This window comes from Epinephelus fuscoguttatus, linkage group LG7 (assembly GCF_011397635.1).
Source record: "Epinephelus fuscoguttatus linkage group LG7, E.fuscoguttatus.final_Chr_v1".
Classification (NCBI taxonomy): domain Eukaryota; kingdom Metazoa; phylum Chordata; class Actinopteri; order Perciformes; family Serranidae; genus Epinephelus; species Epinephelus fuscoguttatus.
This window is the reverse complement of record NC_064758.1, coordinates 7,969,803-8,030,750: the sequence shown is the minus strand read 5'-3', so window position 1 is coordinate 8,030,750 and position 60,948 is coordinate 7,969,803. Positions and strand designations below refer to the sequence as shown.

Here is a 60,948-nt window from a genome sequence, read left to right as displayed (position 1 = left end):
ACATAACATACCTTCTGCTGTCAGAGAGTAGGTGAGATAATAACACACTGTTAAAATCCCCAAATGCGAGCCAGTAGGAACAGGAGGCCAAAAAACTGGGGAAACCATCTCATGGCGCACACATACACACACTCGTAGATGGTGAACTTAAGTTGGAACAGCAGGCAGGAACAGTTGTTGCGCACTGTGGCAGTATCAAATCTCATACAAATAAGAAGTCATCTGTCTCAAGTCAAAGTCATATCTCAAGTCATGAATACCAAGTCAAAGTCATGTCGAGTCTTTCATCAGTGTTGGTCATGCAATTCTCAAGTCATGTGACTCGAGCCCCCCCCCCCACCTCCGGCATATGGTGTTATTATCTGGCAAAAACACTCGGAATAACTACTACTGTGGGAGAAAGAGACATATCTCCAGTAATATCCGGCTTGTTTTAGACCTTATTGATTATGCATTCCTGTGCCCTGACGACAGTCTCATCCCCTTCCTGGACTTCTATAAAGCATCAAACAGCGTAGAACATTACTTTATATTTCAAACAATTGAACAGTTTGGATTTGGCGATTCTTTTGTAGAGCTGTCAGAACTATGTATTCCAAAGGCAACCGCTCCATCAGAATTAAGAGTGGGACTTCCTCGAGATTTGAATTACAGCGGGCATCTGGAAGGGCTGTCCTGCATCTCCCTACTTATTCATCCTGTGCACACTATTACTTTCCACTCATATAAAAAACAGTCCATTAGAGGGTATCTTCAACGCAGATAGAGAAATCATAATTAGCCAGTTGGCTGATGATACCATGCTATTTTTAAAAAATGCTACCCAAGTTCCCATTGCTATCCAAATGACAGATCTATTTTCTGCAGCTTCTGGACTTTGCTTAAACCTGAAGAAATGTGAGCTATCTCCTCTTAAAGACTGCGACACTACTCACATTTACAACATACCCATCAAAGCCAAGCCACATATCTCGGGATTACCATTATGAAGAATCAGATAGATAGATGTTCTGAAAACTAATCTGATTATTGATAAGAGGAGGAAAAACTTAATCAATGGCTTCAGATCTCGGAAAGGACGAATACTATTAACTAAGGCAGAGGGACTGTCTGGCCTTACCTATGCAGCTTTCCCCCGTCTGTCGACAAGCAGCTCTGATAAATTATTATTCAACTTTATTTAGAAGAACAAGACACACTATGTAAAAAAGAAAAAAGTCTTTGATTATGAACACTTATGATTCTGGTGGTCTAAATTTTCTTGATTTCACTATTCTTAATAATACATTTTAAGTCAATTGGTTAAAACAATTTCTAAATAGTCCCACATCCACTTGGAACTTCATACCTAAATTCATTTCATCTACCATTGGAGGTCTTGAATACATACATAGAGAAACTCCCCCTAATCCTGTCTAATTTTCATAAGCAAATGCTTTTGGCATGGTCATTGATTTATAAACATAACTTCTCCCCACATAAATGCAATCAGCACATCTGATAAAAATACATCCCTATACTTTCAATCATGGTTTAATAACATAATTTTAGTAATCCAGCTACTAAGTGATGATTAGCTGAGTTCCTCCAAACATTTGGTGTCCCTGTTACCCCAAAAGAGTTTGCCATTGTAATGGATGCTATTCCCTCTGGTATCCTAACTCTGCTAAGAGGGGCTGACAAGCTGGTCTGTTCACCATCTCTGGACCCCACATTAACTTCAGTGGGTCACAAATGCTTCTCTGTCACACCCAAAAACAATAATTATAATATCAGATCATAATTTCAGATGGACATCATCACTTGCCCCTCTGCTGTTCAATACTGGACTGGTCTTGTTGGTGACCTGAACTGGACAAGTGTGTGGAACCTCCCATACAGATACCTCCTCACAAACAATGTGAGGGAGGTGTCTTATAAATTAATTCATAGATACTACCCTGCCAAACATTTTGTGTTAAAATTTAAGAAAGATATTTGTGTGGACTGCTCATTGTGTGAGTCTGAACCTGAAACAATGTTGCAATTGTTTTGGCATTCCTCCTTTACTGCCACCTTCTGGACAGAAATACCCCAGTACATCATGGCCAAGATTGACTCTGATGTTTTTTTCTGTGCTAGAAGGATGTACTGTTCGGTCTCCACAACTACCAAAGCAAAAAACAGAAAGAACTGTATATAATAAATGTGTTGATCATCTTAGGGAAATATCATATTCATGAGGCCAAATTTACTCGTTCAAAACCTTCATTCATAGCTTTCGAAAAGGAGACTGAACAACACATCCAAAGCATATCTGACTCCAAAAAAAAAGGAAAGCTGCAAAAAACTTTTTATTTGTTCTCATCATTTGATATCTGTATTTGAACTGTTGTTATCTTCAATAAAGATAAAAAAATAATAATAATAATAAAAAAAAGACTACTGTGAGAGACACACAGGGTGTGGCTTTCTCTCACTCGCTTTCACAGGAAAGCGAAACTAACGGTTCAATATAACACCAAGTCATCAGGCTGGCAGAGCAAAGCCAAAAAAGTGAACCATGGCGTCTGCTTCCTACTCTGAAGATCTGACTTGTCCTATTTGTCTGACTATCTTCACTGATCCAGTGACTCTTCTGTGCGGACACTCTTTCTGCAGAGGATGTATTACAGATGCTCTGTGGTCACAGGAACTGTGTCCACAGTGTCGGACAGCTGTTCCAACAGAAATAAAATTTCTTCTAACCAGCCATATTTTGAAAAGCCTTGCTGAAAAGGCAAAAGAAGCAGAGAAGATAAAGACAGAGCCTGCGAAGGAGAAAGCAGAGGTATGTTAATGGTATTTATAAGGCAATGCAGTCGGTGTTTATGTGGCCAGTTAAGCGATGCAGATTTGGAAATTTTCGGGACTTTGCGCACATCATGTATATCCTGAATAGCACACACTTTGTAGCGCCATGTAGCCTAATGTGTCAGGCTTTAGTCTCATAGGCTACATGACATGATGCTGTCTGCCTGCGGTCAAATTTTACAATAAACTGTAAGCAGTGCAGCGTCAGACTCACAGTATCAGCTGTCTGACGTGCGTCATTATTTGTGGACAGTTATTGATATGACTTATGTCCTCTCACACAAAGAGGTTAAAAAGTGCACCACCCACCGTACTATGTAGAAATAAGCCTATTTAGTTGCGTAACTAATTCAGCATTTCAGGCCCTATAGGCTATGGGGTGCCATTTGTAAAGTGGCTCACGCTGAAAATAACATCAACATTTTGCCACATTTAGCTTCAAACAGTGTTTAAAAAAGTATTGTGAATTTTTTTAAACCTTTTTCACCTTCTACCACATTTACAGCAATATTTGTTAACTTAGAAATATATTAAATAGTTAAATCTAAATATTAAATGTGGCGCCTAAATGTTAAATGTTAAATCTAAACATCTAAGCTTAAACATTTCAAATTCACATTTCAAAAAAAAATAAACAACTTTTCCTCAAATAACTTAATTTTCGTTTTTCATTTCTCAAATTGATAATACTTTTACCTTTCTTGAATTAAAAAGCAATACGTTTTAAATTAAATAAAACAATTCAAGTTAACTACTTTATATTTGGCTTTATTTCCTAATAAACAACGGTTTTACTTTAAGCAGTATTTTCAATGTTCCAATAATTTGAAATACTATACACGGTATTAAACAATAAATTAAATTTACAACTAATTAAATAGGCTATTAAATACAAGTTTGCGCTGTCACACAATCGATAATTGAACAACCAGAGTAAATTACTCAAAGTGAATTAATGTGCGCAAGCTCCGTTAACATCTTATTTGATTAATGAAACACAGTGTCTGCTTTTACAATTCAACAATTTAACAACAATTATACAACAGTTAGTTCCGGCCCTGCAATCTGATTGGTCGAGAGACAGTAAAACCGTGACCGTATTGGAGTACAACATCACGATTATTTCACTGTGTATGTATCACTCCGCCTCACAGCTGATTGCAATCAACAATCAAATCAAAACTGACGGTTAGTGTCAGTTGGGTCAGCAGTTGCGTTGCAGGCTAATTAATTCATCCACTGTCAAACAGCCAAAAATATGGATTTATTTCCTAAAATAAGTTTTGAATTGAACTATGAATGGTCATGAGAGGAAGATGAGGGAGAGGAGAAGCTGAATCCATCTGAGCACACATCCAGGTTTGTCAGTGTTTCATCAGCGGAGCTCAATGACTTGTAGAAAAAGCAACATACTGTCAGATCAGAAGGCAGAGTCAGCTGTGCCTGTGAAGCGACAGTCCACCATGCAGTCACCACAGACTTATTTCACTGGCTGCACAATTAATGGAAATGTGCAGTTAAATGTGTATAAAGAGTAAGTGCCTGGCGCACCATGTCTACGTTACATAGCAACGATAACAGTGGAGTTGGAAGACAAATAAAATGCTTAAATTATCTATTTTGTCCTCATTTTTCAACATTTCTTAATCAGCCTTGCTTATTTACCTGTTGAACTGTGGTATCGTCACGGCTGTGATTAGGTTCGTTCGAGATGAACCAGGCATGCGCAGATTCGATCACCGGTGATCGGCGCACAATGCATGTCGGTTAGTTTTGTGTCCGACTTCATCCCGACTTGCTCTGACGTATTACAAAAGTGGACGGCGTTAAAGCCACGAGAGCGAGGCGGCCGCAGTTTTTAGAGCCACGCGGTGCGGTTGCTCTCCACCGACTGCACCGCCTGGCTCTCACCTGATCTAACAGCTGATTGGTTCAGATGTCGACTCAACAAGATGACGTTTTAGATAAACTACTCATTTTTGTTGTATTTTAGAGATTAAGATTGTATTTGTCTGACTTGAGGGTTTATTCTGTCAACAGAAAACATGTTGTGTGACTGATGGTGAGAACAAACTGATATATGGGTCTGATCACTTTTTTAATGAATTGACATCATTCCAGACAGGATGTAAGTGTGTCTGTGACTTCCTGTCCGACTTCACCGCAGCTCGCCTGCGGCCTCGTGTCTATGACCGGATCACAGCTGTGACGATATCACAGTACAACATCACTCCCTCTCGTGTGATATGGCTTAATCAACACATAAAGCCGTTGCGCAACACACGTTACCAAACAAATTTGATGCGGCACATGCTGGCACATAAAGCACAGGTATGGACGCACCGTCAAACTAAACATGGGATAGATACTCTCGAATTAAATGCAAGATTTTTTTTTTTTAAACAACTTTCCAGAGGGATCTGAGTTTGGAGTTTTACTTAGACTAAAATAAAAGTGTCCCAACAGCTCTGGTGGAGGTCATGTATGTAACATGATAATATTTAATTATGTTACTGCTGTTGTGCCATGTATGTAAATGTGCAGACACTTGTTGCTCTGTCAGGGCTGCACATAAGTATTAAACTCAGGGGAAAGAGTTGTCTTTATCTGTAACCTGTTTCATTACAGCCAGCATCACTGTATTATTTCAGCCTACATTCTTTTTATGCCTTGGCACACCAGCTGTGGCTGGAGGCATTTTGTTTTTGGGTTGTCCATCCCATTCTCATAAACACTATCTTAAGAAGGCATTAAGGGAATATCTTCAAATTTGGCACAAACGTCTACTGGGACCCAACGACAAACTGATTCAATTTTGGCAGTCAAAGGTCACTGTAGACTTGACATCCCTCTCATTCTCATGAAGGCAATGTCTCTGGAACACCTTGTGGGAATTTCCTCAAATTTGGCATAAACATCCATTTGGACTTAATAATGAACTGATGACACTGTGACCTCACAAAACATGTTTTTGGCCCAAACTCAAGAATTCATTTGCTAATTGTAACACAATTTCACAGAAATTTCTAACAGAATAGAATGATAGTGACAATGTTTTATATCCAAAAGGTCGAAGGTTAACTTCACTGTGATGTAATAAGGTTCTGCATAAACACTTTACTGGCCATTATTCAACGCCATTACTCAGGAACAAAGGGAGACATTTGGTCAGATACTGAATTGGTGACACTAATCTACCCATTTTTGTAACTGTGCTGATTGTATAGATCTTCTGTGCTGCCACGTTGCAGATGTGTGTGAAGCCTTGATGTTTTAGAATATGTAGCTTCTTTGCAGCAACATCCATATTTGAAGCACTGTCACAGCCTAAACAGTGATCCAGTTGGAACTTTTCTGGTTCACAGAGGCATACATGCTTTTTTAATACATATATGTTTTGTTTTTTTACAGGCAGCTGAGTTGTGCCCTGAGCATGAAGAAAAGCTGAAACTCTTTTGTGTCACAGATCAGCAGTTGGCTTGTATCATATGCCGAGATGGGGAGAGACATGAAGGACACAAGCTTAAACCAATCAAAGAAGCAGCTGCATCTGTGAGACAGGAGCTGGAGAAGGGGATGGAGAACCTTTGTGGTGATATCCTAGCTATAGAGAGCTTAGCCAACACACAGAGGCAAGAAATAAGAAAAACCAAAGCAAAGTCTGAGCAGCTGATGACCCAAATCCACAGACAGTTTGAGGAGATGCACCAGTTTCTGAAAGAGAGAAGATGAGATAAAGAATGAGCTGAAACTCAAAGAGCAAGATGATGTTGAGAAAATGAGCAAGAGCTTGAAGGTTATAGAAACAGCATTGTCTGAGCGCAGAGAGCTGGAGGCAAAGGTAACATCAGTTGTGAAAACTGAGGACTCAGAGAGGCTGTTAAAGAGATGGACTGAAGGGAACAGCAGGGTGACTGCTGAAGATTTAATCAAACCCAAAGCAAATGATCTCCAAGTGGTGGATAGCTCTCTCTCTCTGGGGCCTTATGAAAGCCACCTGCAGTTCTTTATGTGGAAGGAGATGCTTCAGGTGATTGAGCCCCGAGCAGAGCTGCTCTCACTCAAAAGCAACAGTGCAGATATAGCTGTGTCTGAAGATGGGCGGAGTTTGTTTAGTACACCCAAAAGCAACCAAGCTCCATCATGTTCCTCCTCTGGTTTTCGCACAAGATCACGGCCAGCCAGGGCCTCTGGTTTTGGCTCCTCAGGATTTGCTGAGCAATATGAGGACTTACCTTTTATGTCTGCCTTATTCACAAACCATGCATTTAGTGTCAATAAGTTCACTTCAGGGCAGCATTATTGGGAAGTAGAAGTTGGACACAGGGACTATTGGGAACTGGGGGTAAAAGATAATTTCCTGAAATATGATGGGCAACAATATTCCATCTGTAGTCCAAATAAAACCACCGAGCTAGGATTTAGAGACAGACGACGAAAGATTGGGGTTTACCTAAACTGTGCATTGGAAAAGCTCTCCTTCTATGATGCAGACAACATGAAGCACATTCACACTGTGAGCACAAGCCTCATGTCCACGCCACTGTCAGCGTATTTTCACATTGAAGTCACATCACCTGATCTTAACCCTCTGACGGTGTGCTGGTACTGAAGTCAAGATCATAGCAGTATGAAGTCAGTATCATAACAAGTACTAGTTGTAAGTGTTTTCAGCTTTTTCAAGAGCAGAAAATATCCAATAATTAGGAGGCTTCCAAGTTCCATATCGAATATATATAAAAACTTCTAACTGTGATCTTTTGCAGTGTATCAAATATTCTTATAGGTCTGTCTTCCTATCATTTCTATCATTGCAATGTAGGCTACATTATAGCCAGAATAAACGTTGGCATTGTACATTTTTGTAAGCCATGGATATGTAACCATTTTACTATATGTAGTGGATATATTGAAACTTCACGCCTTAAGCTTTTTTTTAACATTGCTGTGGTTAATGTGTGGTTATATTTAGGCACAAAAAAACACTTAATTATTTGGAAAAGATCGGGTTTTGCTGTCACAGTCAAACCTGGAAAAACCACCAGTCTTTCTAAAATCAACCAGTTTTGGTGACACAATTGCCACTTAAAAATGCTACAAATGTGCTGGTACTGAAGTCAAGATCAGTATCGTTTCAAGTACCAGCTGGGTTTTTTTTTTCAGCTTTGTCAGACACAGAAAATATACAAACATTAGGAATTTTCCAAGTTTCACATACAAGGAGATAAACAGAATGAATACATGAGCAAAATCTTCTAATTACATTATTTTTCTATTATATAATTTTATACGTCTGTGTGTGTGTATCATTTCTAGTATTGCTGATGTAGGCCACATTCTAGCCAAAACAAATGGCATTGGCATTTGAGTTTGTTTATTTAGGCTACAAATACAGCCAAAATAAATGTTGGCATTGTACATATCTGTAAGCCACATGCACATGATGTACATATACATATATATGTATATATATGATGTACATATACAGTATATATATATATATATATATATATGTATATATATATATATATATATATATATATATATATATATACATATATATATAGTTGCTCAAGTCTGTCCTAACTAGTCTTATGACATATAATCATTCTTATGCTTATAATCAAGTATAATTACAAACAGCTATGGTCACAGTTATATGATTCTCACAGCTAATAAAATATTTCAGAAAATATGTAACACTGCACTCAGTTACTCATGATAATTTAAATCTCACGCAGTTTTTATAAACGTTACAAAAAGTTATGTTATGTCACTTATGCACCTTCTAACCTCTTCAAAACATACAAATTATAAATCATGACATTTACTCATTATGTAGTGGTGAATCAGTAAAGGCCCAACTAAGGGTGAGAGTGGATCCACTCAGGGAGGGACGCAGGATGTATGGGTCAAAACAGGAAATCATTTCCACCAAACAGTGGGAGAGGCCAGTGCTTGGTCAGAAATTGAAAAACAGGAAACTCGGTGCTTTTCTAAGGGTGGATCACTCCTCACTCAAAGGAGGGAGCCAGGCAAATTACTGCCGAAGTTACCAAGCTCTGTCCTAGACTGTAACGACGTCTGTTAAAGCATGTGACATGTATAGCAGCAAGCTAGCTAGAATTAGTAGCTGCTGATGATAAGTGTTGTGCATCTGTATGTGTATGTGACCTGACCATGGCGATGTGGCACACACACATCTGGCTGTCTCATGGGCAAGCAAGGGATATGGCTTAAAAAGACCAACTAACAAAGTTAACTTCCAGGGACAGCACAGTTTGAGCAGCTTTTGAGGGGGGGATAACAACATGTCAGCTGGGTCATGGGTCAAGTAAAACCTTGTCTTTGTCTCTTTAGTTGCTTTCCAGGACAACTCGGTTTACTTGTAACAGTCATTTGTGGCAAATAAACGTGCATGAGGTGAACAATATCTCTGTCAGAGTTGTCTTTGTGTCCTTCTTTCGCAGTGGCCTACTGAGTTCATTTCAGTTCCATAAGTTAGAAAGACTAAAGGTTAGAGCCTAATTTGAAGGAAAACCACCACAATAAATACTTGTTTCAACAATGCCATGGTTAACGTGTGGCTATTTTTAGGCACAAAAACCATTTGGTTATGGTTAGGCAAAGATCATGTTCTGAAATAAAATACCCACTTTCAGTTGACCAAGAAATGTTTTTCTCACTAAAAAACAACACCAGCTGGAAATGTCACCAATGCTTTGCTGAAAAACAGCCAGTTTTTGTTGCACAGTCAGTGCTAGAATGCCACTGACGTCTTGCTAAGAAAACAGCCGGTTTTGGTTGCACAATCAGCGCTGGCATACCGCCAATGTCTTGCTGAAAAACAACTGGTTTTGGTGGCATATTTGCTACTGGAAATGCATCTGATGTCTTGCCAAAAAACACCCGGTACTGGTGGCACAATCAAGGTTAGAAATGCAGCAGTTGTCTCACTAAAAAACAATCAGTTAAGTTCCACTGATTGTCACACACCTGAGTGTGTGAAATTTGTTCTCCGCATTTGACCCATCCCCTGAGGGAGCGGTGAGCAGCAGCAGTGCCGCGCTCAGGAATCATGTGGTGATCTAACCCCCCAATTCCAACCCCTGATGCTGAGTGCCAAGCAGGGAGGAAATGGGTCCCATTTTTATAGTCTTTGTTATGACCCGGCCGGGGATCGAACCTACGACCTCCCAGTCTCAGGGCAGACACTCTACCACTAGGCCACTGAGCTTTGGTGAGTTTTGGTGGTACGATCTGGGATAAAAATGTTGCTAATGTCTTTTCAGGAAACAACCAGTTATGGTGGCACAATTGCCACTGGAAATGCTGTGTACATCATCATAAAACACCAGGTTTTTGTGGCACAATAATGACTGTAAAGGCAGAGAGTGTCGCTGGAAATAATTAGAATTTTGTTTTCTAAATTTGAATGGTGTGTTTTGTATTTGCAATCCTTGAATGTTGTGACTGCATTATTTGTGATTCCTTATGTTTTAATGTACTAAAGTAGCTGGACATGTGTCTGCCATCTGTGTGAGATATTCCACGCCTCTCTGTCACCACTGGAGGGTGGTGTTAGCATGTGTCACCAGACCTCAGCTGTGTGAGACTGGGGAAATGCAGTCGATCTCTGGCTCGATTTAATCAACTTTAAGTGAATAAAAACATCTATCTATCTATCTATCTATCTATCTATCTATCTATCTATCTATCTATTGTGACATCTTCATTTGAATATTCTCTTGTTTATGCTGTTTCGCTGAGACTCGTGAATCATGACCAAACATGGAGAGGCAGGGTTTAGTTTTTATGCACCACATATCTAGAATAAACTCCTCAAAAACTGTAAGTCTGCACCAACTATCACTTATTTTAAATCAAGGTTGAGGTCTTATCTGTTTGCTGCTGCCTTTTTAAAAATCAAATATTTATTCATTTCTTGCACTGCACTGTAATTTTTATTATTCAAACACTTTTATTGATTTTAATTGCAATGCAACTTCATTAAACTCCATTTTAGATATTCTTTTCTATCTTTGCACCTCTATTCTGTACTTTTGCTTTTTCTAATTGTGATTTGTTTAAAATTGTAAATCATTTAGTAATTAGTTTTACCTTTTATATATTTTTTTCTCTTTATTCTTTTATTATAAATCTATATGCTTCATTATGTTTTATATTTTATTGCTCTGTACAGCACTGTGAATTGCCCTGGAGTATGAAATGTGCTATACAAGTCAAGCTGTCTTGCCTTGCCAAAGAGCAGGACTGATGGTAGAGGTGATGTATCCCGCTGTAAGTAAGGGCTAGGGAGAGGACCTGGGCCTGGTACAGTTCACCAGTCAGCAGCCAGGGGGCAGCAGGTCACAGTGTCTGCTAACCCACAGCCAGAATGGAATCAGAGAGGTCAGTCAACTCTGTGCACCTGCTGAGCCACTAACTCACAGTGCAAAACGTCCACACACAGTGGAGGAACTTATAGCAAAAACATCAATTATTCGCTGGCTCCATCGTTTTTTCCCTTGTCTAACACTTATGTAACATTTTGGGTTTGGGACTGCTGGTCTTTACTGCTCTTTTTTTTAAACAAACAAACAAACAAACAAACAAACAAACAAACAAAAAAGAAAAGCCATGAGATTATTTATTTCATAAATGTTAACTCATATCAATGAATAAAGCAACACTTTAAAACACATCACATATATATTTTGTACTGTATTCATCATCATGACTCAAAATATCCTTAATTTGTTTGGCTCCTCAACAAAAACCAAAACAGAGCCTCTGCTTTCAGCTCCACAGAATTCTGCCAAACCACAGGCTTTGGTTTTGGCTCCTCAGGATTTTGCCAAACCACACCTTCTGGTTTCGGCTTCTCAGGATTCAGCCAAACCAAAGGCTTTGGTTTAGGCTCCTCAGCAGGATTTGGCCAAACCACACCCTCTGGTCAAGGCTCCTCAGGGTTGCTCCTCAGCATTTGGCCAAGTCAAAGCCTCTGGTTTTGGCCTGTCAATATGCCAAACCCAATCATCTGGTTTTTGCTCCTCAGCAGTTGGCCAAATCCAAGGCTCTGGGGTTGACTCCTCAAAATTTAGCCAAACCCCAGGCTTTGGTTCCAGCTCCATAAAAGAGCCTCTGGTTTCAGCTTCTCAGGATTTGGCCAAACCAGAGCTTCTGGTCTCAGCTTTATGGGATTCAGCCAAAACAGAGCCTTTGGTCTTGGCTCCTCAGGATTTTGCCAAACAAGAGCCTCTGGTTTCGACTCCTAAGGATTCCACCAAACCACAGGCCCTGGTTTCAGCTCAGTGGGATTTAGCCACACACATTCGGCCAAACCAGACCTTCTGGTTTTGGATCCTCATGATTCAGACAAACCAGAGCTTCTGGTTTTGTCTCATCAGGATTCTGCCAAACAAGAGCCTCCAGTTTCGACTCCTCAGGATTCCACCAAACCACAGGCCCTGGTTTCAGCTCATTGGGATTCAGCCACACCACAGACTAGTTCTGACTGGTCGGGATTCGGCCGAACCAGAGCTTCTGGTTTTGTCTCATCAAGATTCGGCTAAACCAGATCCTCTGGTTTTGGCACCTCAGGATTCAGCAAACCAGAGCCTTCAGTTTCAGCTCCTCAGGATTCCACCAAACCTGAGCCTTTGTGGCACATCTTTCAATCTTTGGGCTTCAAGTCAAAAGGATAAAGGTGAGTTGCAAGTCTTTTCTTATTTTGTTAAGGCAAGTCAAAATTGATCAAATTTGTGACTTGAGTCCAGATTCCCCATGCACACATTGCCAGTTCTTAACTATTGACACTGTTCTGAGTCAGGCTTGGATATAGCTCCTTTTCCACAGAGATCAGACTACAGTGTGCTTTGTAGTTTCTTCTTTATGCTGACTTTACATTTTTATACAGAACCAGACAACAGTGGTATAATGCTGCCCCAGTGTGTGATTTTAGACAGCATGCTGGCATCACAGAGGCAAAAGAGGCCTGATGGGTGTGACATGTAAAACAATAGCATCGGCCTCCCGTGTGACATATAACTTATGCAAAGGCCACGCTTTCTAAACAATAAAAATGGCATAACATGGCAATAACAATCATTTACCATCCCTGTTAAATGCCGGCTGATCCTACATTCTGCTTGGAGGGTAAATAGCTCCTGGACTTCACTGTCTCCTCAATCTGAAGACATTTTAGGGCCCCTGTTTTTCTTCTTTGAGTTAGCTGCTATCTGCTGCTACCTGCTTTTTAAATCCTCTGCAGTGATTCGCACACATAACACAGTTTCAAAATGTCAAACCATCCCGCCAATGGTCCTGTCCTCCTGGCTGTCCCTTTTACACTGACCTTGATTTGGTGCTATTACTACCTTTGCTGCGAGCTTAAAGATGAGACAACTCTGTTCCTTTATTCTGCGATTGTATTTGGCTTAATAAACATACAAACAAATACCAAACAAGATTAATGACATTTGATATAAATTTAATTCAAGACTTCAAATTTTGTACAGCACTGCATTGTTTGTTTGAGTGAGGGTATGCCAGAGTAGACTGTACCCATCCTCAAATGACATGAAACAAACATTGTTTTCCATCATGTTTTTAATTCTTTGAGATTTGACTGGTGCTTTATGAATTCGCCTATGTTGGTTTGTTGCATCCATGCAATTTAGTGACACCTATTTGGTGTATTAGCTCCACCCACTTTTCCATCTCAATTCCTATACTGACAGTGGATGTGAAGGTGTATTTATTCACATTTTCTTTTGCAGGTTTTCTGATAATTCAGTTAAAATTTACACAAAATTTGGATGGAAAATTGATGAATGACTTTAACAATATTGCCCCCTGTCTATCTCTTGTCCTGACTTCCTCTATGGTTCCTCATCACTTTGTATCTGTAAGGTATCCTCTCTCTTCCTGTTTAAGGATGTCATCTACCTTTTGTCCTAAACTTCATCATAGCAGGGTGAATAAAATGTTGCTCTGGCTGGTCAGGATGCAAGATCCAGGGTGGCCCTGTGCTGTATGCTCACAGCTTACGGACAGCCACATCCTTCTCTAACCTGTGTGCAAATCCTCCATGAGGGAACAAACTCCAGACTTTGCATTGGAGTGCTAAGAGCAGGACTGATGGACCACAGAGGTGATGTATCCTGCTGTAGGCAGAGACTGGGGAAAGGACCTGGGCCTGGTGCGGTTCACCAGTGAGCAGCAGGTGACATTGTCTGCTTAACCCTCAGCCAGAACAGAATCAGAGAAGTCAGTCAACTCTGTTGAGCCGCACACAGTGCAAACACATTCATGAAACATCAGTTTTTTGCTGCCTCCATTCTCTCTCAAGTGTGGAAATGCAGGGTTAGTCACCACACTGCCGACATTTTACTCCGTCCATCACTGCATGCTGTTTGATTACGTGATCAAAACACGCCGCTATTATTCAGCCTTGCTTTTCACTTATTCCACCGAATACCGAATGTGTGTTTTTTTGCAATATTCAGCCGAATATATTTGGTTACCGAATATTCGGTGCATCCCTATTTATCTCTTTTAACTTAAGCTTATATTGGAGTTATGCTATGTAGCATGTGAAATAGAGTATGGTGAATGTGCTAAGAAAGGTAGTATTGGCACGGTCTCTACCTGTAGCTCGCATGTACAGAGCCTGGGTTTGTTGAAGGTGGCAGTGCTGTTTGGGCTGAGAAAGCCATGCGTAAGTCAGTTGTGTTAGGAAAGGTAGAATCAGCACGGTCTCTACTTGGAGCTTGCATGTACGGAGCCTGGGTTTGGTTGAAGGTGGCAGTGCTGTTTGGGTTGAGAAAGCCATGCGTAAGTAAGGTAAAAGAGGTTATTGGGTTGGTGTGGGGAGCAGTGCGACCTGGCATTAGGGGAGTGTCTCTGGGACGCCAGAGATCACTGTCTAGCCTCCTGGGGTGTCGTGGGACCAACTAGACGAAACACTGGTGAAAGGAGGTTCCCACCCGATGACCCCAAAGACATGTTTATTATCACTGCTTACTGGTCTGTATAGTTAAGCCTTGCCATAATAGCTTATCATAGGGCTTAGGAGGTTATTCACTGTGCTGATCCTTTTTCTAGAGCACAAACTTCTTCTGTTTATTTGAATGAATTATTTCAACTGTAATAACTATGTTACAAAATGTTGTTTTTAGGATGTACACATTTTGAACATCATAGGTAAAGGCTAAAGAGAAAAACAATCAATATGGGCCTCAGTGGAAAAGTAAATTCACAAGCTAGCAAAGCTAACTAGTTAAGCTAGGTAGTTAGCTTGGAACATGTAGCAGCGGCAAAGCTGAGTGTGGGCAGACATTGTAAAATTATGAAGGAATGTTTGAACCCCACTGGACGACACTGCCACAGGCATCAAAATCCTGTCGTGAACTGATCTCTTGTGGTTGCAAAAGTGGTTGCAGAAAGCTCTGCAGGTGCAAGACAGCTGCTCTTCGGTGCACAGGCCTCTGCTTCTGTGAAGGAGAATGTAAGAGCTGACCATATATCTCATAACTCAAAGTACAAGGTAGGTGTTCTATTTATTTTGTACATTCACTTTACTGAAAATAATGAGTTTAACAATATCATCTGGCAAGATGATAAGATGATTAAAATATTTTCATTTTTTTGCTTTTTCAGGAGCAACAAAGGAAGCCAAGCCAAAGAGGAGGCTGTAAACTGTGAATGAGAAACTAATAAAATGTTTTAAAAAGCACATGTTCTGTTCTATTAGATTTTAATAAAGCTTTTTCCACTTTAATGTGCCTCTAAATTATATTTGTGGCACTAAAAACATGAAACAGCAGCTATAGACAAAGCATTCCATGCCAGTACCCACTGGCAGCCATTTTTGAAAATGGCTGCCACAGTCCTCAGAATTAAAATTTGCAGTGCCCCAATATCCAGATTCATTCAACATATATTCAGCAATGAGTGTACCAAATTTGGTGCTTTCATCACAAAATGATAGTTTAGCTATGCCGCCCCACTATTGGAACTTCATACCCAAATTCCTTTCATCTACCATTGGGGGTCTTGAATACATACATAGAGAAACTCCCCCTAATCCTGTCTAATTTTCAATAGCAAATGCTTTTGTCATGGTCATTAAATTATAAACATAACTTTTCCCCACATAAATGCAATCAGCACATCAGATAAAAATAAATCCTTATTCTTTCAATCATGGTTTATTCATTCATTCATTCATTCATTCATCTTCTAACCGCTTCATCCTCTTGAGGGTCGCGGGGGGGCTGGAGCCTATCCCAGCTGACATCAGGCGAGAGGCAGGGTACACCCTGGACAGGTCGCCAGACTATCACAGGGCTGACACATAGAGACAGACAACCATTCACGCTCACATTCACACATTCATGTAATTTCGAGTTATCAATTAACCTAGTCCCCAATCTGCGTGTCTTTGGACTGTGGGAGGAAGCCGGAGTGCCCGGAGAGAACCCACGCTGACACGGGGAGAACATGCAAACTCCGCACGGAAGGGCTCCCACGCCCGGGATCGAACCGGCAACCCTCTTGCTGTGAGGCGAGAGTGCTAACCACCACACCACCGTGCCACCCCAATCATGGTTTAATAACAACATAATTTTAGTAATCCAGCTATTCAGTGGTGATGGAAATTTGCTAAATTATTCTGAGTTCCTCCAAACATGTGGTGTCCCTGTTACCCCAAAAGAGTTTGCCATTGTAATGGATGCTATTCCCTCTGGTATCCTAACTCTGCTAAGAGGGGCTGACAAGCTGGTCTGTTCACCACCTCTGGACCCCACATTAACTTCAGTGGGTCACAAATGCTTCTCTGTCACACCCAAAAACAATAATTATAATATCAGATCATAATTTCAGATGGACATCATCACTTGCCCCTCTGCTGTTCAATACTGGACTGGTCTTGTTGGTGACCTGAACTGGACAAGTGTGTGGAACCTCCCATACAGATACCTCCTCACAAACAATGTGAGGAAGGTGTCTTATAAATTAATTCATAGATACTACCCTGCCAAACATTTTGTGTTAAAATTTAAGAAAGATATTTGTGTGGACTGCTCATTGTGTGAGTCTGAACCTGAAACAATGTTGCAATTGTTTTGGCATTCCTCCTTTACTGCCACCTTCTGGACAGAAATACCCCAGTACATCATGGCCAAGATTGACTCTGATGTTTTTTTCTGTGCTAGAAGGATGTACTGTTCGGTCTCCACAACTACCAAAGCAAAAAACAGAAAGAACTGTATATAATAAATGTGTTGATTATCTTAGGGAAATATCATATTCATGAGGCCAAATTTACTCGTTCAAAACCTTCATTCATAGCTTTCGAAAACAACTGAACAACACATCCAAAGCATATCTGACTCCAAAAAAACAAAGAAAGCTGCAAAAAAACTTTTTATTTCTTCTCATCATTTGATATCTGTATTTGAAATGTTGAAAAAAAAGACTACTACTGTGAGAGACACACAGGGTGTGGCTTTCTCCCAAGAGAGTCTGGCTGCAGACCTCCAGTGTGGGGTCGCTTCCGGTGCAGCCTCCAGTCTCAGGCCGGCTCCAGTCTCAGGCCGGGAAGTGCATGCAAGAAACTTCAAAATAAAATTGTTTAGACACAATAAACTTAAAAATAAAATCATGTAGACACTTCCGGTGGAAGCGCTATTGTCGCGCTTTTGTCGCTGATTTATATTTTATTAATCAACATTGTAACGTTAAAAACATTAATTTCTTAAATATGGCATACATGTTGATCTTGCCAAGTCTGTCTACGTAGCATGTAACATCGGTAAGCCTATCTATATCAGTGTAGCAACATATCGATTCAATACGTATGCCATCAACATTACTGCATTAACATTAATTCTGTCAATAGGGCATAAACTCTGTCCATGTAGCTTAGTGACGTCAGTTCATAGAAAAACATTAAACTTGTTGACTGGACAGTCAGAGCATAAAGCCTCTCTTCCTGTCTTTATCAAAAAACACACTTTTCATACATAATTGACCTTTGAAGAGTGTAACAATAGTTTAGTACGAACATCTGAATTTAATATGGAAAACGTATTTCATGACACAAGAAGCCTATGCATCTGCTTGTACTGTAAACCTGAAGATCTTTTGAAGAGATGAGGCTATATATTTTAACTATGCAAGCAATCTCAGCAGACATGTGGAGGGCAGGAGTAGTTACTTAAAACCATATCAACATATAAACATAATTAGTCTCTGCTCTTTATATTTTATATATAATATTTATCGTGTTAAATACATTATTTTATTGTGTGCTATTTCTGTATATGGTTCCACCTAACTCTTATACATAATACACCTGAAGGTCTTTAGAAGACATATAGGCCAATCAAATTTTTTACTATGCTTAAATATATAACAATGTCAGCATACGTGAAGGGCAAGACTAGTTAAAACTATTTATTATCTTAAAATGCATTAACTTACCTGTTTTCTTCATGGTATAATAATCAACGTAAATTATTTGGTGTTTGATTAAAAAACCACACATAAAATGACAAAATGATCAAACAATCAGTTGCCCTTTATTTAGCACAGCAACAACAGTAGTGCCCTACAAGGCCATCAATCATCAATTTGACATCAGAAAGTATGTCAAGTAGCCTTGTTTATCACTCATCTCCTCTCAAAATGTCCATGTCTTCAATTTTGGAGAACAGAAATTTGAACGGCTCCAAGATGCCTTCCCTTTCCTGGTCATCCATGTCCGCACTTTCCTAATCAAACCCAAAGTCTGGCATAATGCTGTGCAGCCTCTGCCAGTTTCTCCTCTCCCATCTGGACTGCATCGGGCAACTCCACCTTGCCTGAAAACAAATGCTGGTTTGTTTCCACCCATTCTGCTGGGTCCGTGTACTTTGCGGCCATTTGTTATTTGTTTTGAAGTAGGTAAACAAAAAATGGGAAACGAGTCGTCTCCCATTTCTCGTTTGGAAATTGGAAATCGAAAAACGAAAAAGAAGTCTTTATCTGATTTTCTATTATGCGTTTATTAACCACAAGTTGGGAAATAAAATACGACTGTAATTCTTTTAATCAAACTTGCTTTGCCTTAACCCGGAAACCATTCTTATTCTTATTCTTCTCCTTATTCTGTTTTCAATGGCAGACTAGACTACGGGGCATTGCTGCCCCCTGTTGATATTACTGGTTTGCCACACTTGTGCTGTGCCCAGTTACAGCAGCCTACAAGCATGCTGTGTCAACAAATCAGCTCAGACACTGTTAGAAATGTAGTATCTTTCACTAAGAAGGAGTTGTAAGATCGAGCTGACCCACTCTTAACAGTAGGACCGCCAGGATTACAGCGCCCCTCCAAGCACCGCAACGGTCTGCCAGACCGTCATATGTAACTTCATTGTCTGCCCGTGTGCTCAGAACCACACAAAAAAATGCATTTTTGAGTAATTTCTGAGAAGTTATTATAAAATAAAAAAATATTACAGACTATAGAATAGGACTGATGTCTCCAACGTCTCATGTCAATTAATTAACACTATTTGTCAGCTTTTTATAATGCCCTTTTTTCTTTGCTGCTGCACTGTGTCTCCAGTTGAAAGTGGTGATTTGGTAAATACATTCTACAATAATAAAATTAGATTAACTTTTGGTCTATAATATTGTTGCCTATATTACGCATTTTAATAAAAAAAACAAAAAAAAAAACGTAAGAATAAAAGAAATAAAGACCGAAATAATTGGAGGAAACTTTCTTTTATTGATACTGAAAAATGAAACATTGTGGTAATAGTATTCTCAAAGGAAAAGCACACCCAACTTGGGTTATTCCTGTGTTCCCAGAGTCCAAGTTTCTCTAGCCTGAACGCTCCCCCAGGCTGTGTTTTCACTTAATACAACATGTGCCATTGTAGAAACTTAACAAAAAGCCCCTCTGTCCCTCTGTGCATTCCAGTGGGGGGTACTTCTAAACTAACCTACAGTACCCATTTCACACACCCAAAAATCTGACCTCAGTGATGTCATCCATCCTCCGCTTCTTCAGTTTGAAGACTGGTGACACCTCATCTCGCAGGATGGCCTTTGAAGTGTCTGTCCAGTGGGCAAACATTTTGCCATGGCTCAAATAAAAAGAGTTAAAGAAAAAAATAAACATCTTATAGGTATAACAGAGATAAAGTGTTAACATTTCCAAGTCAATTAAATGTCGACATTTTTGTGCTCTCACCTTCCAAGGTCAAAGTTCTCCATTAGCATAACACACCACCATTTTGCAAAGCTGGCATGTCCACCTGAAGAAGGAAAAAAATAATTACCACTGTACATGTATGTCAGATTAAATGTTATTAAGGGATTTTGAGTTTAATTTGAATGAGCGGGTCAACTTACAACAGTGAAATCATAAGGGGCATCCAGTACGGTGTAAAGGGCATACAATGAATAAAACATTAATAATTTTATGTTAATATCTTGTAAGCACACAGAATTTAATAAGACCAGTAATGTCTCCTACCATCAACATGAAGATGCCACAGTCATTTCCGTACAGCTGACTTGGAAACCCCTAGGATGTAAGAAAAAGATCAGTTGATGGATGATTTTACAGTACTGTTAAATATAAATTACAAATAGTGTATACCATTACCTCTATTTCCAAACCAGTGGTCTCCTTCCACTGTCCAGGACTTGTTGACTGGGAAAGGTTTCTAAAATTGAAAAGAAAGCTGCATTAAGAATTAACTATGTGGCTATTAAAATGATAAGGTTGTCTTTCACGCACAACACACATCATGCAAGCAATTCTGTAAGGAACAAACCTTTCCATGCGGTCACACACACATATACACACACACACACACACACACACACAGACACACAGACACACAGACACACACACACACACACACACACACACACACACACACACTCAGCAGGTTTTTATGGTGCCAGTTTATGAACTCTATTTTTAATGTTACGTTATGCTGTTAAACTGTATAATTCTAAAACATTTTTGGTACTTGATGCACAAAACTGCAGTTATATTCAGGTTGCACCGTAAAAAGGCTACTGCACAGATCAGAACGTGATCCGGTGAAAAAACAACGTAAGACTGGGCAATATGTTGATATTGTGATAAGAGATTAGAAATTGTCTCGGATTTTGGATATCGTAATCATGGGATTTGGTTTTGCCATATCGCTCAGCCCTACAACAAAGCTTTTCAGAATGGTATAGGAACATGAACACCAGTTAGAACCAAAATGTAAGTGTTCGTTAGTGGCAGCAATTCTCTCATTTCCTGATCATCAAATCCAAATTGTACATGTGCACATTTGGAATCCAGAAAGAATATCTCTCTCTGTGTTGGCTTCAAAACCTATAATTGCAGTTAATGACATTTCACCTCAACATTGTGTGAGAGGTTAATACAACACAACACAACACAACACAACAAAACACTACAATAAAGTATATACCCATTTTAAGAACCGTTGATAGTTTAGAAATGTGCCTCATGGAATTAAAAAAGCAATGAGGACCAAAATTAATTAAGGCAGCTGTGTCTCAGGAGGTATGGTGGCTGTTGGGGAACCGGAAAATTCAATCCCAAACTCATCCTGGCTTCATGTCGAAGTGTTCTTGAGCAAGACACTGAACTCCTAACTGTTCCTGATGAGGCAGGATCTTGCATGGTTGCCTCCACCATAGAAGTTTGAGTACGTGGGTGAGTTGTAAGTTATAAAGACTGAAGACCATTTATGTCACAGGTAACATCAGTACTTACAGACAACAGGAAATGTCCAGGTTTCCACACAGGGATAACAATAGCATCTCTCATGTAAACATCTCTCTAATAAAAAAGAAACATTTAAAAAATACAAAAAATATAATCTAAAATATAATCTAAATTGAATCCAGTAGGTATACTTACAGGTAAACTTGAGAATGGGTTGCATGCAGTTGGGTGTCGCCATGCTGGAAGAACATACAAATCAGCCACAGAAATGCACTTCCCCTGCGGAATATATTGCAAATGTAAACCTAGGCACCTAAACAGTATGTAAAAGAGATAAAAGCATATTTTGAAATCAAACTTCATACCTTTGATTGAGCAATTCGTTCGATAAGCTCAAAGCATGTGTTTCCTACCTGCAAAAAAGAAAAAAGTTTCACTTGGCAGCCTTAAAGGGACAGTTAGACATTTTGGCAAATTCGCCTATTGCCGTAATCCCTACAGTCATATGGGTAGGTACATTACCTTTAATTATCAGTGCCTGTTATTCTGAGATTGGTGGGGTCAGAGCTGAGGCAGAGCTGCCTGCTGCTCAGCGCATAAAATGGAGGTGAACGGTACAGGTCCCTCTCTCCCTCAAAACTAATCAAATACACCATCAAATGACTCCAAAACACTCTAGTGGACAACTTGTAGCTAACACATTCACCACACTATGAAATAATAATGTAATATTACGAGACAGAGTTGTTTTGAAGCCAAATGCACAGCCGGAACTGTATGACACAATGAGACAGAAAGAGAGACAGAGAGACAGAGAGAGATGCAGGACAGACGGTAATGACAGTAGCTTACAACAACATTAATGATGTGATGAAGTAATGATATAATAATATTATAAATATAATTCTGGTTATTATGGTACAATATGTTGAAAGTAAATATTAATATCTGATAGTATATGTATGTGACGATAATCATATGTGTATAATAACAGTAGAAGTATGACTAATGATAACAGCAGCAGCAGGAGGCATCTGGCAGAACCACGGCAGCAGCACAACCACACACATCACACTATCCAGGCACTATCCAAGTTAACCTGCGAGACAGTGGAGCACAAAGGCTCCAGAGAAGAAGCTAAGTTAGTGACATGCAGTACGGCCGAGTTAGCAAGATGTAGTAACAGGACACGAGAGAGAGAGAGAGAGAGAGAGCGCCCGGTGTATTATAGGAGGTCCCCCGGCAGACTAGGCCTAAGTCAGCCTAACTAGGGGCTGGTACAAGGCAAGCCTGAGCCAGCCCTAACTATAAACTTTATCAAAGAGGAAAGTCTTAAAGGAATACTCAGACGATTTGGGAGTTATGCCCTTTCTCTATCATTTTCATATTGAGATAACATGATCGATATCTTTCTTGTGTCTGTACGTCCAGTGCCTGGGTCTCAGTGGTTAGCATTGCACTTATAGGGGGTCAGTACCCTACATAGTAAAAGTGAACAAATAAACTTTAAAGAAACCCTGAAGCTGGCATTTCTGCATGTGCATTTAAAATAAACATGTTTAAACATTAATTCAAAAAACGAGAATCCTTTTTAATCGTTTTAGAAGAAGTTTGATAAATGAAACTATAGTGTGTTTACGTCCTGTGCGGAAGGATACACCGATGAGCAACAGCTGCAGCTGGCTCTGGGACAAGTACGCTAGGTTACTAAAACCAAACAAAGAGACAACATGGACGATCATAAAGCGATATTACTCACTCGACTGAAAGCTGTCCATCAGCTCCTGCAGGCCTGGGGCGTTTTTTCCAGTTTACCTTAGGAACATGAAAAAATGTTTCAGTCACACCAGGATTAGTGATTGCTGCAAAGTTTTCACTCCTTGTGATGCACTCTCTGCGGCGGTTTTACTCCTGATGATATATCTCTAGCGTCCCCAACGATGGTAGCACCGAATCCCATTCTGTGCAGCAAAATGATTCCACCTCCGTAGGCATAGGTTGGCAAGCCCCGCAGCTACACCACCAATCCTCCCCTGACGTCCGTCCCCCCTCAGCCCCTTGCTGTTCCACTGCCTGGGAAGATTCAGCCTCTCTTCTCGTCCGCTCAGCATCCAACACCTGGAGTTCCTCATCTGTATACTCCGGCTCAAACAGGTATGGCTCTGCAGCTACTATAGTCCGGAGAGATATTGCTAGGCTAAATAAACAACTGAGTTTTGTTTACAGGCTACGTCTGTGCCTGTGCCTGCTCACCAGTGTATCCCTCCGTGGATCACAGTGCAGGACGTACTGACCCCCTAGAAGCGCCATGCTTACCGCTGAGACCCAACCACTGGACGTACAGACATAAAAAAAGATATCGATCATGTTGTCTCAATATGAAAATGATAGAGAAAGTGCATAACTCTCAAATCGTCAGAGTATTCTTTTAAGTCTAGTCTTAAATGTGGAGACGGTGTCTGCCTCCCGGACCGCAACAGGAAGATGATTCCACAGGAGAGGAGCCTGATAGCTGAAATTCCACTGTTTAATGATTAATCAATTTATGATTGAAGATGTCTGTGTGTTTTGTGCCAGGGTGCAGTCACAAGCGAGCGAAGCTATGACGTCACATATGCGACACCCTCCTGTGTAGTTTTTCTAATTACATTTTTTTCAAAAGCTTAGATCTCAACAGTTTTACCACAAAGTATGACTTTCTTGACCTTAAAATTTATGTTTTAAATTCATTAACAACATATTTAGATTTCATGTCACAACTCAAATGGGAACAAAAGATAATATTGCTCTCCCCATTCACTGCCATTCATATTTTTTCCGATCTAAGGTCCCATGAGCTCTACCGGAAGGGGCGTGACTTCGGCACTCTATAAGGGTGGGGAAGTTTGGGGAACTCCAGCCCAGGCTGCTAAAGCCTGATAACACCAGTATGAATCACACCCAAGGTGGCTCGAAAAGATTACACAGTTAAGATGTGACACAACGAAAAGTACACAGCTAAGACGTGACTCAGCAAAAATTACACGGTTAAGATATGACTCAGCAGAATGAGAGAACCCTGCCATCAGTGGGCTCAAGTAGGAAGGGCTAAAAGAAAAAGGTGGAGAATCACCAGAGTCTTCACCAGCACAAAAGGGAGACCGCAGAGAGTGAAACTTCAGTCTTGTTCTGGACAACCTGATCTCACAGAAATACGTGAAATGAACATGACCTCTTAACACCGCATTCCGTGGTGGCAGCACGTAATGGTTTGAAATTACGTGCCAGTACCACGGAAACAATGTCAATGTAAAGTCAATCAGGATCCTTTTTCGTGGTGTCCACACAGATTCCCTGATTCAATAACGTCCTATAAACACACAAAAACATGGAAGTGTTCTTGATATTAAAATGGCAAATATATTCCTCTGTCATAATTTCGCACCAATAATAATAATGATAATAATAACATGATAGTTCGGCTGTACTATATTCATTTTTGATTTGATATAGGGCTATTCAAATATTCAGTCCCAAAAATGCCATTTCGACAGTACTAGCTAAATTATCTGAAATTAACCATCATCCTTACTTTTTCTTAACATATTTCATCTAGATGCAGTGTCATTACTAGTTCAGCTTTACTAGACATTTGATATATTCAGTAGATGTATCTTTTTACGACTCTATTTTACACCAAGCTGCAAAAAACCTACCGTCCCATTTTTAGAGTACTATCTAAAATATCTGAAATTAGCCAACATCCTTGCTTTTTTCTTAATGTAGTTCATCTAGATGCAGTGTCATTACCGGTTCAGCTTTACTAGATATTAGATATATTCAGTAGATGTATCTTTTTATGACCTTATTTTACAACTCTATTTTACAAGCCGCAAACAAACCTACTGTCCTAAAAACCCTGTTTCTAGCGTGTTAGCTAAAATATCAAAAATTAGCCCACATCTGTACTTTCCCTTAACATGGTTCATCTAGGTGCAGTGTAATAACTAGTTCGGCTTTACTAGATATCAGATATATTCAGTAGATATCTTTTTACAACCCTATTTAGAACCCTACTTTGCAAATCAGAAGAACTACAACTATGTTGCTGATATGTATCAAACTGCATGGCGCAGTCCCAGGGAATTGTAGTTTTTAAAAAATTTAAGTGTTTTTCATAGATTTGGAAGTTGTAAATACTGAATTGAGAGTATACTGTGGACTTTAGGGGATGGTAAACACACTTGTGTAATCAGATTTTAAATATCTAATTTCTAAATGGGTGAAAATTAATTTTATCCATATTTTATCCATATCTGACAGCACCCTCAGTTGTTGACTACACTCACATGATAGCTGAGGTCAAGAGCTCTCTATAACAGTTGGTCCCATGTCCGTACCCCCTTTTGTTGCTGAGTTATAAGCCCTCTCAAACATGCACTGAGGTCAAGGTTGAAAGGTCAATGGCTGAAAGCAGGAGCCATGTAGAATCTTCATACTGACATATATTGCTCTCCAGGTTGAGACCTTTCCAATGATGTATTTGGTTTAGCTTTTTTTTAGCTTTAGATTTATATCCATATGCAGTAGTGGTCTAAGTACCTGGCTTAAACCAGGATATGTGGCACATTTCTTAACTTCTACCACTCAATACCAACACATTATTATCATTACCAGTCCTCATTTTTGCTGCATTTAATCTTAGGTCACTGTTTATGTTGTTAGGTAGGAGTTAGCTGACGTTTTTTCTAGCTAGGAAACATTATAGGTGGTCAGTACCACTGTCCTCTGTTTGAATTGGAATGAGAGAAGCTAGCCAAGGTGCTACTGACTAACTAACTGACTGGATGCCCATTAACATTGTAACTCCTATTGTGTGTATTTATTATTATTATTTTGTAGATTTCAAGCGCTTTTCTTTTTTGAAGAGTATTTTTATTTATGTATTTGTATTATATAATACAGACAAGAAGGAAAAAGGCAGAGGCAAACATTCAAACAGTCAATTACTATTAATGTGTTAATGTTACATGTTGTGCATTGCATTTCAAATAAAAGTCCAAAAAATAAGTCCATGGTCCATTTTTGGTATTTTTGGTAATCACTATAGGGGGCTGATTTACTCCAGAAACATACATACTGTTTATGTGTATGTTGAGGAGCTGCTGTATCAAAATGAGTTATCCTCCCCCAGAAATTTATGGGGTGCCGTTTGTAAAGTGGCTCACGCTGAAAATAACATCAACATTTTGCCACATTTAGCTTCAAACAATGTTTAAAAAAGTGTTGTGAAATCTAAATGTTAAATGTTAAATCTAAATGTTCTGGGTGAAACTAAATATTTAGCTAATATGCAAATTCACACTGCTGGTCACCGGAAGTACCAAAATAAAAGCTCAAGATGGTCAGACTGTGTTTATAGAATCAAATAACGAATTAAAACCAACTTATCGGGGGAAATGAACACTTGAACATACATTAGCGTGATAATAACTACCTAAAATAACAAAAAACGTGTTTGGAGAAATTTTATTTGACGTGTACTTTGAGTTGTTAGTGTCCCTTCGGAGGGAATCACCTTGTTTACAAATACTTCCAGGTAGAAAACCAGTGGAGTTTAGCTACACATATATATGCACATCTCACGTTTTTCACGTCACTATATCACCGTTTAGACTAATCTGGTGTTTGTAAAGTCTATAAACACAATGACTGAACAAACATTACTATCACGTTCTGAAATTAATAACATGGTTATCGTAGATTAGCTGGGCTAACCATTAGCTGATAGTCCCGTTAGCGGTGTCTGTAATGACTCATCAACTCTAAACGGTCCGTGAAAAAAAAAAACTTTTTCCAGCGGATGTCTTAGTTACAACATGATTGAGCTAACTGGAGTAGTTTCATGTCGTATCCGACAACAGGAGGCTTATAACAGATGACGTCCTGATGTTAGCTTTGCTGCTGCTGCAGCCACTGATGCTTTCTAGACATTGTGATTTCCCAAATCTGAATAAATACCACATATCACAACACAAAACTGCTTTGCTAGCTCAATCATGTTGTAACTAAGACATCCGCTGGAAAAAAATATTTTTTTCACAGACCGTTTAAGAGTTAATGAGTCATTACAGACACTGCTAACGGTGCTAAGAGCTAATGGTTGTTAGCTTAGCTTAGGTTGATAGTCCCTCCGAAGCGACACTAACAACTCAAAGTACACGTCAAATAAAATTTCTCCAAACATGTCTTTTGTTATTTTAGGTAGTTATTATCACGCTAATGTATGTTCAAGTGTCCATTTCCCCCGATAAGTTGGTTTTAATTCGTTATTTGATTCTATAAACAGTCTGACCATCTCGAGCTTTTATTTTGGCACTTCCAGTGACCGGCAGTGTGAATTTGCATATTAGCTAAATATTTAGTTTCACCCAGAACATTTAGATTTAACATTTAGATTTAGATTTAGATTTAACATTTATATTTATATTTAGCATTTAGATTTAACATTTAGATTTAGATTTAGCATTTAGATTTAATATTTAGATTTAAAATTTAACATTTAGGTGCCACATTTAATATTTAGATTTAACTATTTAATATATTTCTAAGTTAACAAATATTGCTGTAAATGTGGTAAAAGGTGACGTTAAAAAATTCACAATACTTTTTTAAACATTGTTTGAAGCTAAATGTGGCAAAATGTTGATGTTATTTTCAGCGTGAGACACTGTACAAATGGCACCCCATAGAAATTAGGGTTATGATTATGATTCTTTTATGATTCCAATCCATTGCTCTTTTGCTGTGGCTCAGCATTTAAATAACCTTTATCAGATTTGATGGTTTAGTCACAGACTTTCCCAAAAAGTGTTGTGCTTTTCTTTCACAAATGTGGAAATGAAATTGAGTTAAAATGTACAAAACAGTGAAATTTATCTTGCCTGGCCGGGCAGCTCTCTGGGTGCTCAGCACCCCTAAACCTCTGATCCTAGAGTCGCCCCTGTTTGTAACATTCAGTAATTTGCGTGCTTTAGATTTAGGCTACACATTGATGACGATGTACTATATTAAAACGGCAAAAATATGCAAGACCCGTGCATTCAGATCTTTTTTTTTTTTTTTTTTTGATAAATAAAATCAGTCACTTACTGCTGTCACGACGACAATAAAAAGCCGAAAATACCTGAGTTATGGGGAGACGCTAAAAAGTTTGCTTTTTCCGGTCCTGAGACAGGAGGCTGCACCGGAAGTAACCCCACACTGGAGGTCTGCAGCCAGACCTCTCTCGCTTTTACAGGAAAGCGAAACTAACGGTTTATTATAAGACCGAGACATCAGGCTGGCAGAGCAAACCCAGAAAGTGAACCATGGCGTCTGCTTCCTACTCTGAAGATCTGACTTGTCCTATTTGTCTGACTATCTTCACTGATCCAGTGACTCTTCTGTGCGGACACTCTTTCTGCAGAGGATGTATTACAGATGCTCTGTGGTCACAGGAACTGTGTCCACAGTGTCGGACAGCTGTTCCAACAGAAATAAAATTTCTTCTAACCAGCTATATATTAAAAAGCCTCGCTGAAAAGGCAAAAGAAGCAGAGAAGATAAAGACAGAGCCTGCGAAGGAGAAAGCAGAGGTATGTTAATGGTATTTATAAGGCAATGCAGTCGGTGTTTATGTGGCCAGTTAAGCGATGCAGATTTGGAAATTTTCGGGACTTTGCGCACATCATGTAACTTGAGATTTTACCAAACAATGAAATATATGTATTTCACCCTTTTTAACCTTTTAATCAAATCCTTTTTATTCATGTATTTATCACCAACTATTTACCATATTTATGCACATTTTTACCCGGGCTACACCTGTATATCCTTAATAGCACACACTTTGTAGTGCCATGTAGCCTAATGTGTCAGGCTTTAGTCTCATACATGATGCAGTCTGCCTACGGTCAATTTTTCCAATAAACTGCAAGCAGACTCACAGTGTCAGCCGTCTGACATGCGTTATTATTTGTGGACAGTTATTAATATGACTTATGTCCTCTCACACAAAGAGGTTAAAAAAGTGCGCCACCCACCATACTATGTAGAAATAAGCCTATTTAGTTGCGTAACTAATTCAGCATTTCAGGCTCTAGGCTGTGTGTGATACTTTTGCCACATAATGTCAAAGGTTTTTTTTTTTTTTGTTTGTTTGTTTTTTTTGTTTTTGTGGCAAAAATTCTCCCTCTCCAAACTCGCGAGACTTGTTGAAGGTTCCATGCACGTCTTAGATTTAACTGTAGAAAACAGCATCTCTCGGTGGTTTATATGAAACGTTAATATGTGTTGTGACCAAGGGCGTAGGAACTTACTGGAGACAGGCGCATTTGTCCCACCCAAAAATTATACCAGGGAGGAGGAGGAGAAAATATTTTATTTTGAAATCTCTTACTCACTTGCTTTTATTTTGAAAGCGCAAAATAGCGTCATGTCACTGGCTTTCCCATCAGTATTTTTCTAACTATACCTTATTCATATCAACTGCTTTCATATTAGAGATCAGATGAAGTTCAGCTGGCAACTGACATTAGAGGGGGCGAGGCATGGAGAGCCAACACTTCAGAGTTGCAGGTAGGTCATATATGCTACATAAAGGGTTAGGTGATATATTCAAAACTCATGCTTAGCTGCCACAGAAGTTAGAAGAATATGGCAACTAGGATTTCCATTTCATCTGCAACCCTTATTGATAATATCTTCACAAATTTTTTTGACTGGGAACAGTGGTATACTATACACCGACATTTCTGATCATTTACCTATTTTTAGTCTGGTTCAAAAAATCATAAAACAAATAAAATATCTGATATTTATTACTACAGAGTATACAATAAGAAAAATATGAACAGTTTCAGGTTTGAGATAGCAAATGTCTCATGGGATAATGTTCTGCATGAGAAAAATACTGAATTAGCTTATTCAAACTTTATGAATTTATTTGATAGTTTATTCACCCTGTGTTTTCCTCTTAAAAAGAGAACAAAAAAGAGGAATGATGATCTCCATAAACCTTGGTTTACGCCAGGCCTTAAAAAATCTTCCTTGACAAAAAATAAATTCTACAAAAAATATATTCTAAATCCAACTCCTTTAAATTCTAAAGAATATAAAACATATAAAAACAAATTTGTGCATATTTTACTCTCAGCAAAAAAACCAACACATTTCTCAAAGAAACTCCAAGAATCAACAAATGATATAAAATCTACATTTACTACAATTACTAAATAAAAGAAAGAAAACCTCATTGGTTTCAGTCTCACAGTATCAAAATGGAGACAAATCAATCACCGATCCATGTGACATCGCATGTGGCTTTAATAGTTTTTTTGCAGATGTGGGTGCTTCTCCTTCTAGCAAAACTAACAATAGTTTGGGTAATCTTTTAGATTTTTCAGAAAAACAATATCCATATAAGTTGCAATTTGAGCCACCACAAATAAATGAAGTAAAAGAGATTATCAAAAATCTAAAAAAATACCTCTGCTGGCCATGATGAAATTACTAGTTCATTAGTAAAAGAGGTATCTAATTACATATTGGAACCTCTCACTCATATTTTAGGATCTATGGAAACAGGTGTTGTTCCCAAGGATCTTAAAAAAGCAAAAATTATACCTTTATTTAAAACTGGTGATCAAAGTAACTTCACCAACTATCGCCCTATATCTATTTTACCTTGCTTTTCTAAATTTTTGGAAAAATTGATTTATACCCGAATGTTAAAGCATCTAAATGTGAATAATATCTTATATGAGCATCAATATGGATTTAGAAAGGATAATTCTACCTACATGGCACTATTGCAACTTACAGACAAAATACACACAGCTATGAACGACAACAAATTTGCACTCGGCATTTTTTTGGATTTATCCAAGGCATTTGACACCGTCGATCATGATATTCTATTGGCCAAATTAAAATACTATGGTTTTCAAGGAAATGCATTAAAATGGTTAACTAATTATATGAGTGAAAGAGAGCAGTATGTATTAATGAAAGGTTGTGTTTCAAATACAGTTCACACAACACATGGTGTACCACAAGGATCCATTCTAGGACCCTTAATATTTCTAATTTATATTAATGATTTCTCATTAGTTTGTAAATTCTCTTTTCCCATTTTGTTTGCTGATGATACCAACATGATTTTATCACATACTGACTTGCACACTCTAATAAATAATACAAATGAGGAAATGGTGAGAGTTGCAAAATGGTTTCAACTCAATAAACTTGCATTAAACATTAAAAAAATCTAATTTCATAATATTTGCAGGAAAGGGCAAGAAATACATTAAAGATCATGTTCGAGTGGTAGTTGATGGAAAACAAATTTCCCAAGTATCTCATACACGTTTTTTAGGCATTTTAGTTGATGAGAATTTAAATTGGAAAACCCATATTCATTTTATTCATAACAAAATTGTGAAGTCATTAGGGATCATCAGAAAAGTTCGAAGCGTTATAAATGTCACTTGTTTACTGACTTTATATTATTTTTGATTTATCTCTATTTGATTTATGGTAATATTGTTTGGGCAAACACATATCCTTCTAATCTTCATAAACTTTACATAATACAAAAACGTTTTGTTAGGTTGGCAACTTATTCAAACTCTATTGAGGCGCCTGCCCCCCTGTTTAGAAAATTGAACATTTTGTCAGTATTTGACATAAACACTCATCAGATATGTGTGTTTATGTATAAATATATGTTTCTACCTTTTTCTTTACCATCATCGTTTAGTAATTTTTTAAAATCCAATTCTCAGTTTCATTCATACAATACCAGACAAGCTGACCATCTTCATCTTCCTTTTTATAAAGCAAAACATGGCCAGTACTCTCTTAGATATTGTGGTGTACAGATATGGAACTCCAAGGTACATATAGTGAAGAGAGCTCGTTGTCTTTGATTAATTTTAAAAAGAAATTGTTGTTACACTTGATCCACAATATTTAAGTTCTTTTTTGTCTTTTTATTTTTTGTTGTATGTGTATGTGTTGCTTGCATATACGTGTGTGTGTGTGTGTGTGTGTGTATATATACATTTGTTTATTCTTGTTCATATAGTTTTCTATCTTAAGTTGAGGGGAGGTCCGTTGTATGAGCTTATAGCTTCTTGACCTCTCCTGTCACATCCTTATTTTTTTCTATTATTTATCTGGATTCTATGTAGTTTTTACTGTGTGCACATAAAAAAAAATAAAAAAAAGTTATTGTCAGTGACTTGTTAAATAAATTAATCAATCAGTTTGAAAGTGATCAGTAGCATCTTCGTCAATTATTGAGATATGTTTAAAAAAAGTCAAAGTATTTTCTTTTACATTTTTTCATGAATTAAGATGGAGATATAAAAAGAGTAATTGGTAGAAATAAACCATCACCAAATCTCAGTATCATTAGGGTCTGGGCAGCTAAGCTGCCAGGACACTATTGTAATCCTAGGTATTCTTCTTCTTTCTTCTTTCATCTTCCGAGGAAATCATACTTCCCACGGGTGAAAACTCACCAAACTTTGCACAAAGGTCCAGTCTCATGCCAGATATCCTCAGCTGTAAACTCAAGCCAATAGTCCTGATGGTGGCGCTACAGCAAGCGTCTAAAGTTCAAAACTTTGAAAATTCATAACAAATCAACCATACGTGCTACAAATTCACAACTTTCATCAAACTGTAGCCCCAATACTGAAGAAACTTTTGTAAACTTAAACCTATTAAAAATTATGAAGTTCATCACTCACAACACTAGTCTGCATGTCAAAGTATCCTTAAGCAAGATACTGAACCCCAAATTGCTCCCGATGGCTGTTGCATCAGTGTGTGAGTATATTAAAAAAAAATTTGGTAGCAGGTGGCACCCTGTATCGTAGCATCGGCCACCAGTGTATGAATGTGTGTGTGAATGGGTGAAAGTGTCTCGTCCTGTAAAAAGCGCTTTGAGTAGCTGGATGACTAGAAAGGTGCTATACAAATGCAGGTCCATTTACCATTTGGCACAAGGAACACAAATGTATTTCAGCAAAACTAATCAAAGAAAACTTAATTTCCATTTGAAGTACTATATTTGGTGGTATGGCTCTGTTCTGGGGCCTCTCAGCCTTTCCTTGGGCCTACGCAGAAAGGGCAGGGCGGAGAGAGCACACCTCTCAGCCCTTCCACATGCCTACGTGGAAAGCCTGAGGTGGAGAGAGCACAACTCTCTGCCCTACATGCAAAGTCATGCTTTGCTGTGCCATGCAAATCCGCGCTGGAGATGGACCTGCTCAGGAGTAGGTCCATAAGCTGGGCCAAAATAACAGGGGACTTAAACTGTCAGTGGTGTAGTGGAGGGTATTCTCAGGTATACGGGGTATACCAACTTCTTTTTCTATCCAGTTACAGTATACCCACCTATCAGCTAAAAAGCCATTGTAATACATCGGAGAGTATGCCCACTTCCTCACTGGTAGCCTACCTATCTACCTAGTAGTACACCCACCTCATCAATTACCACTACACCACTGTAAGCCGTGGATCAGCCGCTGCTTTAAAACATCATCACTCAAGGCAAGCTGTCATCAGTTAAAGACACACCTTCAAACGGGTAGCCCTGTTGTAATGGAAGTGCAAATCCCTGCCCTGCTGGGGGAAGGGATTTGATAGGCCACACCAAACCAAACCTATCCAACCCAGCCCATGACTATCGAAAGGGGGTATTACACTGATGAATTGCAATGAGGCTAGAACCAACATGGATTGCCAGATGATTAACATAGCTTGTGGCTTAATAAAGAGGGCCCAGCATATATGCTGTAACATCAGCCAACGATCTATCAGCTGACTCACTTCCATCAATTAGCTGATCCATCAGTTGATTGGACTGCTTGAAATCAGCTGACATAGCCGGGATGTGACCTGAGCTTGACATTGGGTCATACCTGAACGGATTCTCAGTGTGCAGTTTTTGCTTTGAGTACGATATCTGTCTTGTAATTTAATAAAGAGATTTATATTGGAGATTTTATGATATAAGGTGTTGATCTAATGTTTGGGTCTCATATGGAAATATGGTACAAGAATAACAAAAAAAAAACAAATAGCAAATAGTGTCCCACATTAACCACTCTAATCCACTTGACAAAAAAGTTGTTTTATTTATTTATTTATTTATTTATTTATTTCAATTTTCCAGAGGGATCAGAGTTTGGAGTTTTACTTAGACTAAAATAAAAGTGTCCCAACAGCTCTGGTGGAGGTCATGTATGTAACATGATAATATTTAATTATGTTACTGCTGTTGTGCCATGTATGTAAATGTGCAGACACTTGTTGCTCTGTCAGGGCTGCACATAAGTATTAAACTCAGGGGAAAGAGTTGTCTTTATCTGTAACCTGTTTCATTACAGCCAGCATCACTGTATTATTTCAGCCTACATTCTTTTTATGCCTTGGCACACCAGCTGTGGCTGGAGGCATTTTGTTTTTGGGTTGTCCATCCCATTCTCATAAACACTATCTTAAGAAGGCATTAAGGGAATATCTTCAAATTTGGCACAAACGTCTACTGGGACCCAACGACGAACTGATTCAATTTTGGCAGTCAAAGGTCACTGTAGACTTGACATCCCTCTCATTCTCATGAAGGCAATGTCTCTGGAACACCTTGTGGGAATTTCCTCAAATTTGGCATAAACATCCATTTGGACTTAATAATGAACTGATGACACTGTGACCTCACAAAACATGTTTTTGGCCCAAACTCAAGAATTCATTTGCTAATTGTAACACAATTTCACAGAAATTTCTAACAGAATAGAATGATAGTGACAATGTTTTATATCCAAAAGGTCGAAGGTTAACTTCACTGTGATGTAATAAGGTTCTGCATAAACACTTTACTGGCCATTATTCAACGCCATTACTCAGGAACAAAAGGGAGACATTTGGTCAGATACTGAATTGGTGACACTAATCTACCCATTTTTGTAACTGTGCTGATTGTATAGATCTTCTGTGCTGCCACGTTGCAGATGTGTGTGAAGCCTTGATGTTTTAGAATATGTAGCTTCTTTGCAGCAACATCCATATTTGAAGCACTGTCACAGCCTAGACAGTGATCCAGTTGGAACTTTTCTGGTTCACAGAGGCATACATGCTTTTTTAATACATATATGTTTTGTTTTTTTACAGGTGTCTGAGTTGTGCCCTGAGCATGAAGAAAAGCTGAAACTCTTTTGTGTCACAGATCAGCAGTTGGCTTGTATCATATGCCGAGATGGGGAGAGACATGAAGGACACAAGCTTAAACCAATCAAAGAAGCAGCTGCATCTGTGAGACGGGAGTTGGAGGCGGGGATGGAGAACCTTTGTGGTGATATCCTAGCTATAGAGAGCTTAGCCAACACACAGAGGCAAGAAATAAGAAAAACCAAAGCAAAGTCTGAGCAGCTGATGACCCAAATCCACAGACAGTTTGAGGAGATGCACCAGTTTCTGAGAAAGAGAGAAGATGAGATAAAGAATGAGCTGAAATTCAAAGAGCAAGATGATGTTGAGAAAATGAGCAAGAGCTTGAAGGTTATAGAAACAGCATTGTCTGAGCGCAGAGAGCTGGAGGCAAAGGTAACATCAGTTGTGAAAATTGAGGACTCAGAGAGGCTGTTAAAGAGCTGGACTGAAGGGAACAGCAGGGTGACTGCTGAAGATTTAATCAAACCCAAAGCAAATGATCTCCAAGTGGTGGATAGCTCTCTCTCTCTGGGGCCTTATGAAAGCCACCTGCAGTTCTTTATGTGGAAGGAGATGCTTCAGGTGATTGAGCCCCGAGCAGAGCTGCTCTCACTCAAAAGCAACAGTGCAGATATAGCTGTGTCTGAAGATGGGCGGAGTTTGTTTAGTACACCCAAAAGCAACCAAGCTCCATCACGTTCCTCCTCTGGTTTTCGCACAAGATCACGGCCAGCCAGGGCCTCTGGTTTTGGCTCCTCAGGATTTGCTGAGCAATATGAGGACTTACCTTTTATGTCTGCCTTATTCACAAACCATGCATTTAGTGTCAATAAGTTCACTTCAGGGCAGCATTATTGGGAAGTAGAAGTTGGACACAGGGACTATTGGGAACTGGGGATAAAAGATAATTTCCTGAAATATGATGGGCAAAAATATTCCATCTGTAGTCCAAATAAAACCACCGAGCTAGGATTTAGGGACAGACGACGAAAGATTGGGGTTTACCTAAACTGTGCATTGGAAAAGCTCTCCTTCTATGATGCAGACAACATGAAGCACATTCACACTGTGAGCACAAGCCTCATGTCCACGCCACTGTCAGCATATTTTCACATTGAAGTCACATCACCTGATCTTAACCCTCTGATGGTGTGCTGGTACTGAAGTCAAGATCATAGCAGTATGAAGTCAGTATCATAACAAGTACTAGTTGTAAGTGTTTTCAGCTTTTTCAAGAGCAGAAAATATCCAATAATTAGGAGGCTTCCAAGTTCCATATCGAATATATATAAAAACTTCTAACTGTGATCTTTTGCAGTGTATCAAATATTCTTATAGGTCTGTCTTCCTATCATTTCTATCATTGCAATGTAGGCTACATTATAGCCAGAATAAACGTTGGCATTGTACATTTTTGTAAGCCATGGATATGTAACCATTTTACTATATGTAGTGGATATATTGAAACTTCACGCCTTAAGCTTTTTTTTAACATTGCTGTGGTTAATGTGTGGTTATATTTAGGCACAAAAAAACACTTAATTATTTGGAAGAGATCAGATTTTGCTGTCACAGTCAAACCTGGAAAAACCACCAGTCTTTTTAAAATTGGTGACACAATTGCCACTTAAAAATGCTACAAATGTGCTGGTACTGAAGTCAAGATCAGTATCATTTCAAGTACCAGCTGGGTTTTTTTTTTTCAGCTTTGTCAGACAAAGAAAATATCCAAACATTAGGAATTTTCCAAGTTTCACATACAAGGAGATAAACAGAATGAATACATGAGCAAAATCTTCTAATTACATTACGTTTTGCATTCTATTATATATTTTTATAGGTCTGTGTGTATCATTTCTAGTATTGCTGATGTAGGCCACATTCTAGCCAAAACAAATGGCATTGGCATTTGAGTTTGTTTATTTAGGCTACAAATACAGCCAAAATAAATGTTGGCATTGTACATATCTGTAAGCCACATGCACATGATGTACATATACATATATATGTATATATATGATGTACATATACAGTATATATATATATATATATATATATATATATATATGTGTGTATATATATATATATATATATATATATACACACATATATATATAGTTGCTCAAGTCTGTCCTAACTAGTCTTATGACATATAATCATTCTTATGCTTATAATCAAGTATAATTACAAACAGCTATGGTCACAGTTATATGATTCTCACAGCTAATAAAATATTTCAGAAAATATGTAACACTGCACTCAGTTACTCATGATAATTTAAATCTCATGCAGTTTTTTATAAACGTTACAAAAAGTTATGTTATGTCACTTATGCACCTTCTAACCTCTTCAAAACATACAAATTATAAATCATGACATGTACTGGTTACTCATTATGTAGTGGTGAATCAGTAAAGGCCCAACTAAGGGTGAGAGTGGATCCACTCAGGGAGGGACACAGGATGTATGGGTCAAAACAGGAAATCATTTCCACCAAACAGTGGGAGAGGCCAGTGCTTGGTCAGAAATTGAAAAGCAGGAAACTCGGTGCTTTTCTAAGGGTGGATCACTCCTCACTCAAAGGAGAGAGCCAGGCAAATTACTGCCGAAGTTACCAAGCTCTGTCCTAGACTGTAACGACGTCTGTTGAAGCATGTGACATGTATAGCAGCAAGCTAGTTAGAATTAGTAGCTGCTGATGGTAAGTGTTGTGCATCTGTATGTGTATGTACCTTGTCTTTGTCTCTTTAGTTGCTTTCCAGGACAACTCGGTTTACTTGTAACAGTCATTTGTGGCAAATAAACGTGCATGAGGTGAACAATATCTCTGTCAGAGTTGTCTTTGTGTCCTTCTTTCGCAGTGGCCTACTGAGTTCATTTCAGTTTCATAAGTTAGAAAGACTAAAGGTTAGAGCCTAATTTGAAGGAAAACCACCACAATAAATACTTGTTTCAACAATGCCATGGTTAACGTGTGGCTATGTTTAGGCACAAAAACCATTTGGTTATGGTTAGGCAAAGATCATGTTCTGAAATAAAATACCCACTTTCAGTTGACCAAGAAATGTTTTTCTCACTAAAAAACAACACCAGCTTTTGGTGGCAGAAGCATGGCTGGAAATGTCACCAATGCTTCACTATAAAACAACCAGTTTTTGTTGCACAGTCAGTGCTAGAATGCCGCTGACGTCTTGCTAAGAAAACAGCCGGTTTTGGTTGCACAATTAGTGCTGGCATACCGCCAATGTCTTGCTGAAAAACAACTGGTTTTGGTGGCATAATTGCTACTGGAAATGCATCTGATGTCTTGCCAAAAAACAACCGGTACTAGTGGCACAATCAAGGTTAGAAATGCAGCAGTTGTCTCACTAAAAAACAATCAGTTTTGGTGGTACAATCTGGGATAAAAATGTTGCTAATGTCTTTTCAGGAAACAACCAGTTGTGGTGGCACAATTGCCACTGGAAATGCTGTGTACATCATCATAAAACACCAGGTTTTTGTGGCACAATAATGACTAAAGGCAGAGAGTGTCGCTGGAAATAATTAGAATTTTGTTTTCTAAATTTGAATGGTGTGTTTTGTATTTGCAATCCTTGAATGTTGTGACTGCATCATTTGTGATTCCTTATGTTTTAATGTACTGAAGTAGCTGGACATGTGTCTGCCATCTGTGTGAGATATTCCACGCCTCTCTGTCACCACTGGAGGGTGGTGTTAGCATGTGTCACCAGACCTCAGCTGTGTGAGACTGGGGAACAGCAGTCGATCTCTGGCTCGATCAATCAACTTTAATCAACTTTAAATGAATAAAAAAATAATGTAACTGCAAAACATTTTCAATAAAACTTGATCTGCTTAATCATGTTGAACATTTCCTCCCACACAAATACTGAGAACCATTTCCTCCAAGATCCATCTATCTATCTATCTATCTATCTATCTATCTATCTATCTATCTATCTATCTATCTATCTATCTATCTATCTATCTATCTATTGTGACATCTTCATTTGAATATTCTCTTGTTTATGCTGTTTCGCTGAGACTCATGAATCATGACCAAACATGGAGAGGCAGGGTTTAGTTTTTATGCACCACATATCTAGAATAAACTCCTCAAAAACTGTAAGTCTGCACCAACTATCACTTATTTTAAATCAAGGTTGAGGTCTTATCTGTTTGCTGCTGCCTTTTTAAAAATCAAATATTTATTCATTTCTTGCACTGCACTGTAATTTTTATTATTCAAACACTTTTATTGATTGTATTACTTTTATTTGATTAAACTCCATTTTAGATATTCTTTTCTATCTTTCCACCTCTTGTCTGCACTTTTGCTTTTTCTAATTGTGATTTGTTTAAAATTGTAAATCATTTAGTAATTAGTTTTACCTTTTATATATTTTTTTCTCTTTATTCTTTTATTATAAATCTATATGCTTCATTATGTTTTATATTTTATTGCTCTGTACAGCACTGTGAATTGCCCTGGAGTATGAAATGTGCTATACAAGTCAAGCTGTCTTGCCTTGCCAAAGAGCAGGACTGATGGTAGAGGTGATGTATCCCGCTGTAAGTAAGGGCTAGGGAGAGGACCTGGGCCTGGTACAGTTCACCAGTCAGCAGCCAGGGGGCAGCAGGTCACAGTGTCTGCTAACCCACAGCCAGAATGGAATCAGAGAGGTCAGTCAACTCTGTGCACCTGCTGAGCCACTAACTCACAGTGCAAAACGTCCACACACAGTGGAGGAACTTACAGCAAAAACATCAATTATTTGCTGGCTCCATCGGTTTTTCCCTTGTCTAACGCTTATGTAACATTTTGGGTTTGGGACTGCTGGTATTTACTGCTCTTTTTTTAAAAAAACAAACAAACAAACAAACAAAAAAAGAAAAGCCATGAGATTATTTATTTCATAAATGTTAACTCATATCAATGAATAAAGTATCACTTTAAAACATATCACATATATATTTTGTACTGTATTCATCATCATGACTCAAAATATCCTTAATTTGTTTGGCTCCTCAACATTCAGCCAAAACAGAGCCTCTGCTTTCAGCTCCACAGAATTCTGCCAAACCACAGGCTTTGGTTTTGGCTCCTCAGGATTTTGCCAAACCACACCTTCTGGTTTCGGCTTCTCAGGATTCAGCCAAACCAAAGGCTTTGGTTTAGGCTCCTCAGCGGGATTTGGCCAAACCACACCCTGTGGTCAAGGCTCCTCAGGGTTGCTCCTCAGCATTTGGCCAAGTCAAAGCCTCTGGTTTTGGCCTGTCAATATGCCAAACCCAATCATCTGGTTTTTGCTCCTCAGCAGTTGGCCAAATCCAAGGCTCTGGGGTTGACTCCTCAAAATTTAGCCAAACCCCAGGCTTTGGTTCTAGCTCCATAAAAGAGCCTCTGGTTTCAGCTTCTCAGGATTTTGGCCAAACCAGAGCTTCTGGTCTCAGCTTTATGGGATTCAGCCAAAACAGAGCCTTTGGTCTTGGCTCCTCAGGATTTTACCAAACAAGAGCCTCCGGTTTCGACTCCTAAGGATTCCACCAAACCACAGGCCCTGGTTTCAGCTCAGTGGGATTTAGCCACACACATTCGGCCAAACCAGACCTTCTGGTTTTGGATCCTCATAATTCAGACAAACCAGAGCTTCTGGTTTTGGATCCTCATGATTCAGACAAACCAGAGCTTCTGGTTTTGTCTCATCAGGATTCTGCCAAACAAGAGCCTCCAGTTTCGACTCCTCAGGATTCCACCAAACCACAGGCCCTGGTTTCAGCTCACTGGGATTCAGCCACACCACAGACTAGTTTTGACTGGTCGGGATTCGGCCGAACCAGAGCTTCTGGTTTTGTCTCATCAAAATTCAGCAAAACCAGATCCTCTGGTTTTGGCACCTCAGGATTCAGCAAACCAGAGCCTTCAGTTTCAGCTCCTCAGGTTCCACCAAACCTGAGCCTTTGTGGCACATCTTTCAATCTTTGGGCTTCAAGTCAAAAGGATAAAGGTGAGTTGCAAGTCTTTTCTTATTTTGTTAAGGCAAGTCAAAATTGATCAAATTTGTGACTTGAGTCCAGATTCCCCATGCACACATTGCCAGTTCTTAACTATTGACACTGTTCTGAGTCAGGCTTGGATATAGCTCCTTTTCCACAGAGATCAGACTACAGTGTGCTTTGTAGTTTCTTCTTTATGCTGACTTCACATTTTTATACAGAACCAGACAACAGTGGTATAATGCTGCCCCAGTGTGTGATTTTAGACAGCATGCTGGCATCACAGAGGCAAAAGAGGCCTGATGGGTGTGACATGTAAAACAATAGCATCGGCCTCCCGTGTGACATATAACTTATGCAAAGGCCACGCTTTCTAAACAATAAAAATGGCATAACATGGCAATAACAATCATTTACCATCCCTGTTATACAGACGATGATCCTACATTCTGCTTGGAGGGTAAATAGCTCCTGGACTTCACTGTCTCCTCAATCTGAAGACATTTTAGGGCCCCTGTTTTTCTTCTTTGAGTTAGCTGCTATCTGCTGCTACCTGCTTTTTAAATCCTCTGCAGTGATTCGCACACATAACACAGTTTCAAAATGTCAAACCCATCCCGCCAATGGTCCTGTCCTCCTGGCTGTCCCTTTTACACTGACCTTGATTTGGTGCTATTACTACCTTTGCTGCGAGCTTAAAGATGAGACAACTCTGTTCCTTTATTCTGCGATTGTATTTGGCTTAATAAACATACAGACAAATACCAAACAAGATTAATGACATTTGATATAAATTTAATTCAAGACTTCAAATTTTGTACAGCACTGCATTGTTTGTTTGAGTGAGGGTATGCCAGAGTAGACTGTACCCATCCTCAAATGACATGAAACAAACATTGTTTTCCATCATGTTTTTAATTCTTTGAGATTTGACTGGTGCTTTTTGAATTAGCCTATGTTGGTTTGTTGCATCCTCTTCTTTTGCAATTTTTTTAGTGGCACCTGTTTGGAGTATTAGCTCTACCCACTTTTCATCTCAATTCCTATACTGACAGTGGATGTGAAGGTGTATTTATTCACATTTTCTTTTGCAGGTTTTCTGATAATTCAGTTAAAATTTACACAAAATTTGGATGGAAAATTGATGAATGACTTTAACAATATTGCCCCCTGTCTATCTCTTGTCCTGACTTCCTCTATGGTTCCTCATCACTTTGTATCTGTAAGGTATCCTCTCTCTTCCTGTTTAAGGATGTCATCTACCTTTTGTCCTAAACTTCATCATAGCAGGGTGAATAAAATGTTGCTCTGGCTGGTCAGGATGCAAGATCCAGGGTGGCCCTGTGCTGTATGCTCACAACTTACGGACAGCCACATCCTTCTCTAACCTGTGTGCAAATCCTCCATGAGGGAACAAACTCCAGACTTTGCATTGGAGTGCTAAGAGCAGGACTGATGGACCACAGAGGTGATGTATCCTGCTGTAGGCAGAGGCTGGGGAAAGGACCTGGGCCTGGTGCGGTTCACCAGTGAGCAGCAGGTGACATTGTCTGCTTAACCCTCAGCCAGAACAGAATCAGAGAAGTCAGTCAACTCTGTTGAGCCGCACACAGTGCAAACACATTCATGAAACATCAGTTTTTTGCTGCCTCCATTCTCTCTCAAGTGTGGAAATGCAGTTCATTATTACATTAATATGTAAGCAGCATTTTTAATGATGAAGCTGGTGGAGATAAAGCTTAACAAGAAATTGATATTATTTGCATTGCACTGTTATTTAAGAGTAATAATTTAAATAGTTACTTTGGAGCCAAACTATTCCTTTAAAACACTAAAGTCACACACTAACCTAGGGACAGTAAAATGACTGTTTTGCCAATGCAGTCTGGTGGCTTTGAAGAGAGCAGTATAACAGATATGTCTGGTTAAACGATTTTTGGTGAAAATTGTAGATAGCGGCTATTGTAGGGGTGCCTGTGAGGTTAAAAGCTTGTTTCTTTCTTCTATTAACCTTTGCCTGATGAGTGCCTTCTAATGTCTGTGTTACTGCATTCCGTCCTCAACAATAAAACAGTGATAGCTTTCTTCATCAGCGGATTGATATTAACTGTGATCACCAGTGTTACTTTGGCCTTAGCATGCATTTGCCAGGATGTTAGTCATCTCTTCATTACTTAAAATTGCTGATAGTAGATTCAGACTGACCTACAGTACTCAGTGGGCCTCATGAAGCAACATTCTCAGTCGACTCCAGATGCACCAAACGTTCTTAACCATCCAAATGTGTTCATACCCAGGTGTGCTGAATGATGAATCCTACTTGATCAAAAGTCGCCTATTAGCACAGGATACACCACCTAAACACTATATAAGGGCAGGTGTGGTGCTGTGTGCAAAGACTGGCACATGATCAAAAAAGGAAAACCAAAAAAACAGATATGGAAAAAAACACTTATGCTGTCTGTGCTGTATCAGCAGCAGTGATGGAGGAAGTATACAGATCCTTTATTCAAGTAAAAAGTACTTTGACCACACTGTAAAAATACTCTGTACAAGTAAAGGTCCTGCACTGAAAATGCTACATAAGCAAAAGGATAGGCGGCACGGTGGTGTGGTGGTTAGCACTCTCGCCTCACAGCAAGAGGGTTGCCGGTTCGATCCCGGGCGTGGGAGCCCTTCTGTGCGGAGTTTGCATGTTCTCCCTGTGTCAGCGTGGGTTCTCTCCGGGCACTCCGGCTTCCTCCCACAGTCCAAAGACAGATTGGGGACTAGGTTAATTGGTAACTCTAAATTGTCCGTAGGTGTGAATGGTTGTTTGTCTCTATGTGTCAGCCCTGCGATAGTCTGGCGACCTGTCCAGGGTGTACCCTGCCTCTCGCCCAATGTCAGCTGGAATAGACTCCAGCCCCCCCGCGACCCTCAAGAGGATGAAGCGGTTAGAAGATGGATGGTTGGATGAAGAAAAAGGATGTAAGTACAATCAGTAAAATATATTTGATTATTAAAAGTTAAGTACTCGTAAGTAAAAATTTAAATTAATTTAACGAATCACAATAGTTTAAAGAAAAAGCAAGCCCTCATAATTGAGACGCTGGCACCATTAAATGTTTTCTAATTAACTGATTGTTTCAGCTGTACTTGTATGTATTTATGGTGGCTTGTCTGCAAAAATCTTAGATTGTAAAGTAAGTAGCAACTTAAGTTATCAAATAATTGTAGTGGAATTTAAAGTACAATATTTCCCTCTGGAAATACATGTGATTAAAGTACAAGTACCTCAAATTTGTAACTAAGTAAAGTGCTTGAGTAAAAGTACTTAGGTACACTCCACCACAGGTCAGCTGAGGGACACATAGTCACTGAATCTACAGCAATTGGAATCAGTGGACCAATTACAGCAGTGTTTTTAGCTCAATACTGTTAAACATATGATAGAAATTTGATTATATGACATTCATGCATTTTTTAAATGTTTCTCAAATCTGCATTGGACAACATGGACTGTGAAAATGAGATCTTTTTTCTCTTATTTGTGCTCTCAACCACTCAAAAATTTTCTTTTACCCAAGAGAGGAGCAAAAATAAGAAAACACTGGTGAATCCCAGAAATCAATGGGTACTAACACAATAAGAAGAAATTGTGGATACAAACAAAAACAAGCAAAGATTTGTTGAGATATTGTTTCTCACATGAGGGCCACAGTGTTGGACTTCTTGCAGGAACATCTCTGCGGAAAACACAAGATGGCGCCAGTGCCTTGACATCAGATTTCATTCAGTATTCTCTAGTTTGACTCAGTTTTTTTATTTCATAAAATCTGTCATTTCATACATTCAAATTGCATTCAATATACTCAAACTTAACATTTTTACATGTGTATAGAAACAGTGAGACAAGGCAATGAGTTGGATTCACAAAGTGCAACATAAATTGAGGGGCTGTGTAATTTGATTTTCATGTATGTGCTTTATTTTTGTGAAAAGGTGGTAATGTGAAGTGATGGGGGGCAATCTGTTTTAAGAGAGTAACTAATGAATTGAATGAAAGGAGAAAAAAAATAATGCTAGTAGTTATGTGAGGTGAAGGCTTCCTGTGAAAATACCAAACGGCTGTGTGAGAAACATTCCTAGCATTTGCATTGTAATCTTAAATTGTATAAGTAGCGTTAGACAGAGTTAGTCCAAAATATCACTCTTTCTGAATTCAGGATGGATGATATAAAAATGATTTTAAAACAGGATTTTTTTTCTGCTTTTGAATGTACATCAGATGCACTAAATAAATTATAAATACACTGTGACTGCTATGTTCCCTGTTTAATACCAGCTGGCAACACCAATGATCTGCACCACCTGTGACCTATTTAAAGGTTCAGTGTGTAAGATTCTAGAGGATTTAGTGGTGACCTGCAGATTGCAACCACACTGTGCACCCCAATTCATCCATGACACAAAATTTTAATATAAAGTCTATACAAATGCCCTGGATTGTCAAAATGACATAAAAACTTTGTGTTCTCTTGACACAAAAACTCTTCCCTTGTGAGCTTGATATAATTTATTTATGTTAAGTCAACAATTTTCAAGTTTTGAGTTAATCTGACTTAAGTTTATAAAGCCAAGTTTCCCTGATGCCATGAGACAATGGCCTCTAGTTTCCCGGCGCGGCGCAGGGTGGCGAACCCCGCGCAGAGCTAGTCTCGAGCTGCAGGGGGAGGTGTCGACAGATCCAGCTTGGCACAGTGACAGTTTCGTGCCAAAAGGCTTCACTGAAGGCGCGCTAAAAGCTCACCAGCTGAAACCAGGTCTACTGTCAGCGCAGGCGGAGCTCAGCTGGTGTAAGTCAGAGTTTGGCTGACCGGCGGACAGTGCGCACACGTCACCAAAACCTCACCGGCAGGTTTCCAGAATATCAGGCACATTAACAATGAAATAAATACTCAAAAAACACTATTCAATGCAACTATCTGCAATCAGCACATAAATGTATCTCTATATTGACTGTCCCGTCACATCTGATGTCAGATCAAAGGAGATTGGCGCTGTTTGGCACGTTTGGCACGCATAATGGAAACCCAACCTGATTTGATTAACACAGCTGCAAACTAATGAGTTCACATCCCTCTCAGCCAACCACAAACAGCCACAGCATCAGATAGGGAGTATATATTCAGCATCTGTCATCTTAGAAAAGTCAAAAGAAAAGAAACAGAGTGAGACTGCGAGAGAGAAAGAGAGAGAGCGCGCGCGCACGAGAGAAACGCTGTCAACAAATTCTAAGTTATGTTTGGTGTCTTAAAGGTTTACGGTTATTTACTACTTACTGTATTGTGCTAAACTTAAAGTTTCAAGTGCAAGCTGTTTCCAAAACAGTATAAAGTTGAGTGAGCAAATTGGGGTTTACAGTGCAGGCAAAATTCCTTCAGTGTTTGTTGTTCAGGAGGTTTTTACCAGGAGCTGAATTATCCACAGAGATCTTGTCTTCTCCAAAACAACCAGACCCGGTGATTAAAACCAGCAAATCCACTGAATAAAACACTTTCATGTTACAAATTTCTCTAACACTGGTTGGCATGCTGGTGATGGGAAGCTTGCCCACCACATGCTAATGTGAGCTCACCCTTTTTCTGGTCCATATGTTCAGGAGGTTTTACTTTGAGCTGAGTTCTCCTCCTGAAATGGGTCCTGTTATTTAAGTCGGTAAAAATACTGAATAACGCAGTTTCATGTTATAAATCAGTGCTTTATCCGATGCAGTTTGGCATGTCAGTGTGGGCAGCTTGTCACCACCTGCTAATCTGTGCTCACTTTTTTCTCTAATAACTTAAGCTCCAGACATTCAGGAGGTTTTTACCGAGGTCTCTTCCTCTCCAAAACAAATGGACCAGGTGATTTAAACTGATAAAAACACTGAATAAAGCAGTTTAGCGTTACAAACCCTGCTGCTGCTTGTTCAGGCTTCTAACTATAGTGGCCAATGCAAAAGCATGAATAACCCTATATCTGAGCCAGTATTTGGTTTGTCTGTTCTGGGCTACTGTAGAAACATGGCGATGCAACATGGTGATATCCATAAACTAGGACCCACAACTTATGTAGAAATAAACGGCTCATTCTAAGGTAATGCAAACACTATGATTCTTATTTTCAGCTGATTATACACTGAGGTAAAAATATTTATTATATTGTGTTCTATATCTACCAATATCTACCTCTAAATCCTACATGATGGACCTTTAAATAATAAATTTAAAAAGAAAACAAATAAATACAGCCTGCAAATCACATGGTGCACATGTTGTCCATACATTATGCGGTTATTGCTCTATATCTTAATGCAGAAATCTGCACACATAGTGGCTAAAGTGGCTTGAGCTGCTGTACCACTTCCCCTGCAGTGCCCCTCAGAACCAAATTAATAAATATATTTTACCATATTATTGTAACAATTAATGACACAACAGTTGTTAAGCTGCTTCTGCCTTTATTCTAAATATTCTTACAGAAAATTATCACTATAATACCAAATAACAAGCATTGTTAAGACAATATCATCAAGTGACTGGGCATCCAAACTGTGTTGCTGCCTGCTGCTGTCACAGTATCTTTTCTCAAGCTGACATGCAGTTGCTAAAACATTAGCTTGAGGCTTGTGATCATTCCTGCATGCTTTCACATTTTCTGGTTTTCATTTACCTACCTGCCTCACCATTAAAATAGCCTGTCTCTGGTTGTTTTGTTACGTTAGAATTAGTTTCGAATTTATGGTCAAGAAACGTGTTTTTAAAAAAATTAAAAACATTTCTCCTGGAAAGCAATATAAGTAGCCTATTATCAAGCGGCTGGGGCTCAGGAGGTAGAGCTGGTTGTCTGCTGATCGGAAGACTAGCTGTTTGCTTCAGTCTACATGGTAAAGTTTCCTTGGGCAAGATCCTGAACCCCAAATTGCGTGGGTCCATGTCATTGGTCCGACAGCCCATTGGTCCGACATCCCATTAGTCAGACATCCCGTTGTTCCGATATGTGATTATACTAGGCTATACTGGAGGCCTATTTGTGTACCATAGAAGATCAGAAAACGCAACACAAGTAGGCTACTGGTCGAGATACAAGTGTCATAGAGAGGAGTCAATGAAACACCATAACCTCCTGTTATTAACTCTTGGGTCCGGGTTGTTTGGCGAGCTCTCCGCGGTGCTGAACAGCTCCCAGCGGGCGTATTTCTGCCTTAATGATGCGCCGCGACCGGCTCTGGGTCAGCTGGGAAAGGCTTGAGGGGAAGCAGGCTCACAGCTTATGTGTTTGTCACTTTCTTTTTAATTTTAACCCACACCATGATCTTTTCCTGACCCTAATCAAGTGTTTTTTGTGCCTAAACCTAACCAGACCTTAACCACAGGGTGTCATGATGATTTCAGAATGGACTTTGGAACAATGGATTTAATATGGTCGGAACAATGGGCTGTCGGACCAATGGGCAGTTCCCAGTTGGGTGAGTGCATGTGAATGTAAGCTGAGTAGCTGCTGCACTTCGTATGGTAGCTTCGGCCACTAATGTGAATATCTGTGGGAATGGGTTAATGTGACATATGAAGCTCCAGCAAAAGTTCAGTCAGGGAGAAAATACTTTTCATGCACAAGCTGTAAGTTTTCTTTCTCACCCTGCCATTCACTCCTCGCACGAATGCTCACTCTCTGTCTCTGGCTGTCATTGTTTGGGGCTGTCAGTTGAGTCATCAGTTGTTCTTCAGCTGATTTACAATCAGTCAGTAGCACAGTGACACACTTTCTCTGTCAGCCTATCATCTGACTGCTCGTTATTTTAAATATGGCTCTTTCTGTACCGTAGTTCTTTTTTGCTGCAGTCGTGCACACCCTCCACCTCCCCATCACCACCTAGTCTTTACTGATTCATCAGCCTCATACCAACAGTCAGCAGCCTCCGAGTCATCAGCCGCCACCACCACCAATGTCTGGACTCCATGGGAATATTTAAATCACAGTCACAAAATATCTCTCTCTGGTGTCCAAGTGCCAAAGTTAAATCTTAATCAGCACAAATCATCTGTTACACACATATATATATATATATATATATATATATATATATATATATATATATTAGGGTTGGGAACGATTAACCGATACGACCGGATATCCGGTTTGACAAGCGAGAGATACGGCTGCGTCGGTAGCACCCTCCTCAATCGATACGAATCAGCCATGAATCCTTAGATGAATTGCTTGTAGAGTCATGGATCGGGTATTGCGAGACTAGCAATCGGTTGACTGGCTTTAACAGTTTGCATCTGTAAAAAACAACGTGAGGGCCGGCGGCATGTTCCGTAGCAGGCAGTGCTGACAACGATAATGGATGTAAACATCAGTGCCAGCTTGACTGGTGGAGCTGAGGAACAGAAGCTAATGCTGGTTGGATAAACCAGGGAGCAGCCAAGCCGCAGCAGAAACTAAAGGCGAATCCTGCCAGTTGTGGATTGAACGGGGGGGTCACAGACACAGACAGAAATACGTATTCCTGTCAAATACGGCGGCCATAGTGATCCGCCACGGCGACCGAGAAGCCCAGCTCCAGGTCCAAGAAGTCTTCGTCGGTGTCTGACTGCCCAAAAATACCTGAACAGCCGAGCTGTGGCAGCACCAGCACACAGGTATGTGACGTGTCAGAGGGGAAACGAGCCGTTCACATTTCCACAAACCTCACCGCACTTTAGGGACTGTTCTTTACTTGTCAGCGGAGGAGGGTGGCTGGTTGATTTTGATTTTATTTATTTATTTATTTTATTTTGATCCCCCCTATGTTAATCACTTACTGATGCTGTTTTTGAAGTATGAATAAGTCAATAAGTAATTTATTCCATTGAAATATCATTGATGTATTATAGAAAAGTGATTTATCTTTTTATAAATGACAAACACAGAGTGTAGCAAACACAGAGAAATAGTCTGACATGCTGTCAGTGATAAGCTGCTAGTCATCACAGTCCATGATATCAACTAATGACAGGAGATGTCAGATTCTGCCCCTACATTGCATGTTATTATTTTATTCTGCTTTATGTTTATACTGTACAGCGTTATGATAAACTTTATTCCAGACTCAAGTCCATATATATATATATATATACATACAAAAACACAGACAATGTGTGATTTTGTTGTTGTTTGACTTTTTATTTTATTTTTGCCAGCGCCATACATTGAAAACACTGTAAGAATGTCACTTTTATAGAATTGGCTTCTTTATTTTATAATGTATGATTAATGTCTACATCAACAAATGTTAACCATAGAATCGTATCGAACCGTATCGTTCCTACACTGTATCAAACCGTATCGAATTGTTCTGTATTAAAAATATATCGTTTTTGAATCGTATCGTCACCCGTGTATCTAGATACGTATCGAATCGTCTATCACAGAGAGATTCCCAAGCCTAATATATATATATATATATATATATATATATATATATATATATATATATATATATATATAATCAATTGTTATGTCTTAATGTCTTGTGAGAGTCTGGGCCTATGATTCTATGAGTGTGCCAACATCATAAGGAGGCACAGGGACATTACAGTGGGTGTTGGAGAGCTGTTTCATCCTCCATTGGGTTATTTTTTCATGAAGTCTATGACTGAATATTTTCTGATGGTTTCCGCTTTCAGAGAAAACAAAAATGAACACACTTTTTTTTTCTCACTTCATAAGTTACATGCTGTAGTGCTAAACATACCCAGAGAGGATAACACTTTCCTGTCTGAGAGAGTGGGGTTCCTGCTAATGGAAATTATTTACAGCCAGTTACTGATGACAAACTTGTTTAAGTCATCAGATTTTTTTCCCTCCAGAAAATAAGAAAAGCCATGCAGCCATAACAATATGGAAGCAATAGAGATTGATGATTTGTTTTGAATGGATCTGCAAAGTCAGGAAAAAAACCCCGAAGAAAACGAACAAAAGAAGAACTGAGTTAGTAGCTGGAGAACAGGCTGTGGGCCTTGTGTTTTGTGCTGGGATACTCAGACCTGGGTGGACGCGTAATTAAACCAGCTTCAAAAGCTCACCTTGTGCATTATACTCTCTCATTGCTGTGTGAACGCATGTGGGTTTACAGTGAGTGTGCGTCTGCACGGATGTGTGTGAGAGGTGGTCTTATTGTACCTCTAAGTCCACAGTAAGCTACTTCATTTGTCCTGTAAGAAACTGCTGCCTGGTTAACCATGATTAATACGTACTGAATAGTTATCTGCGGTTTCGGCTGTGAGGCACCAGGTCTACTGTTGTGAACCAGTGCGGTATCTTCATTAATCAAAGCAGGAGCTGCTGTCTAGTTAGCATTCATCATGGGCTATATTATGATATTCAGATGATTCAGTGAGGAGGAGCGTGTGCTGAGCTGGCCTGGACAGAGACAGGGGGAGAGAGCGAGGGAGCGAGAGGTGAACCGGCCGGAGAAATCAATGCATGTGGGGAAAGGCTGTTCTCAGCAGTAAGAGGTTCAGAGCTCAGTAATCGAGTCTTTCTCTGCAGAATTAATGAGAGGGCTTTTCATGCCGTACGGACTGTGGAGATCTGTCGACATCCAGCCGACACTGGCCTAACAACGGAGGAGACGGTGATGTAGGGCCAGGGACAAAGAAGCAGGGGAGCATGCGGCAGTGGCCTGCTCACACACAAAACCACGTGTGTTCAGAAGCACACACTGGAGAAGACAGAGAGCAAGCAGGGACAAAATGGAAATTAGTGTATTTACTCAAGTACTTTACTTACTTTACCTTATTTCCATGGTATGCTCTTTTTGACTTCCACTTGGCTGCATTTTGAGGGTAGATATTTACCCAGCAGCTACTATAGTTAGTAGTTGCAGAGGTCTTACATGATACCTAACAGTTTATATGATATGATGTACTGATAAAATAGTTAAAACTACCACACCACAATCCCCAAAGTCATTGGAAGATATAAAGACGTGGATAGCAATCAGATGACCTGCAAGAAAAATGAGTGATGGCAAGGCAAAGCAGGGAAGGTACTGTCAGAAAAAAATCTTGCCAAACTACATACACCATTCATCAACGTTCAGGTTGTTCTCTTTTGGCATTCATACTCATACCAATTGAAAGTCATGCGCTATAATTTGCATGTAACCCACGTAATCACGAGCCAGGAGGCTGTGGTCACGTGACCTGTGCACTGCAGGCTGTCCTCTGTCTAATGACAAGAGTGAATGATAGAGTCAGGTGACGTAATAAAGAGCTACAAAGTTAACGTGATCTCATAGAAATACGTGAAATGGCCACATGCTGTTGACCATTACCCATGGTGTTGCAAAATTAACCCCACCCATTGCGTAATGTTGTTCTATGAGCTTTTTCTGAGATTTGAAGTTTAAAAATGGTCAAACGGTGTGCATGGGGTACATGCAACTCTGACACAAGGTATCCTGAGAGGCTGGGCGACGGGGTGTATTTTTTACACTTTAAACCACATCTCAACCAAGAAATGTGTCTCCTTTGGATAAAGTTGTGTGGTAACGTTAGACCACAACATCACCTCAATGTGAATAAGATTAACAATGATGTCTACATCTGTTTTAAGGTAAGTCAACATTGTGTTTGAGGCAACATATTGTCACTTTGCTGGAAAGAAATATAAAGTTATCTTTAACATCTCTAGCTAACGTTAGCTAAAGTTAGCCTAACGTTAGCTCCTAGCTGCATTGTTCATTATGTCACCTTGTTTGCTGGGAGTTCATTAGCCTATTTTGTTCAAACGCAACAAAAGTAGGCTACTGGTCGAGACACAAGTGTCATAGAGAGGAGAGAATGAAACACCATAACCTCCTGTTATTAACTCTGGGGTCAGGGTTGTGTGGGGAGCTTTCGGCGGTGCTGAACGACTCCTGGCAGGCATATTTCTGCCTTGATGGTGCGCCGCGACCGGCTCTGGGTCAGCTGGGAAAGGCTTGAGGCGGAGCAAGCTCACGGCTTATGTGTTTGCCACTTTCTTTTTCATTTTAATCCACACCATGATCTTTTCTTGACCCTAACCAAGTGTTTTTTGTGCCTAAACCTAACCAGACCTTAACCACAGGGCATCATGATGATTTCGGAACAGCGGGACTTTGGAACAATGGATTTAATATGGTCGAAACAATGGGCTGTCGGACCAATGGGCTTTTGGTTACTTCTCAATGACATCTGATCGTTATGTCTCCAAAAATTATCAATTGCCTCCTGCGAAATGCCGTGTACTGTGACACCTGCCATAGCGCGGGTCACTGAATGTTGATAGTTTGTCTGAGTGAGTGGAGGGGGGCGTGGCTTAGCCATAGGTCAATTCCTGGGTCCACCTTGACAAAAAATTACTTTGTCATTGGCATAAGTAAATAGCTAATGTTAGGATATAAATGAACTACATTACAGTCACATGACTTCAGCATCTCCACCACAACAAGACTGTAAAGCCATGATGGACGTTATGATGATTTGTAGTCTAATTTAGCCATTTGTTGGCATGTGGCCTTTTAAAGACACCTTAAAGCTTCAGAATTCAAGAGTGTGGTATTTATGTAGTTCATTACATCATGTCATAGAAGAAAACGTGAAAAGCCCCTTAAGCTTGTGTTGACCAAAGACATAATTTCAGACATCTAACCAATAACCCATTGACCTCAAGATGAGGGTACAGGGAGTGCTATAATGCTAACTCATTTCTGATTTTACTACTCATTCTTTCACCACTGTGTTTCTGTCAGGAGTTGGTAGAGACCAAAAACAGAGCTGAAAGGACAGTTATTACTGGACTCAGTATTATCTGGTTGCCAGAGTCACGACTCAGAATGAATGCTAATGTTGCTCCGTCACTGCTGGATGTGTAAATAGGCAACTGTTTGTTTAATATGTCAACTTAAAAGGTGATGTCAGTTTTTTGTTTCCAGCTCCTTTCTGTTGCTGCCAAGTGGCCAAAAAAATCAGTCATTGCAAGTTTTAAATACTGCCCAGTAATATACCACATACTTTAATTACATTTTTCTGATAAAACTTGCATTGTTTCCTGAAAAAAAAAAAAAAGGACTTTTACTTGGAATATTTATTTTGTAGAGGATCCGAATTCTTCTTCCCCCACTACAGGCACACACATTCTTTCTAGTAATCAGTCAGCGCAGTCCTCCATCAAACACAGCTCTCTTTACTGCTACAGCTATATTGTAACAGTTGGAAGCTCACTCAGGTTATTGCTCCATCTGTAAAAACAGGAGATGAGGAGACTGGGGGAAACTTTACAATATTTCTTTATGAGAAGCATGCACTCATGTGCATTACGTGGCGTGGATAATGTGCCGTGTAAAAGCAAAGGATTGCTTACAGTTGAGTGATGTAATGCTCCACAAATAATCCTGTTTAGGCCTGATGAATATCACAGTCTGAATCCGTCCTGGGCATCCATCTGCTTTATTGGGCAGTGAGCGTTTGGTGTTGGTACAGTGGAGCGGAGTTATAATATCTACTATATGAAAAGTGTGGAGCAATATTTTTAGAGGCAATGTAGAAGAAGAAAAAGTCATGATGAAGTCAGGATGACTTCTCTTGGTCCTGAATTCATTCTATGTCTCAGCTTCCTTCATTATCAGGGTCCAGGTCCTTTTTACTTTGAACACTAGAGGGCCCACTCTGCTCTCTCTACTGTCTCCTCCCCAGTCTGTCACCGTCAGTATGAGATATTAGTTGTCCCTCCGAAAATTGCCAATGATTTCTCCCTGTTCTTTGTAATTAAAAGGCTATTACTCAGAGGAGACAGTGGCTGCAGTATGTATTGGTGCAGGCTGTTTGTATCGCTGCTGTACACACTTCTTGACTGTTAACTGGAGGGGTAAGTATTATTACTTTCACATTGATCTTGGTGACAGATAACAGCTATTCTACAATAGAATTGTAAATGGAGAAAGGAACTGGAGACAATTAGCTGAGCTTGTTGTAGCTTCAGGAAATGTAGAGGTAGACATACAAAAGATAAACAGGCCTTATACAAACCTGTTTATCTTTTTTCTGCTACCTGTTTCTGATCGATGGAGTGTTTCCACCCTTAACACTGTGTGACACGTACTGGCAAACTATCACACTGATACGAGTTTAGTTATGAAGAAAGCGGTAATGTGAAAGAAATAAGTGTTTTTTTTAACATTATAATTGTTTTCAGTTTATGCAAGTAAAATGTGATAAAATAGCAAAGATTCAAGCATGTAGTGGCCCAGATGTTGCTATAAAAAACGAATGAGGGATCAGATTGCTTCCTTATTTGTGTAGTTTTGGAGACGCAACAGCATTTGAAATCTTGCCCAAAAAATAACGGAAAAAAACTAAGTAATTAATCAAAGTATTGTAAAGACGTGCAACATTTGCACCAATATACAGTTTTTTCATTTCAAATTCAGAAAATTTGTCACCATGTTGTTATCCCCGAAAAAGCAGTTGAAATGTTCATTCAATTCAATTCAATTCATTAGAACTATATTTATCCCAAGGGAAATTCTTGTGCCTGAGAATGCTTCAAGTTACAGTAACACTAAGCACAGTCACCACAATTTAATGTTCAACAACCAGAACAACCAAAAGGTTCCCCGGGGCAGGGTCACTCACTGGGCCCAGTTTTAGAAACGAGTATTAAATATCTGGCAAAATATTCAAATATACAAGATAAGAGGTGTTTTCAAGGAGCAAAAGCGAAAACCTGTGGATTAAAATTGAAGTAACATAAGTACAGGAGTTATTAATGAACTACAATGGTGTAAAAAGCAGACTGCACCTGATAATTAATGTTATATTGAATATGATATAACAATGAGAAGTAGTAGAAAATAATATTGCACTACACATATTGTGCATATTATATTATTATTATAAGTAGTTTTTCTTTTCACTGACCAATATTCTTTTAATATTAGTCTCTACCAAATGGTTGAGATGTCATTTTAGAGCAAAATTGCTCTTATAACATTTTACATACATTTTTTTAAGTACACATCCTGAAAGACTCTCGTTTTGTTTGAGAATTTCTTTGCGGCCTAACAATCTATATGCCCAGTCAGGAACAACTAATGCAGTACAACTAATTTTTCAACAAAATCATAACTCATCATGTGCTGTTTAATGGATGATGAACACCTGGATCTACAATTCCCATCGCATTTCGCAATTCGCATCTCTTAGCATCTTTATCAGACCTTAACAATGTGTTAAATGTCCACATCTTCCAAACTAAATGCCACCAGTTTGCACTTGTGGCTCTTAAAAATGTGTAGTCATCATTCCCAAGATGAGATAACCCTGATGGCATCACTATGACATCATCACGTTATTTTTTGGGAATTACGAACGCTCCTCCAGAACCACAAAACAATATAATACTGTTTTCACAGGCTGAGCATATACTGCCCATGATGAGTAAGCTTATTTTGATAAGTGAAATAAGTGGACTGCCTGTACTGTCAACTTATGTGCACACTAATTATTTATTTATTCTTTTTTTTTATACAACGCAGGTGTATGTTTGTCTTTGTGGAGAAAAGAATTTGTGGATAGTTAGAAACATAAGTGTCTGTGAGCTTTTTTCAGTCATTCTATATACCTTTATACATATATATAAAGGATGAAAGGTTTATAAAAAGGGAAAGGAAAGGAAAGAATGATTATTAAAGCAATTACATAATAAACATAAACAAAGTAAGACATGAAAAAACACAAGTTCTAATCAAGTTAGGCAAAATGTACAATCCAGTTTTCAACATAAAGAGTCAAGTGAAGACCAGAGTGGTCTTGACGCAGCTCTAGTAATACACAAATAGACATTTATTTTTTTATGAAATTATCATTATTAATAATAACACATCAGGCTTATATAGCACTATTCAGACTTCCTCAAGATATTTCAAAGTAGGATAAAATCAAGTAGACAAAAAAAAAATGTAAATACTCCATCACTAGTAAAATACTACATTCAAAATCCTACTTAAAAGTCCAGTGTGTAGCGTTTAGGGATATCTATTTAAAACTATGTTTTCATTAGTGTACAATCCCCTGTCACTACTAACAGTCATTGTGTTTTCATCACCATATAATCAGCCATGTTGTTTCTACAGTTGCCCAGAATGGACAAACCAACCACTGGCTCTATGGGCTATTTGTGTTTTTTTCATGTCAGCCACCGCAGTTCTCTTATGCACTTGGCACACAGGAGAAGCTTCAGTTCTGCAATCTCACCGCTAAATGCTACACAGTAGACCTCTAAGTAAAAAGTACACAAGTATGATCAGTTAAATGCAGTGTTGGGAGTAACGCGTTACTTCTATAATGTTACTGCAGAGCAACGCCGGCACACAGTTCCGTTCTTATGCACAACTCTCTCTCCACTGCTGCTGTAGCTGACCGGCGCACCGGGAACTAGCAGGTTGGTCTTCCAGCTCTGATGTTTTAATTTGTGCTCATCATAGTGACTGGCTCATTTTCATTTTAATACAACATGATAACCACTGTATGTGAATGCATGAATGGGTCAGACCTGCGTAACACTGGATTTGAAATGGACTGAGTTACTTTCCAACACTGACTAAATGTATTTTTCAGTTCGTCAAATACAGTTTACCCTCTGCTTGCTCTAAAGTTTACACACTTTCTATCATCCACACTATTGTTCATTAATCCAACTGCTTTCTCCTATCCTTCATTTCTCCTTCACCTCCTCTCCCTGTTCCTGTGTGGTCCAGTATAGAGGTGGGACTCTCCCTGACCTCCCCCAGCCTCGGCAGACACTAACTATCAGACGGACAGTCACACAACACATGCTGCACAGGGGCACAGCTTCACTTGTGTTCCAGGTCGCCACAGCCTCGGCCGCAGCCAGTGACTCTGACACCAACCAGGTGAACGTGAAAAAGGCCACGAAAACATCACAAGTTTTATCATACATGCAGACATACACATCAACATCTTGAAGCGTCCTCCCTGAACGAAACTCTCATTCCAAGCGTGGATAAGAGTGTCAGCCAGCTTCCTTAAATGTAAAATGTAAGCTATTTGACAGCCAGGTATCAGACTGATGGATCAGAGGTTTAACAGGCTTTATTGTCAGGGACTGCAAGATCTGGCAACAGACTCCTAATGAAGACGTCCTGGGATGAGTCCACAGAGACAGAGCCCATAGAGAGGACATTGATCAGAACCACCAGACTGAAGAGACACATTACACAGACTGGGAAAGGTAAGAGTGTAGAATGGAGGAATTCAATCGGCTGATTAAGGCCGATGACTTCATTCAGTTTGTACAATATCTGTGTGTGATCTGCCCCTTCCCTCACTGTCTTGTGTTGTGTGTGTGTGCGGCAGGAAGGCGGAGGTTATCCTTAAACTTATTAGAGCAGGTGCAGTGCATTGAAAATCCATTCAGTGTTGCTGTCACAGCGATTCTCTTCCATTGAATTAAGAGGGGTCAATCCCACAAATCAAGAGATTACGCTGCAGGGAGATAGAGGACTAACTGCTCAGTGGTGTACATACAACACACACACACAGTCTCACCAGTGTAGGCCTGTGTGTAGGCCTTAGCTAGAATGTGGAGTCAGAAATAGACTTTATGAACATGCTTTTATTAAACTGCAATCATGTTAATATATTTTTAGAAAATGTGCCAACACTTTAATAAAGTACAAAATAAAATGGCTAAAAACATTCATACAAGGTTCACTTGGTCACACTGTCTCTCAAACACATTTTCATTATCTCTCTCTCTCTCTCACACACACACACACACACACACACAGTAAACCCCGTCTTGCGTGACCATGCGGTGGTTTCGCTATAGTCGTGCTGGCAGGAGGAGAGGTGGTTGTGATTGTGCTGAGTGGAACGATCTTGAGTTTGGGGACCTTGGCATTCATCACACACTCACACATCTACACTGCAGTAGCCCTGCGGCTCAGCCCGCTTTAATTATTACACGGCCAGCTAATCAATAGCAAAGAGGCTAATCCTATTTCATCCCTTCATATTCATTTATGCTGGTGTCAGATTTAAACTACCTGCGCCGTGATTGCCATCATCTTGTGTACGTTACGAACGTGTGTGTGTGTGTGTGTGTGTGTTTCTGCATATGCACATGTGCTGCTGCTGGTGTGCATATTAGCAATCAGTGTGTGCCGGATAAATGTAGGAAAGTTTTCTGGCAACTTTGTTTGTAACTCCTCTACTTTGCATTTATAAGCAGTATGGCAGTATTTAGACACTTAATAAACTTTTTATAACCTGGCCAACAAGGAATATGTGCCGGCAGAATTCTAACAACACCTCAGCAAATTACCGCAGATTGAAAAATTCCATATGGGTCTGTATTTATGTAGTTATTTGACGTTATAAGGATTTTTTTTTTTTTTTTTGGTCAAAACAATCTAAACCCTCTAAGGTCAAGAAGAAAAAATACACTTCTTGTTTGGTATTAATTTCTTGGTGTCATCTATTATTTGTTAGGACATTTACTTGATATAGTTTGTTTGCAATCACATAACTAGGTCAGGACGTGATACAACCACATAGGCCTACTGCGTGAATTAGAAATAGAAAGTGGCTCTATAAGAGGTTTAAGTGAATCTACAGGTAAGAGAACCTACAGGCAGCAATCAGCACTGGAAAATCAAAACTCATGTTGGATCCATGCAAAATTAAGAAAAGTGATTTTTCCCACATCTTTAACATTTTTCCTGGTGTGGACATGATCGATGGTACAAATTAGCTTGTCCTCCAGACCTCCAAATGTTCCACGGCCAGCCTTTGAAGGCGTATAAGAGTCTAGTGGACTGTAACTATTTTGTGTGCGGTTGACTCCACAACTCAAAGACTGCTGTTTTGTTTTTGGACAGGTGAGTAAATATACTTGACTATAACTGTCTTTTATGTTTAAACTGTGTGAAATGTTAGCTAACTTTCACTGCTATTTTCTATGTACTCAACTGTTCCCAGAGGTCTGGGGAAATACTTATAAATATCTGAGTTGAGATAACTTGTCACATCACTTTGTAATCCAACTCAAGGTAT

General features: G+C 39.3%; 1 protein-coding gene and 1 long non-coding RNA gene across 5 annotated transcripts; one reads left to right on the top strand and one right to left on the bottom strand.

Moving 5' to 3' along the window:
- The first annotated feature begins 2,492 nt into the window (after window positions 1-2,492).
- trim108 (tripartite motif containing 108) lies at window positions 2,493-38,676 on the top strand. 4 transcript variants are annotated; one of them, XM_049580340.1, is made up of 3 exons: window positions 2,493-2,809; window positions 30,116-30,190; window positions 35,798-38,676. In XM_049580340.1, exons 1-3 carry the CDS (start codon window positions 2,543-2,545, stop codon window positions 36,998-37,000), a joined length of 1,545 nt encoding a protein of 514 aa, XP_049436297.1. In that variant the 5' UTR covers window positions 2,493-2,542; the 3' UTR covers window positions 37,001-38,676. The 4 variants fall into 4 exon arrangements, with proteins under 4 accessions (XP_049436297.1, XP_049436299.1, XP_049436298.1 ...); XM_049580339.1 differs by lacking the exon at window positions 2,493-2,809 and adding an exon at window positions 28,851-29,208; XM_049580342.1 differs by lacking the exon at window positions 30,116-30,190.
- On the bottom strand, window positions 20,539-22,005 carry LOC125891260 (uncharacterized). Its single transcript, XR_007449617.1, has 3 exons — window positions 21,958-22,005; window positions 21,788-21,871; window positions 20,539-20,561 (listed from the first exon to the last, which is right to left on the bottom strand). It is a non-coding gene; the product is annotated as an uncharacterized LOC125891260 (long non-coding RNA).
- Window positions 38,677-60,948: the final 22,272 nt, after the last annotated feature.

Excerpts from the sequence above, each read along its gene's own strand:
- trim108 (XM_049580340.1), top strand. The coding sequence starts at position 2,543 with ATGGCGTCTGCTTCCTACTCTGAAGATCTGACTTGTCCTATTTGTCTG. Across the intron at positions 2,810-30,115 it reads CTGCGAAGGAGAAAGCAGAG|AGATCAGATGAAGTTCAGCT; the intron begins GTATGTTAATGG and ends CTTTCATATTAG. Across the intron at positions 30,191-35,797 it reads CCAACACTTCAGAGTTGCAG|GTGTCTGAGTTGTGCCCTGA; the intron begins GTAGGTCATATA and ends GTTTTTTTACAG.